The sequence below is a fragment of the Equus przewalskii genome, chromosome 9 (genome assembly GCF_037783145.1).
Source record: "Equus przewalskii isolate Varuska chromosome 9, EquPr2, whole genome shotgun sequence".
NCBI classification, from domain to species: domain Eukaryota; kingdom Metazoa; phylum Chordata; class Mammalia; order Perissodactyla; family Equidae; genus Equus; species Equus przewalskii.
The window spans coordinates 24,194,554-24,261,606 of record NC_091839.1 but is presented as its reverse complement, the minus strand read 5'-3'; the positions used below and the strand labels follow the sequence as shown (position 1 = coordinate 24,261,606).

General features: G+C 55.5%; 5 protein-coding genes and 1 pseudogene across 20 annotated transcripts; 1 reads left to right on the top strand and 5 right to left on the bottom strand.

The window, feature by feature from the left end:
• Positions 1–9,601: 9,601 nt before the first annotated feature.
• LOC139073570 (vomeronasal type-1 receptor 1-like) lies at positions 9,602–10,502 on the top strand (annotated as a pseudogene).
• Positions 10,503–15,278: 4,776 nt separating this feature from the next.
• On the bottom strand, positions 15,279–32,535 carry EPN1 (epsin 1). 4 transcript variants are annotated; one of them, XM_070558583.1, is made up of 11 exons: positions 31,916–32,535; positions 28,516–28,842; positions 24,019–24,268; positions 21,323–21,447; positions 20,880–20,954; positions 20,172–20,255; positions 18,454–18,757; positions 17,748–17,858; positions 17,495–17,581; positions 15,998–16,255; positions 15,279–15,889 (listed from the first exon to the last, which is right to left on the bottom strand). In XM_070558583.1, exons 2-11 carry the CDS (start codon positions 28,741–28,743, stop codon positions 15,681–15,683), a joined length of 1,731 nt encoding a protein of 576 aa, XP_070414684.1. In that variant the 5' UTR covers positions 28,744–28,842; positions 31,916–32,535; the 3' UTR covers positions 15,279–15,680. The 4 variants fall into 4 exon arrangements, with proteins under 4 accessions (XP_070414684.1, XP_070414685.1, XP_070414686.1 ...); XM_070558584.1 differs by having other exon boundaries at positions 28,516–28,775; positions 31,916–32,445; XM_070558585.1 differs by lacking the exon at positions 20,880–20,954 and having other exon boundaries at positions 31,916–32,281.
• A 178-nt stretch (positions 32,536–32,713) lies between these two features.
• Positions 32,714–49,633, bottom strand: U2AF2 (U2 small nuclear RNA auxiliary factor 2). 2 transcript variants are annotated; one of them, XM_070558587.1, is made up of 12 exons: positions 49,447–49,633; positions 45,376–45,511; positions 44,554–44,598; positions 44,170–44,273; positions 43,728–43,879; positions 42,389–42,505; positions 42,058–42,196; positions 37,003–37,082; positions 36,798–36,920; positions 36,394–36,492; positions 35,887–36,135; positions 32,714–33,477 (listed from the first exon to the last, which is right to left on the bottom strand). In XM_070558587.1, exons 1-12 carry the CDS (start codon positions 49,493–49,495, stop codon positions 33,343–33,345), a joined length of 1,428 nt encoding a protein of 475 aa, XP_070414688.1. In that variant the 5' UTR covers positions 49,496–49,633; the 3' UTR covers positions 32,714–33,342. The 2 variants fall into 2 exon arrangements, with proteins under 2 accessions (XP_070414688.1, XP_070414689.1); XM_070558588.1 differs by having other exon boundaries at positions 36,406–36,492.
• A 1,448-nt stretch (positions 49,634–51,081) lies between these two features.
• CCDC106 (coiled-coil domain containing 106) lies at positions 51,082–56,155 on the bottom strand. Of its 7 annotated transcripts, none has more exons than XM_008527168.2 (6): positions 54,764–56,155; positions 54,508–54,583; positions 54,256–54,363; positions 53,986–54,162; positions 52,641–52,853; positions 51,082–51,985 (listed from the first exon to the last, which is right to left on the bottom strand). In XM_008527168.2, the coding sequence occupies exons 2-6, from the start codon at positions 54,536–54,538 to the stop codon at positions 51,669–51,671; spliced, it is 846 nt and encodes a 281-aa protein (XP_008525390.1). In that variant the 5' UTR covers positions 54,539–54,583; positions 54,764–56,155; the 3' UTR covers positions 51,082–51,668. The 7 variants fall into 7 exon arrangements, with proteins under 7 accessions (XP_008525390.1, XP_070414690.1, XP_070414695.1 ...); XM_070558589.1 differs by having other exon boundaries at positions 55,215–55,748; XM_070558594.1 differs by having other exon boundaries at positions 51,082–51,929; positions 52,641–52,747; positions 55,215–55,531.
• Positions 56,156–57,338: 1,183 nt separating this feature from the next.
• Positions 57,339–59,573, bottom strand: ZNF581 (zinc finger protein 581). Of its 3 annotated transcripts, none has more exons than XM_070558598.1 (2): positions 59,168–59,573; positions 57,339–58,402 (listed from the first exon to the last, which is right to left on the bottom strand). In XM_070558598.1, the coding sequence occupies exon 2, from the start codon at positions 58,381–58,383 to the stop codon at positions 57,787–57,789; it is 597 nt and encodes a 198-aa protein (XP_070414699.1). In that variant the 5' UTR covers positions 58,384–58,402; positions 59,168–59,573; the 3' UTR covers positions 57,339–57,786. The 3 variants fall into 3 exon arrangements, with proteins under 3 accessions (XP_070414699.1, XP_070414698.1, XP_070414696.1); XM_070558597.1 differs by lacking the exon at positions 59,168–59,573 and adding an exon at positions 59,103–59,156; XM_070558595.1 differs by lacking the exon at positions 59,168–59,573 and adding an exon at positions 58,984–59,119.
• ZNF580 (zinc finger protein 580) lies at positions 59,481–61,995 on the bottom strand. Of its 4 annotated transcripts, none has more exons than XM_070558601.1 (2): positions 61,534–61,995; positions 59,481–60,429 (listed from the first exon to the last, which is right to left on the bottom strand). In XM_070558601.1, exon 2 carries the CDS (start codon positions 60,415–60,417, stop codon positions 59,899–59,901), a length of 519 nt encoding a protein of 172 aa, XP_070414702.1. In that variant the 5' UTR covers positions 60,418–60,429; positions 61,534–61,995; the 3' UTR covers positions 59,481–59,898. The 4 variants fall into 4 exon arrangements, with proteins under 4 accessions (XP_070414702.1, XP_070414703.1, XP_070414700.1 ...); XM_070558602.1 differs by lacking the exon at positions 61,534–61,995 and adding an exon at positions 61,144–61,420; XM_070558599.1 differs by lacking the exon at positions 61,534–61,995 and adding an exon at positions 60,749–60,855.
• Positions 61,996–67,053: the final 5,058 nt, after the last annotated feature.

The window sequence follows — 67,053 nt, the reverse complement described above, 5'->3', positions numbered from 1 at the left end:
AGTCTTGATTTCCCTTTCTATTAGTTAGTCATTAGTGTATAAAAAATGCAACCTATTTTTGTACGTTGATTTTGCACCCTGAAAATTTACTGCATTTGATAATTATTTCTAATAGTTTTTTGATGAAGTCCTTAGAGTTTTCTACAGATAAAATTATGTCATCTGCAAATAGTGAGTTTTACTTCTTCCTTTCTAATTTGGATCCTTTTTGTTTCTTTTTCTCGCCTAATTTATCTGGCTAGGACTTCTAATACTATGATGAGTAAGAGTAGCAAGAGTTGGCAACCTTGTCTTGTTCCTGTTCTCAGAGGAATGGCTTTCAGTTTTTCACTGTTAAGTATGATGTTGGCTGTGGGTTTGTCATATATGGCTTTATTATGCTGAGGTACTTTCCTTCTATACCCATTTTATTGAGAGCATTTATCACAAATGCATGTTGGATCTTGTCAAATGCTTCCTCCACATCTATTGAGATGATCATGTGATTTTTATTCTTCATTTTGTTAATGTGGTGTATCACACTGATTGATTTGCAGATGTTGAACAATCCCTGTGTCCCTGGAGTAAGTCCCACCTGATTGTGGTGTGTGATCCTTTTAATGTGTTGTTTCATTTGATTTGATAATAGTTTTTAAGCATTTTTGCGTCTATGTTCATCAGTGATATTGGCCTGTACTTTTCCTTTTTTGCGTTCTTTCTGTGGTTTTGGTATCACGATAATGTTGGCTTGTAAAATGAGTTAGGAAGTGTCCTGTCCTCTTCAATTTTTCAGAAGAGTTTCAGAAGGGTAGATATTAAATCTTGCTTAGATATTTGGTAGAATTCTCCAGAGAAGCCATCAGGTCCTGGGCTTTTGTTTGGGGGTAGGTTTTTGATTACTGTCTCAACTCTTTACTGTGATTGGTTTATTCAGATTCTGTTTTTTCTTGATTCAATTTTGGGACATTGTAAGATTCTAAGAATTTATCCATTTCTTCTAGGTTATCCAGTTCGTTGATGTATAGCTTTTCATAGCATTCTCTTATAATTCTTTGTATTTCTGTGATATCTGTTGCTATTTCTCCTCTTTATTTCTGATTTTATTTAGTAAATAAAATCTCTCTCTTTTTCTTAGTGAGTCTGGCTAAGACTTTGTCAATTTTTTATATCTTTTCAAAGAACCATTTCTTAGTTTCATTGATCCTTCCTATCATTTTTTTTAGTCTCTATTTTGTTTATTTCTGCTCTGATTTTTATTATTTCCTTCCTCCTACTGACTTTGGGCTTTGTTTGTTTTTCTTTTTCTACTTCTTTTAAGTATAGTGTTAGATTGTTTATTTGAGATTTTTCTTGCTTATTGCAGTAGGCCTGTATTGCTATAATTTTCCCTCTTAGTACCACCTTTGCTGCATCCCATAAGAGTTGACATATTGTGTTTCCATTTTCATTTGTCTCCAGGTATTTTTTTACTTCTCCTTTGATTTCTTAATTGATCCAATGGTTGTTCAGTAGCGTGTTGTTTAGTCTCCACATATTTGTGACTTTCCCAGCTTTTTTCTTGTAGTTGATTTCTAGTTTCATAACATTGTGATCAGAAAAGATACTTGATACGACTTCAATCTTCTTAAATTTATTGAGGCTTGCCTTGTTTCCCAACATATGGTCTACCTTTAAGAATGTTCCATGTGCACTTAAGAAGAATGTGTAGTCTGCTGTTTTTGGATAGAATGTTCTATATATATCTATTAAGTCCATCTGGTCTACTGTTTCATTTAAGGCCACTGTTTCCTTGTTGATGTTCTGTCTAGATGATCTATCCATTGATGTAAGTGAGGTGTTAAAGTCCCCTACTACTATTGTGTTGCTGTCAATTTCTCCTTTAGGTCTGTTACTTGTTGATTTATATACTTTGGTGCTCCAGTGTTGGGTGCATATATGTTAATAAGTGTTATGTCTTCTTGGTGGAATGACCCTTTTATCATATAATATTCATCTTTGTCTCTTATCTTTTTTGTCTTGAAGTCTGTTTTGTCTGATATAAGTACGGCTATACCTGCTTTCTTTCGTTTGCCATTTTCTTGGAGTATAGTCTTCCATCCCTTCACTCTGAGCCTATGTTTGTCTTTAGAGCTGAGATGGGTCTCTTGGAGGCAGCATATTGTTGTGTCTTGTTTTTAACTCATCCAGCCACTCTGTTTTGGGAGGTCTTTTGACTGGTGAATTCAATCCATTTACATTTAGAGTGATTATTGATATATGAGGGCTTAAGGCTGCCATTTTATCTTTGTTTTCTGGTTGTTCTAGATTTTCACTGTTTCTTTTTCCTTCTATTTCTGTCTGCCATTTCAGTTCAGTGGTTTTCTGTGATGGTGTTCTCTTTATTTATGATTTGTGACTCTGCTCTGGCTTTTTATTTTGTGGTTACCATGAGTTTGTATAAAAGATCTCATAAGTGAGATAGTCCTTTTTCTACTGATAGCCTCTTATCTCCATTAGCCAATGCATGTTCTGTCATTTCCTCTCCCCCCACCCTTTTTTGTTTTGGTGAGGAAGATTGTTCCTGAGCTAACATCTGTGCCAATCTTCCCCTATTTTTTGTATGTGGGACACCACCACATCATGGCTTGATAACTGGTGTGTAGGTCTGCACCTTGGATCTGAACCCATGAGCCCCAGGCCGCTGAAGCAGAGAGCACCAGCTAAGCCACTAAACCACCATGCCAGCCCCCTTTCTATGTTTTTGTTGTCACAAATTATTTTTTTGTGTGTTGTGAGTTTGTGACCAAATTGAAGTGATTATAGTTATTTTTTATGCTTTCTTTCCCTTTACCCTTTACGTTTTAATTGTTTACTAACCTAATCTGATATAGAGTTGCAATTTTATTATTCTGTCTGTCTATTGATGACTTTGCTCAAAGCTTTGTAATCCTTTGCCTTTTTGTTCCAGGTAGGAGGGCTCCTTTCAACATTTCTTGTATGACAGGTCTCGTGGTGATGAACTCCCTCAGCTTCTGTTTGTCCAGGAAAGCTTTTATTTCTCCATCATATCTGAAAGATAATTTTTCTGGATAGAGTATTCTTGGCTGATAGTTTTTGTCTTTCAGTGTTTTGAATATATCATTCCACTCTCTCCTAGCCAAACAGAGGCACATTCTTCCCAGACAGGGGCCACAGTTGGACACTTTAAAGAAGCAGTAGATGTCCTGCTGGCTCATCTTGAACATGCCATGTACCTGAAATGTGGATGTGTCTGCTCCCATCAGTGTATCAATTCACTGCAGAAGAAGCCCAATTGGGAGGGTTTATTGTGCCCCTTCTGCTCCATGTTCTCTCAGAAGAAGGACATCAGGACCATTTGCCAACTGAGGGTGCTTGCTTCCAAGATCCAATTATCAATTGAAATTTCCAGTTATGAATTGATAATTCCAATGATCAATTTTTAAGAATTAAATGTTTTCTCTCTATATTTCCTAATCGATGCTTTTTCCTAACCCCTGTCTGTCTCCAGGAAATGCTTCTTTCCAGTGATCATCAATAGAAACACAGGGATGAGCTTGAAGTCTAACGAGAGACTCAAGGAGCAGAGCTCCCTGTGTGACTCAGAGCAAATTGCAATCTCTTTGGACATGTGGTCAAGATTCTCAGGAGGAAATACTGACTTCACCTGGGGCATTTCCCAGGTTAAACGGACCTGAGGCCATAAATAGCAAGCTTATTTAAGTTGTAGAACTTAAACTCATGAGAAAGACCAGTCTCCCAATCATAAGCTGATGATGAGTGCTGTAGGGGAGAAAGAACTATTCCTTTATCCTCTGGGTTCTTCTGGCTCATCTAAGAATTAAATTGATATGAGACAAAATAACAGGAGAAAATCAAATTTTAATAACATGTATACATGGAAAAAAAACCAAGAACACTGAGTAACTTGCCATAAGGGCCAAAGACACCACCTTAAATACCATCTTTAGTTAAAGACAAAGGAAGATGTTAGGGGTGGTAGTTTTGGAATTCAAAGGGGAGGAAGACAATTTACATGGAAATAGAAAAACAAATATTTGGTAAACAAATATTTGCCATGCCTTGCAAAGACAATGTGACATGGAGAGGACTTTGACCAAATGGTCCTTGCTATGTTCCTCCCTATCACACCTAGTTCATCTTATGCTATTGTTATCTGTGGTGATAGCTCCTTCCTGGAACAGATCTACTGTCTTAAATTGTTTTAGGCAGTTAGAGGGAAGGTCAAAGTTTCTTTCTGAGTCTTTTGTTCTTAAAAGAATCAAGCCACCACATTCTGGGATGGCAAATTCTGATCCCCTATAGTGTGAAAAACTTTGGAATGGTTTTGGAAAAGTGAAAGAGCATTAAGAAAAATGTCAAATGGGAAACTTAGCGAACAGAGCCCCAGAGGCACTTTGGAGTGTCCCTTCCATCCGCAATTAGGACTTTCATTCTAAATTTATTCTCTCACAGGGAACATAGAAAACTTTCTCTGCCTTCTGCTCAGCTTCTCATGTAGATCTTCTCAATAATTGCCAAGGGTTGTCACTAATCACCAGAAGTGACTCAGGGTAGTTTGCTTGGGGGATAAGATTTGTTCCTCATTGGAGATGCCCCAGACTCTTCACGCAGACAGTGTCACCAATACTGCAGGTGACATGCTAATGGAATCTCTGTGGGGAGATCAGGACCAGGAACCCCATCTCTATAACTATGGCCCATCCTGATTGACACTCCCCTGCACAGACTCTGGGACAAAGACCAGCCATGTGAGTGCTTCCTTTTGTTCAATCTCAGGGCAGAGAAGAGGAAAGAAGAGGCCTCCAGCAGGAGAGGAACTCAGAGTGGTGGTTGTTCACTGACATTTGCCAGGACAGGTGCTAGCCCTGCCTTGTCCAGAGCTGCCCCACTCTTGCCCTGGCTGGCAGGTAGAAGGTGGGAATGCACTGGGGTGTGTTTCAAAGTGAGACCAGAGTCATGAGGTTCACTGCAAATCCCTGTGCCCTATAGTTCCTGACAATGAGAGAAAGAGGGACAATCCCCCTTGGAATCTGTGCCAAGCCTTGTAAGTCCAGAGCCACTGAGCTCCTCAACCATATACGAAAGATTCTATTCATTTTCTCGGACCCAAGAGATTGGGGTTGGGTGTGAATACAGCAGGACAAATTGGTGTTCAAAGTTTGGGTTATGACTAAACATCCTGAAACGTGAATTAATATCCAATGACAGACACACATACGTGTACAAACAGAAATACACATAGAGAAATAGTCTGCCATCTAATGACAAACACATTTTTCCTTTTCTCAAATCCCACTTCAGCAGGATGCAGCCATCTCAGAAATTTTTGTGTTGGTCTCTTGTGTTCTGTGCTGTGCGTGTAAGTGTGGCTCAGATTTTTATCTCCCTAATTGAATGAGAAAAAGCCCCTCTGTCCTTTCTCTTGGCCTGAGGGGGCAGGGGATAGAAAAAAAATTTGTAGTGAGATGAAGTTCAGTTATTTTTCAAGTTGGCCAAAATTGTGTGAATATTGGAAAATAAGGAATGCACAATTTTTTTCTCTAATTCATATTAGGAATTAGAACAAAACCCTCTGTGGTAATTCAACAGTGCATTTTATGTTTGGAATTATGGTGGGATGTACCTTAGGCCATGCTATGGTCTGAATGTTTGCGTCCCCTGAAAATTTTCAAGCTGAAGTTGTAACCTGCAAAGATAATAGTATTAGGAGATGGTTCTTTGGGAGACGCTAAAGTCATGAGGATGGAGCCCTCAAGAATGGGATTAGTGTGTATAAAAGCAGCTTCAGAGAGATCCCTAGCCCTTCCACCATGTGAGGACATGGTGAGAAGGCGCTGGCCATGAACAAGGAAGAGAGCCTCCCCAGAAGGTGACCAGGCTGCAGCCTTGATCTTGAACTTCCAGCCTCCAGAACTGTAAGCAATAAATTTCTGTTGTTTATAAGCCACCCAGTTGGTGGTATTTTGTTATAGCTGCTAGGACAGGCTAAGACAGGCCGATACTGAAAAAGACTGCAGAAGTGGTAGTGATGACTAAGACCAAGATGCCATCAGAGGCAATTTCGAAGAGGTTTAGCAATTCTACACTGGAAACAAAGTCCTTTTACCTTCCGCAATTCTCACGCATCCCTCCATCTAAAGCCTATTCCAACTCCTTTGCCCATTGCCCTCAGCACACATGAGCTCTGTTATGTGGGTTTTCTCTTTCTCTCCTACAAGGTCTACAGACCAGCTCTGATTTCTGTGCTCACCTGTGATGATTAACACACCCCTCTGCTGATTCAGCATCAGCATTAATTCTGGCTGCTTCCCCTGTATTGTATGTACTCTATCACAGCAGGTACGAAACCCAGAAGGTAGGGGGATGCCAGTCGAGCAAAAAGCACTCAGGCACAAGAGAGACACACCTGCCTCTCAGTTTTGTTTCATGAAAGCAGAACTGTGTCATCAGAAGACTGTTTGGAAAATGGGGCTTCAGGGTCTCTCTTTTTTTCCCAAGAATGCTGTGCACCAGTTTGTCCAAATACATGCAGAGTGACCTGTCCTGGTCCCTCCATGCCTGTGGGTGAAGAGAGGTTCCTGAGTGGCGACACCCACTGGGATATGAGTTCCTCTAACAGTACAAGGCATCTTCTGTGGTTTGTTTTCTGACTCTGACTGTGGTCGTGCCCCCATGTGTGACTGTATGGGGTGATGGACATCATTTCTAGAGGAGCAGGTGTGTCCTTCTGCATTCTGCCTGGTGATTGTTGGTATAAGGGAGGCACTTCACCTGTGGGTGCCATCTCTGTGTGCTCCACAGAATGCACACCCAGCGGGTCTGACCACACCACCACCTCAGCAAGTCCTCAGACTCATACAGTGAAGGCCACAGGCCATGTTGGTGGGAGGAGTGGTGCAAGGGGATCAGGGGACCTGCACACACTAGGAGCCACTGCAGGTGCGATTTGGGGAGCATTGGGTGGGGACCCAGGGGATCATATGAGGATCTATGGGGCAGGAGAACTACATCAACTCTTTTGCCAATAAACAAGGTTCTGTGGGATTCACTGGGACTAGAGTAAAACTAAATACACAAGAGAACCATGGACTTGTAATTGTAACTCAAAGGAGCGACCTGAATAATTACAATTTCTGTTTAGAGTCTCATATAGAACAGATTTATCAAAGGAACCTAAGGGAGGGATTGCTGTGCAGAATGGATCAGAGATAGGGTAGGACATATATATATATATACATATATATATATGATTATGTATGCTTTTATATATATATATAATCATATGTATGTACAAATACATTGTTGCTATCTTGAACAAAATTATCTCTAAGATTAAGAAAAGTAAATGTTTTCATCCCACCTTCACTTATTCCTTCTCTGAAGCTCTTCCTTTCTCTCCATAGATTCGAGTTTCTGATCTATATCATTTTCCTTCTCTCTAAAAAACTTCTTTCAACACTTCTTGCAAGGCAGGCAAAAAATCCTCTCCATTTTCCTTTGTCTGAAAAAGTCTTTATTTCTCCTTCACTTTTGAAAGATAATTTCACAGGGTATGAAATATTAGATCGGTGGATTTTTTTCTCTCAGCACTTTCTTTCACACCTCTCTTGTCTTGCTTGCATGGTTTCCAGAAGTTGGAAATAATTCTTAACTTTGTCCTTCTATAAATAAGGTGGGGTTTTTTCCTCTAGCTGCTTTTAGGATTTTTTATTTTTATTTGATTATCCATATTTTGAAGATAACATGCATAGGTATAGTTGTGTTGGAGTGGGGCATTTATCCTGTCTGGTGTTCTCAGAGCTTTCTGGATCTGTGGTTTTGTGTCTGACGTTAATTTGGGGAAATTCTCCACCATTATTTCATATATTTCTTCTGTTCTGTTTTTCTTCTCCTTTTGGTATTCCTGTTATGCATACACTTTTTGTAGTTGTCCCACAGTCTTTGAATATTCTATTCTGACTTTTCAGTCTTTTTTTCTATTTGCTTTTCAGTTTTTGGAGGTTTCTACTGAGATATCTTCAAGCTCAGAGACTCTTTCCTCAGCTGTGTCCAATCTACTAACAAGCCCATGGAAGGCATTCATTTCTGTCACAGTGTTTTTGATGTCTAACATTTCCTTTTGCTTCTTTTTTAGGATTTGTCTCTCTGCTCACGTTGCCCATCTGTTCTTGTATGCTATCTACTTTATCCATTACAGCCCTGAGCGTATTAATCATAGTTGTTTTAAAATCCTTTCTGATAATTCCAACATCTCTGCCATGTCTGCTTCTGATGCTTGTTCTGTCTCTTCAAATTGTGTTAGTGAGGTTCGGGAAAAGGGAAGCTTTCTACAGTCCCAGGATTAGGGCTCAGTCTTTTACTGAGCCTGTGCTTCTGGACTACAAACTTTGCAAGTGTTTCTCAGGCTTTTTCTCCCCTCCTTAGGTGGGAGAGGGTGACTAGAGTGGCCTAGAGTTGGGTATTTCCCTTCCCCAGGTCAGTTAGGCTCTGATAATACCCCAGCAGGGTAGGATCCAGTTAACTCCTTTCTCCTGAGGGCTGACCTTGTTAAGAAGAGCACAGAGCTCTGGTGGGTTTCAAAATGGTTTCTCCCCCCCCCACCCCACCCCCACCCCCGCCACACGCACAAGGGGATTTTTCTCTAATATTTATTGAGAAAATGTGGCCAAACTCATGGAGGTAAAAATCACAAAAGGGTGGGGACGCCCTCCACAACTTGCCCTGCCTGTACTTTCTGACTCTCAGGCTTGTCCACACTGACCTCCAGCAATCTGTCAACTATAGGGCAGGTTTCCCACCTCACGCCTCATTCCCATGTGGTTTCTACTCATAAGTCTCTGCTCCAGTAAGTCTGGATTCCCTTTATTCACCTGTTCCTCTCTCCAGTCTCAGAGGGAGCAATGTCCTCTGTCCTCACTCTCCTATGGGTCCAAATGAGCTGGATTCAGAGAGACTAAATTTTTGGTGTATTCAGTTTTTTCTCTTTGTTAGGACAGAGTGGTGACTTTCAAGCTCCTTACAGGAAAAACTAGAAACTGGAAGTCCACAATTCACTTTTTAACTCTGTAACAATGATGAATTATAAGTCTCAAATGTGGACAACTGATTCTCTTGCAACTCCATTAAAATTAGTTAGATAATCTTATAATCTCAACAATATTTTTGCATTTTCCATTTCATTTTCTTAAGTTAATACTTTCCTATAATAGGCAGGAGGACCATGAGTTCTAAAGGGAAGAAAGTGCTTTCTTGTCTCTGTCTCCTGTCACTTACTCATCTACTCAGTACATATTACTTATCACTATTCTGTGTCAACTTTATTGTTGAACAAGACAGATATGGTTCCTAAATTCATGGGCCTTCCATTCTGGTGGAGAATCAAAATATCAAAGTAAACAGAAATAAATACAAAATAATGGTGAAAATTATACTTAGCGTCAGGTGTACGTGTCCAGGTTGAGCCCCTCCTGTGGAGTATGATAGCGTCTCCCTTCTCAATAGAAGAGCAAAAGTCCTTTTCCAACATTGTTTATGTAAAAAGACTGCTGTGTCATCACTGGCATAAGCATATTTTGCTCCAGGACACTCTGCAGCCATCTCTATGTCTTTTCAGAAAGATGTCCTAAGAACCACAGGGAACCAGCTGTGGAAACCACCTTTCTTTTACAGATTGGGGGTGGAACTCCGGCCAATGCCATTCTCTTTTTCCGTAATGTCTCTCCAATCTTGCTTGGCCACAGGCAGAGGCCCACACACATGATTCTCACCCACATGGCCAATCTTTTGTTTCTTCTCTCCACTGGGATTCCCCACACAAAGGCAGCTTCTGTTTTGAGAAACCTCCTTGTCCAGTCTTGGGGGTAAATTTGTGTGTTATATACACAGAGTGGCTCACAACACCACCCTGTGCTGTACCTGTGTCCTGAGCACCTATCAGTTCCTCACACTCATCCCTTGCAGAATGGATTGGATGATGCTCAGAAGAAGAGCTTCCAAAGTCCTCAATCCTTCCTGCTCCACCTGCTGGATGATGAATTGCTTAATGAATATCTACATGCCCCTGATAGCCACTGGTCAACAGGGCATAGACAATGACACTGACTTCCAAGGAAGTGGTTCTGTTCATCCTCAAGTTCCACTGAACAAGTTGTCACCTTGTGGTCCATCTCTGATGCCATGCTTATTGGCCTCACAATCTGGGCTAGTGGCTCCACGGTGCTTCTCCTCCACAGACACCCCCAGAGAGTGCAGCATATTCACACCCCCAACACCTACTACAAATGCCCACTGAGACCAGAGCTGCCCACACCATCCTGATGCTGGTGGTCACTTTTGTCATCCCTTACATGCTGAATTTCATTTTTAATTTTTACATCACTGCCTTTTTAGATGCTCGTCCATGGTTGATGCAGATTTCTTGTATTTAGGCTTTACATTTCCCCACTTTTAGTCCCTTACTGCTGATCCTTAAGGATCCTAGAGCTCCCAGTTTCTGCTCTTGAATTGTTGAAATCACTGTTGAAAGGTAAATATATAGAAGTCAGCTTCTATACCATCCATGATTACTGTATTGAGTAATCATTTACCAGTTATCCATTTTCATAAACATTTTTGTTATAACGTAACATCATTTATGATTTTAACCATTTGTAAGCATACAGTCCAGTGGCATTAAACACATTCAGTGTTGTGCAACCATCACCTCTATCTGTACCCAAGACTTTTTCATCATCCCCAACAACTCTGTGCCCAGTAAAAGAACCACCCCCCTTCATCTCTATTCCCAGCCCAAGACATCTTCTATTCCACTGGCTCTAGGAATCTGCCTATTCTCAGTACTTCATTTAAGTGAAATCACATAGCATTTGTCCCTGTGTGTCTGCCTTATCTCATTAAGCATCATGTTTTCAAGGCCATTCCATGTTGTAGCATATATAAAAATTCCATTCATTTTTATGGCTGAAATCTATTCCGTTCTATAACAGTTTGTTGACTCCACTCATCTGTTGATGTACGCTTGGGTTGTTTCCACCTTTTAGCTTTTGTGAATAACACTGCTATGAACATGGATGTACAAATATCTGTCAAGTCCCTGCTTTCAATTCATTTGGATATTTGCCTAGGAGTTAATTGCTGTCCTATAGGTTAGTTCCATGTTTAACCTTTTGAGAAATTACCAAACTGTTTCTTCAAAGCTGCTGTATCATTTTACATTCCCAACAGCAATGCACAAGGGTTCCAGTTTCTCCACATCGTCACCTACACCTGTTCTTTTCCATTTTTGTATTGCTGTGTATCCGTCTTAGCAGGAGTGAGGTGGGATCTCATTGTGGTGTGGTTTGCATTTCCCCAATGACATAGGATGTTGAGCATCTTTTCAGACTTACTGGCATTTGTCTATCTTTGGAAAAAATGCCTATTCATGTCATTTGCCCATTTTTGTATTGGGTAACCCTTTGTTGTTAATTTTAGAAGTACCTGATATATTCTGGGTATTGATCCCTTATCAGTATAAGATTCACAAAGTTTTTCTCCCATTCTGTAGTTTGTCAGAAGGTTGCTGTCAGCTCAGGGCAGTTCTCTAGAGACTGGTGAGTCGGTCACTGCAGGTGGGGCTGAGGGCACCACCCACGTAGAGGAGATCTAAGTGGAGATGACTGCATCCACCATGGTGCCATTTTTACACTTGTTCACACTCTCAAATGATCACTATTCTTTATAATGCTTGAAGTTAATGATGCTTAATTAGGTTTAGTTGTGCAATTGAAGGGAGGAAATTTGAAGTGGTCAATTGGAACATTCCTCAAGGCAACACAGAAGTGATTCTGCAGCAGTCATACCATGAGCTCTGCCCCTATCATTCATCCCCCTTTGAACCCATTGGGTTAATTGCTGCAGGGTTTCCCCCCAGAAATGCATCATGGTATGTATCTTAACAGTAACACCCCACTGTTTCTAGCCAGAGTATAACGATCACTTTAAAATTCTCCTGGGGAAGGGGCTGTGAGGGGGTTTACACCAAACTAGGTCTACTCAAGGTAAATGATAGTCAAAAGTAGACAAGGTGTTCCTGAGTTGTGTAGGTGGGGTGATAGTACCATTGTCTATAATTGTTGTGCTTGAAAGTGTTCATTAAAGTTCCATTTTAGGAAGCAAACATTAGTGCTCTTTTAAATTATAAATATGCAAACTGAATTAAAATAATGTGGATGAAACATAAAGTAAAAGAATCAGCCCTAAAAATAAAATAAAAACATGAAGACGTGCTCAGTAGGAAACATAAGACAGGAAAAGGAATAATTTCTCAGCGAAAGCCTGCTGGAACCCCCACAGGGAGTGTGTGGTCATTTCAGGGGTTGGGGGCACTATGGGCTTGCGGGGGGTGGGGGGCACAGGCAGGCCCACAAAAAACAAGGAGTTGCAGGGGGCAAACTTTTCCTTAAAGAGTCAGATAGTAAAAAATTTAGGCTCACAGACCATGTGGTCTCTCTCACAGCTACTGAATGCTGCCTTTGTAGGAGAAAGCTGTCAGAGACGGTATAAAATGAGAGCAGCTGAGTAACAACAAAACTATTTAACAAAACAAGCAGCAAACCTGGGGCCTCAGTTTCCCGACCCCTGAGCTGGGGCGTCATGTGATGTGTGAGTGGGTTTCCCTTCCACACAGTAAAGGGCATGTTGCACAAACTGGCAGGAACGGGGCGCTGAGTCCCATGTGGCAGCAAGGAGAGCACTGGGGGACAAAGGGGAGGTCTGCATCTGCAAAGAGAGAGCAGAGGAGTCTGGAGGAGAGAAAGCATTTCTGTTTTAAGGGAAACATGAGACAGAGGAGGGGCTGGTGATAGAGGGTGTGTGTGTCTGACGTGGAGTTTGTGAGAAAAACAGAGACAAGGTGAGACTGAAAACGTGTGAGCACGTGCAGCTACGGGCAGTCAACTACCACTGTGCACACTCACATGAGAAGGCACATGTGTGTGCAGCCGCATGTGAAAGAACACCCTAGAGCACATGTATGAGAGGGAAGGGGCATGTGAGAGCGTGAGAGTGCGTGAGTATGTGACTGAAGTGGGTGGCCTCAAGTGTGCCAATGTGTCCTGCGAGATTGAGGTGGCCCACACTGAGAAGGTCTGTCCAGCGCTGGTGGCTGATTTCCTCAGCAACAGCCAAGGCCACTGAACAAGGGAGGCCTGGGGCTGGGCCTTGGTCTCTGGCGCCACCTGCTGGTCTCAGACCCTCACACTCCCTCCCTGCCCAGCTCCCAGACCCTAAACCCAGCCAGAACCCAGGGGCCCTCCCACCCAGTCCTCCAGCAGAAAACCTCTTGGCCACTTCAGCCCCCGGGACACAAATGCCCTGGTCAGAATGGCACCCACAGGGTCTTCCCCAGTACCCACAAATGGCCCAAGCAGCTCAGCCCAGAGCCTGACATCTGACTCCCAGGGCCCTGGGGACATATTTGTCACTGAAAGACTGAAGCACATGTAGCAAGAATGAACCAGTAAGGCAGGAACGAATGACTGCATTCATTCAACATTCAGTTATGGGCGGGTCACCACAAACCCAGGTGCTCAGGCCAAAGGGGGGGGGCGAATCCTTAAATGGTAGCTCCAATTGAGAAGCAGTGGCCAAAATATTCTGGAAGGAAGAATATGTGAACAGATTCAAGATTTTTGGAGCTACTACTTCATACTGTAAGGAATGAAGAGGAAGATGCCTAGGAGAACGCTGAGATTAAGCCCCTAATTTATGTGGTGTGCTGGTCTGGGGCTTTGTTTACTGTCTTCTCCATTTTGACAAAGAAAGTGAGGAGAGTTCAAGTCTCTAACCCTTAACCTTCCACTAGAGTAAACCAAAGTAGGGCATTTTATGTTATTGCCCTCCTTGGCTTCTGTTGAAGGAAGGCTCCAAGACATGAAATAATAAAACACGTGCTTAATTCAGTGACCTGACAGTCTGACTCATAGTCTACAAGGGGAGGGTCCCCCATCTTGGGTACACAAGAGGCCGCCACCCCTCCCCTAAGCCCTCGAGACACTCTCTGAGCGCCTTGAATCCTGAACTGACCCCATGTGTTTCCAGCATCCCTGGGACCCCGTCCTCCTCTGGGTCGGGTGGTCACCCACTTCGTCCAGCCCCCCGGCCCTCCATCACCACTGGCCTGCAGGAGGGGCCCTCCCTGGCTGGTACACCCCCCAGCAGGGACCCATGCACACTCACTCTTGCTCTACGATCCGTCTGGGGGCTGCCGTCCCTATGGCCACCCCTCTGCAGGGCAGCCACCTCCCCGGGAGACGTGGTCAGCCCTGATCACCGTGGGAGGGGGCTCCTGGAGCTGGCCTCCATGCTCCCTCTGGGCCCTGTGACTTGGGGGTCTGCACCTGCCTGCCCCTCACCTCCTGTCCACAGCAGCTCCTGGGCAGGAACAGAGGCTGCCTGACCCAGGGTGCCCAGACTCCAGCACAGCCTTCCCCCAGGGCCTTGGAACCCAAGGTGTAAAATGATTCACTGAGGGAATGAATCTAGCAGTCAAGACCTGACCCCAGGTGTATGGGAAGGAAGCCCCACACGGAAGGTCCCCATCCCCAAGGCCCCCTGGGCTGCAGGGCCTGGAACAAGTTGACATCCGTCTGTTCAAGGGGATGACAGCAGAACCCGCCTTGCTGGTTGGTCTGTGGATTCAGTGGGGTCCAGCACAGCGAAGGAACACAGACGGCAAACAGGTGGCCCCCAGTGACCCCTCAGCTCCACCAGCAAAGGCTGAGGTTTCCAAGGAGTGCTGGGTGGACCAGTGGCACCTGTGGTGGTATTGGGTAGACGAGGGCCCCTGCACTGGGCACGTACAGTGACAGCTGTGCCATGTGTTGAGTACACGTCGTCTCTCAGCAGTAACTCTTATCACTGTTCTCATGGATGTCTAACCGAACCCTGGATAACCCCTGACCTCAACATGATGCCCATTGGCCACAAGTGTCTGTCTGAAAAGACCCAAAGGACCTCATCAGCTCTCCAGTGGGCCCCCAGAAGCCTGAGTGTCTGGGCCGGCTCCTACCCTTCCTAAGCGGTGAGCGTCGGGCCCTGAGCAGGCTACAGCTGCGACAGGCTCCCCTCCAGCCCACAACATAGCCCACCCCCGTGGAAGCTGAGGTCGGGGAAATCCAGGCTTCTGAGATAGAGGCGCTGGCTGCCAGCTGCCCCCAAGAGGCCAGTGGTTTTGGAGCCCTGGGTCCCCCAGGTGAAGGGGGTCTTGTGAACCACGAATGGGACTTGGGGAAGCCACACCCATGAGAATTGCCATTTATTCCCAAAGTTGCCAAAATCATCACCAAGGATTCACCGAGGGGTGTGTGAGGGGGAGGAGGCTCAAACACTGATTGAGGGGCCCGTCAGGAGCTGAAGGGAGGGAGAAAGAGCGGGGGCCCCCAGCTGTCCTCCCCTTTCTAATGCCATGGGAAGGGGTCCTCCTCCGTCCAGCACCTCTCCCCATCCCCCTTGTCCAGTTTCTCCCCCGGGAAGTGGGGCAGGGGAACGTAGGAAGAGGGTGTAGTGTGAGTGGGCCCCAGGAGGGGAAGGGCGCTGGGGTGGGGGCGGGGTCCCCCGCTTCACATGCACTCACAACACTGGTCTCCCAGGGAGCAGACAGGGGGAGGCTGGGCCAGGCCGAGTCCCCCTCCCGCCCTGGATTATAGGAGGAAGGGATTAGTGTTGGTGGCTGGGGGGCCTGGGGGCATCATGGGGGGCAGCCCGGGGCCCCCGCCAAGGGGAGAGATGTATGTCGGTGGCGCTCCAGGGACTGGGGGCACAGGGCTGAGGCGGAGCTGGTTCAGGGTGAGCGTCGCAGGGGGCGCGGGCTGGAAGGGGTTGGTGATGGAGGGGCCAGTGGCTGGGGCTCCTGCAGGGAGAGAAGAGCAGAGAGATGCACAGACCAGAGTCAAGGGTCTTCCTGGGTGGGAGGTTGGCTGGCAGGACCAGCGTCCCTGCTCCGGGAGGCCACACTCACCACTCGGCAGGAAGGGGTTGGAGGCCTTGGCTCCTGGCGGCGTGGGGCCCGGCCGGCTCACCAGGGAGTCCAGGTCAACGAGCGCTGCGTTGGGCCCCAGGAATGACTCCGGTGTCTTCCGAGTGGGCGGCGTGGGCGTTGGGGCGGCTGTAGGTGGGGGGCTCCCCACAGCCTCAGCCAGAGAGCCCCCGACCCCACTCATGTCAAATGCCCCAGGGCTGCGGGCGGGTACCTCTCCAGCAAGCAGCTCCAGCTCCCCTGGAAGGAGCCGGAGAGGGGGCTCAGGGTGGAGATGGGCACGGGAGGCCTCAAAAAGGAGGCCTGCAGCACCGCGTGGCAGAGCCCAGGGTCCAAACCAGGTGAGTCTGATGCCAAGGACAAATGTTGAAGGAACACTATCTGACAAGCTGCAGGGCAGTGAGCGAGCGGAAAAACCACCAACGGATGGAACTCAGCAGCAGAAGAAAGCAGGACGGATGGCTTACAGGATGTTCACACAGGCCCACAAAATCCTCACCTGTGCCACAGTCCCCACAGAAACCGCAGGGTGGAGGAGCAGTGGCAGGTGCCAAGGATTCCAGCAGGCTGGGTGACAGTCGCTGGTTTGAGGTCTGATTGGTTTTTTTAAAAAATAAATTTAAGAATCTTATCTAATGTTGAATAAAAGCTCAAATTTGAGTGGGAATAAAAAAAAAAGCCTGGAAGAATGCAGAGTGCAGACTGGCCGGTAACTTAAGGTCCCCCTGGGGTGAAGAAGGAGGGCCACCTGGTGCCACGGCTCCTCCCTGCGCGGCGAAGGCCCTAATTGGTCCCGAGGTATTTCTGCTTCCATAAAAGTCTGCTCCACTCAAAAAGAGACAAAAGGGACCAAAGGGAGCATCACCAGTGGTGGGAAAACAGACACTGGGTGTCTCCTGGTAAGAGGCTGCGACAAGATCCCCCAATACCACGCAGACTCTGCCAGGAGACAGGTGCTAAGCTACCCCGGGAAAAGGGCGCCAACAGGCAGGATGTCCAAACGTCCACTGCAGACGGGACTCTGGGCAGGAAAGCTGCCCTGCGCCCTGGACACCAGGGGCAGGTGAGGCAAGGCAGTGCTGTCCCCTGCCCGTTCAGCCACTGCATGGCTGGTGACACAGGGCAGAGCCAGCCTGGCTGTCACCGGGGAGTCTGGAGCGCACTGAAATGTCCCAGGGGGACAAAGAATGGTCAGAGATCAGCACTTGGGGAAGCTTGAGGAAGGGAATTCTTTGTATAGTTTTTGCAACTTTTCTCTAACTCTGAATTATTTTGAAACAAAATTAAAACTTTTTTAAAAGAGAAGCGGATGATCAATATACCTCATTAAATGTTAAATAACAAAAAGATGGACGTGGGGTCTGCCCTGGGGCTGCATGCTATCCCACTGAGCTCTTAACCATGGTGCCCACCCATCTGGTGTGGGGGCTCCTCGGGAGCCAGGTGCCTGCGGTCCCTGGGGCAGGGTGGGGGGCTCACCCGTGCTGCTGCCAGAGGGCGGCAGGGCCGTGCGCAGTCGGTCAAAGTCAGAGAACTCGTCAGGCTCCGCATCAAACCCCGAGACTGCTGTGGGAGTCAGGATGTACACTCAGCTCCCCAGGGGGCTTGCCTCCCACCCACCGAAGTCCAGGCTTCGGGCCCCTCCCCCACTCAGGACTCAGACGACCAGACTCTTCTCACTCTCACTTGCACACACACACACTTGGGCCCCTTCCCTGCACCCGCCCAGTACCTCCGGTGCCATTGGTGCTGGGCTTGGCAGGTGACCCGCCCCAGGGGTCCGAGAAGGCCGGGGCCGGGGCCCAGGGGTCAGAAGCCGAGGGTCCGCCAACTGGGGCCCCACCTGAGTGAGGAAGGAGGCATGTGAGGGGCTGGCGGCCTCACCTGCCAGTCGGTTGGGACTCTGTCTCCTCTGGACCTGCGGCTGCTCACAAACAAAAAGCCCCCCCTCCAGCCCCACTTCCAGGCCCACCTTTCCCCCCGAGGATGGCTAGGGCCCCACAGCTAGGCATCCGAGAGGCTTTGGGCCCAGCCCCAGCCAGTCTCTCCGCCTCATCGCCACGTTCCAGCCGTGGGCGCTCATACTGCTCCCCGCCCACCAGATCAAATCGCCAAAGCCCCCAATCATGCTCCCCCAAGTCCCTGAGGAGCACCCAGCCCCTTCACAGCCTGCCAACCCCCAGGCTTAGAGCCACTTTACCCAGACTTGGCCCAGCAGCCTCCCCCTGCCACACTCGCCAGTGCCCTTCCTGCTGTTCCTCAAGGCCTCCCTGCCCCGCCCTCTGCTGGGCTGTCTAATCTGACCCTCTCCTCCTCGGGGTCCCTGCAGCATCCCCACAGCTGCCTGTCACCCGCTTAGCTATGTCTGCCTCTGTCCCCACGGCATGCCCAGGATGGCACACCGGGCCTGGGGGCCAGGGCAGGCAGCTGGCACTCACCGTCTGAGCTCCCCCACGGGTCGGGCGTGGGCCCCTCTCCAGCTGCAGGGGCCTGGGTCCCACCCCAAGGGTCAACCGGGGGGCCTGAGGGGGCAGCAGGCCTCCAGGGGTCCCCCGAGGCCGGTGTGGGAGCAGGGCCACCCCAGGGATCAGCAGCCGGAGGGACAGGAGGTCCCCCCCAAGGGTCTGAGGTGGGGGCAGCCGTGGGGACAGCAGCCGCCATGGGCCCTGGGCACCCCCAGGGGTCTGAGGCTGGCGGAGGAGCTGGGGCCGTGAAGACGTCAGCGAGATCCATGAGGGACGACTGTGGGGAGGAAAGGAGAGAAAGCATGAGCGGGCGAGCAGGACAGTCCTGGGGCTCAGAGAGGGGGCCGCAAGGAGGAGACAGTTGCAGAACAAGAGAGGGAAGTGGGAGCTGGGATGTCACGGGGGAGGGAGCCCCGCAGCCAGCTAGGGGCTGCCAGGGGACTGGGCGTCCAGAGACTGCGGGACAGGAAGCAGAGGCCACACCACCCACTGCTCCAGTCCACTCCCGCTCTGTCCACCTCCCCCATGAGCTCCTGCCCAGTCCTCCACCAAAACACCAAGAGCCCCAACCTGGCCTCGTCCTGCCCTCACCCCTCCATCCACTCTGCACAGCAACCAGGCAGCCCTTCCACATCACTGGCCCATTCCCATTGCTGCCCCCAAGGTCCCCGAACAAACGCAGTGAGGACAGAGGCCAAAGCCAGCCCCTCTGAGCCCTGCACGTGCTGGCCCCACACCCTCCGGGAAGCCTTCATTGAGCTGCCCACCTAAGTTGGCAGGGCGATCCCAGGTCACCCTGAGCACGCCTGACCTGAGGCCTGGCACATGTTCCACATCACCGCGTGCTCCAGGCTTGCCAGCAATGCACAGGCACTAATACAAGCACACGCAACTGCCTCATGTCCTGGAGGGGTGCCAGAGTCCCCATCCCTCTGGATGTGGAGGTACTCCCACAACCCACACTCCCCTCCCCAGGATGGCATGAGGCCCCGAAGCCCTGGAGCCATCTTCCTCCAGGACCCTTCTGAACTGTTCTGTCCCAGTCGGCCTGAGCTTTTCTACCACGGCCATACTGTGGCCAATTAGCTGGCCATGAGCTGTCTGCTGCCTCCCACAGGAGGGTATCTGTGTCCCCTCCCCTTGATACTGAGCCCGCCTTATGGCCCATGTCTACCATCCGGGAGAACAGCTGTGCTGTGAAGACACTCGAGACACCCACAGTGACCAGTGTGAGGCCACGGGAAGAGGACAGAGGACAAGGCCCACTTGGACGCCCCAGCCCTGTGGGTGACCTCAGTCATGACCCGTGGAGCTGAGCCCTGTCCACCCCTAGACCCAAGAGAAGAGAGGAAGCAGCGTGCTGTAGAAGCCACAGGGTCTGTGAAAGCCTGCTACCTGGCTGCAGGAATCTGAAAAGCTGCTGAAATGACGGCTGTCTGTCTCCACTGGGCGAGTGGAGGCCCCAGGAGAGGAGTGGTCACACCCAGCGCCCACTGCTCAGGCCCTGCTCTGTGCACCTTCCCCGTCCTCACACAGCTGCAGGAGAGCAGGCTGCAGGCGCCAGCCCCACCCAAGGCCCTGGCAGGCGGGAGGAATGGTGGATGACAGAGCCAAGGAGCACAGATGGACAGGACAGAGTGCCCGGAGGGCAGGGGGCACGGTGAGAGCCACACCTGGCCCGCCACACTCACCTCCTCCTGGCTCCCTGTCTCCCTCTTGCTCTCTTCTATGGCCATCTGCAGCCTCAGGTCGTCCCCGCGCCGGATCCGCTCTTCCTGTTTGGGCCGCAGAAGGAGGCGGTAGAGGGAGGGTCAGAATCTGAGCAACGGGGCCAACACTGCCCACACCCTGTCGACTGGACGACCCCCAAGAACCTTCTCCTACCCAAACAAAGGCAACTGAAAATTAAAATGGGATGTGGACAATGTGTGGGATGGGGTGGGACACAGGGTCGCAGGCCCAGGCAGAGGACGGGGAAGAGGGCATGGTCTGGGGGATGAGGACTCAGGGGTGCCGTGCGGGGACAGGCCAGGCCCCGTGCTGCTCGGACAGGCTTGGGAAGCAGGGGACCAGGGAGGACAGGCTCTCCTGCCCGGGCACCTGACCCAGGTGATTTCTGCACTGGGTGGAGATGACCAAGGCCTGGGCTGCGAGGGAGGGAGAGGAAAAGGCCCCCTCACCACCTGGAGCAGCTATAAGGCATCTGCTTCACGGACCGGGGGTCCATCTGAGGACCTGTTGGATACAAGGTCCTACAACTGAGAATGCTGCAGTGTGAACGTGTGTGAACTCCAGACAGGCAATGGGGTGGGGGCAGGGGCCCTTGAGGAAGGTGCAAGGGGGCAGGGATCTGGGGAGGGTCTGCGGAGAGCCCGAGCGGGCGGGGAGGCTGCTCTGACCTTATCGTGTTCCTCACGGCTCAAACTAAGGGCCAGCTGGAGCTGGACGTCATCCTCAGGGCCGCAGGACGGGGGCTGGGGGAGAGAGAGTGTGAGGGGGCGGGCAGGGGCGGGGCAGCAGGGGAAGAGAGAGACAGAGAGACCCACAGAGCCAGGGCAGGACAGACAGAAGGTCACCCAACTGGTGAGGGGCAGGCAAAGACACAAGCACGGGGCGGGGGCGGGACAAGCGAGCGTCCAGGGAGGAAGGCCAGGGGAATCCCCAGGACGAGGGCAGAGGGAGAAGACCAGGTCAGAGGGCGAGCAGAGAAGCAGAGAGAGATTGAGACAGAGTTAGAGACAGCAGAGGAAGGAGGGGGCGGGCAGGGCTGAGGGGTGAGGCATGGAGATGGGATGGCAGAACAAAAGTCAAACCCGGCCCGTGCCCCACCAGGCCCTGGTACCTGGTCAGCCTCCTCCTTGCTCATGGCCAGGGCCAGCTGCAGCTGCAGCTCCTCCTCCCCGCTGCTCTGTGGCCACGCCTGCTCCGCCTCGGGTGGGGGCCCCGAGCCCACGGCTGCCGAGGAGGCTGGCAGGGGGACAGTCGGTGAGCAGACGGGAGGGGAAGAGGGGAACCCCACAGCCCAGATGACCAGGCTTCTGCTTCCTGGCTGGCAGACTCTGAAATCCCCCAATTCCCTCGGGCCAGGCCCTCCCACCCCCAAGACTCCCATGGGGACCCAGACACCAGCTTCCTCAGGAAAGAAGGGGTGAGGAGTGCAGGGTCCCAGGGTCCTGAGGGCGGGGACACAAACTGGGCTCCCTGTGTTTATCCAGCCCTGGGGAATGCGGGAGTGCAGGCAGCCCTGCCCAGGGTCAGGGAAGGACAGTCCTGCTGGCCCAGGAGCAAAAGTCTGCTGATAAACAGGGAGGGGCTTCAGGAACCTCGGAACCTGTGCCCTAGGTTCCAACGCTACATGAGCACAGGGGACTCCTTGGTGCCTTGGGGCCTGTCACAGGGCCTCACGGGGACAAAGGTCCTTCCTCCCTGGTCTCCAGGCCAGGAAAGCTCCCAGGTTGGGAGACCGGGGCCTCAGTTTCCAGGGCTGGTAAGAACTGTGGCTATGGCAGGGACCGGCTGGGCATGCAGAGAGGAACAGCACCTGCCCCACCCACCAGCCCCCAACCCCATCCTATGTGTGGCTGGGACAAGGGGTGACCAGCCAGAGTGACAAATGAGGAAGGGATGGAGACAGAATGGGAAGGAAGGGGGCGTAGGTGAGGCTAACAGAGGCAGAGGACCAGCTGAGCTGGGGGGACCACCCTGCGCCTCCCGCCTGACCTCTGACTTTGTGGGTAAACAAAGACGCCAAGGCAGCACCACCCTCCACCACCCAACACTGGGAACCGGGTCTCCAAGCTCCCCGCGCCCCGTCGGCCTCTCTCAGTGTCTCAGGAACGTGTTCCAGGAGGGGGTCAGCAAACGGGCGGGCAGCCACAGCCTGCTCAGCTCAGCCCAAGAGACAAGAAGGAGTTTCATGTTTTTAAGTGGTTGCGGAGAGAAAAAAAAAATCAAAAGATGAGTAATATGTCAAGACATGAAAAGTATGCAAAATTAAAAACTCAGGGGCTGAGAATAAAGTCGGAGCGGCGCAGAGCCAGGCCCACTCACTCATTTACACAGGAGGCAACCACGTGCGGGTGAAGCAAAAACACCGACCCTCCAGCCACCACAGAGGCCATTCCGTGACCCTGAGTCCAGGAGGTCCCCGTGCTAACACGCCATCCTCCCACAGGCCCCAGCTCCAGTGCCACCCAAGTGTCCCGGCTTCCTTCTCTCCACTTCACTCCCTCTCCTTGAAATGCCAGCTTCTGTGGCCCTGGGCAAGGATGAGCCTCAAGCCCCCAGCGGTGTCCAAGATGTCCCTGAGCAGGGGCACCAGGTAGTGACCCAGACACGACAGGTCCTGCAAAACGCCCAGCCATCCCCCAACAAGCCGGGCTCCTGGGGGTCTGTCCTGCAGGCCCAGGCGACTCTGCCTCCAGGTGAGGCTCATCGTCCCACTTCTCTCCACCCCCGACTGCCACCTGCTAACACCACCTCCCATCACCTGCAAACTGCAACTGTCTCCTAAACGCCGCCTGCTTCCCCTGCCCCGGTCCGTGGGCGGCCAGGCCAATCTTGGGCAGTAACGGGACTTCAACCCTCCTCAAACCTGCCAGTGACTTCCCGCTGCACTCACGACACCATTTCTATGTTTTTAGCTGTGACACACACCCCCTTCCCTAGATAAAACGCTTTTCCCAGCACCACTCAGGACCTGCCTGCCCATCTGTATAACAAAACGTTTCACGAGACCCAGCTCAGCCTCACAATGTGGGCCGTGCTCTGATTTTCTATTTCCTCCATTTCCACTGGCTTTTTTAAATGCAGGTCGTCCACCACCTACGGACGACTTTTTAAAACTCTTAAGAGCAGGCTCTGCAGGCTCAGCCTGCAGTCGACTCTCCCCACCCAGCACAGTGGCCTTCTTTCTGTGCCTCGTGCAGCCCCCTCACTGCCCTGGCACCACCTGTTCCCTGTGCCTGGCACGGCCAGATGGAAGGACGGCTCCCTCACGTACCAATGTACATGTCCCCTCCTCAAAGGGCTGTCCCAAACCATGGATCTTGGGGACCCCCCTCTGGGTCACATTCCCTCTCTCGGGCACTGACCACTCTCAGACAGGACAGTGGGTGCGCCTGTCTGGCAGCTCGAGGGCCCAGGCTGAGGGCAGGGGCACACCTGGGTGTAGGAGGCACTTGGTTACTATCTGTGGGTGAACGGGCCAACATTTCTCAGTTCTAGGGCCCCACGGCGAGCAGGAAGGGGATGGCAGTTGCAGGGGAGGCTCTAGGAAAAGGGAAGGGCCCAAGTGAGCCTGCCAGACAAGGACCCAAGGGTGAGGAGGGGGAAAGGAGGGAGCAAGGAGGTGAAAGCCTGAATTTGGAACTCTGAGTCCTGCCGGCCAGGAAGGTGGGACACCGGGCACCTGGGCAGGAGGAGAGGAGGCCCAGATCCTCGGCCAGCAGGGCCTTCAAGGAGAGAGACGGGAAGGGTAAGGCTGGGAGGGATAGCGAGGAGGGGGAGATGGGACCCTTCTGAACGGCGGGGCCTCACCCGTGGCAGTCTGCGCCAGCTTCTCCTTCGTCTTGAGCGCGTGGGCGCGCTCCTCCCGCAGCCGGTCCTCATCACGCAGCAGGGCCACCAGCTGTTTGGCCTTCTCGCGCACATTCACACCCTGGTCCTTGCCGTCACGGTCCACATACTGGAAGTCCTTCAGTGTCTGCACAGCATACATGTTCTCCTTGCACTGCTGTGACACACGCTCTGAGCCAGTCTTGATGAGGTACTCCATCAGTGTCATGGCCTGTGGGGCCAGGGGCACACCGGGTCAATCACATGGCCACTGGGATTCAGGTCCCATCACCAACCCACATGTCACCAGCGGGTGGATGAACAAACGTGCCCATCCACACAATGGTGTACTACACAGCCATGGAAAGGAACGAAGCACTGGGACATGCTAGCACTTGGATGAACCGTGGAGACATGATGCTGAACGAAAGAAGCCAGATGCCAAAGAGCACACAGTGTGTGATTCCATTCACATGGCACGTCCAGGATGGGTAAATCCATACAGAAAGCAGAATGTGGTTGCCAGGGGTTAGGGGTTTGGGGGTGACTCTTAATGGGTATAGGGTTTCTGTCTGGGGTCATGAAAATATTGTCGAATTAGAAAGAGCCAACGGTTGCACAACACTGTGAATGCGCTTAATGCCGCTGAAGTGTACACTTTCAAAGGACGACCGTATGGCATGTGATCTACGTATCTCTCAAGAAAAACATATAAAAGGGGAAATGGCAACTGCTGTCCCTGCAGCCCCGCCTGGGCATGGCTGAGCGGTGCAGACCCACCTCTGCTTCTTTAAAATGAAAATCTACACCAGCATGGCGAAAACAGCCTGCTTGTTAAATCACGTTCAAGAGTACCCCAGCACCAAAGATGTCAGAGTGCTTCCTCTCTTGTTCTCTAAGTTTGAAATGTGTTGTCATTTAAGTGTAAAACTTCACTCCGCGATGATTAGGGATGACTCTGAAGCTGACACCATGCCCGTGGGACCTGTCCAGGCCTGGGCTCTCTGGGGGAAGATGCGACGTGCTGGGAGCAGTGGGAACAAGAGGCCAGGGAGGAAGGAACACTCTCCAGCATCTTGTGCATTTTATGACATAAGAACAAGCTCTCCTTTCAACAAGTTAAAATTAAACAGAAAACACAGGGAAGGCGTGTGTGGTCTCGGCCCAGGCTGAGGCTGGCCTGGGGAGCGAGATAAGGGTCACAGCTCCTTGCAGACTCCGAAGAAGGTCGTGGCCACTGTCCACGGAAAAGGGCACATCTGAGACACTGCAAATGATTCCAGGGGCTTCACGGAGCCCCCAAAAACCACCCAGGGCTCCATGGTCTGGAGTAGAATGAAACACTGCAGAGAGGAGCCAGCCATTCCGGCTAAGCTCTCTGAACTGCTGTGACATTTGCCAGGGAACCCTGCTGAATGTCATGAATGTCTCCCCAGACTTCTGAGGGAGCTAGATCTGGATCTGGCACGGCTTCCTGAAGGTGTGTTAACACTATTTACCTCTGTAATCAGAGATTAGTCTTTAACTGGCCCCGAGGTGTTTACGCGTCCAAGAGAAAGGAAAGAACAACATCACCCCCAAGGGAGAGGCACACTTCAGGACTCCTAGGCCAGTTGCGTGCTGAAGTTCAGACTCTTCCCAGTGCAGACCAGAAAGACCGCATGCACCACATGTAGAACTCCCACAGCGGGGGGTTATACCAACAGTCAGGCAACGTGGAACCAACAAACACCAGATAAACCACCTCACCACAGGCTGGGCCGGGCCGTACGCCAAATGAATTATGAAGACTTTTGTTTTCAGAGCTCTGGGACTTTGGAACTGCAGTCAAAAAGACTGCGAACCCGGAAATAACCCAAACACCCATCAAGGGTGAAATGCACACGTATAAAAAGTGGTGTGTTCATGTGATGGGAATGCCACACACGGCAATAAAAACAAATAAATGAACAGCTCCTCTGTGCATCAACCTCCCAGAGGCCACAGTGAGCAAAGGAAGCATACACAAAGGACCACGTGCTGCACACGCCCATGTGATGTAGTTCTAGAACAATCTCAGCAGACAAAGGCAGAGCATGGTGCCTCTGGGGCAGGGGCGTCATGAGTGAGCCTCCTGGGGGCCGGAAACATCCTCTATCTCCATCTGAGTGAGCAGGTGTGCACACAGGTAAGAGCTAACTGGGTTGTACATTCACGATGTAGGCCTCAGCGTAAAGTGTACAACTCTTTTTAAAAGTGGCAACTGGGGGCCAGCCCGGTGGCGCGGCAGTTAAGTGTGCAGGTTCTGCCTCTTGGCGGCCCGGGGTTCACCAGTTCGGATCCCAGGTGTAGACATGGCACCACGTGGCACGCCACACTGTGGCAGGCGTCCCACATATAAAGTAGAGGAAGATGGGCAGGGATGTTAGCTCAGGGCCAGTCTTCCTGAGCAAAAAGAGGAGGACTGGCAGTAGTTAGCTCAGGGCTAATCTTTCTCAAAAAAAATAAATAAATAAATAAAATAAAAGTGGGCAACTGGATAGCCCAATAGTCCCTGTTAATTTTTAAAACAGCGTGGTCAAGGCTGTCCCGGACATCAGAATACAAGTTAGTTTAAAATACAGATGAGCAAACATTTTCTGTAGAGGGCCATGTGATAAATATTCCAGCTTTTTGGGCCAGGCGGCCCCTGTCCTGACCACTCAGCTCTGCACTGTAGAGTAGAAACAGCCACAGACGAATGGGCACGGCTTCTGCCAACAAAGCTTTATTTACAAAAACAGGTGGGGGGCCAGATTGGGCCCATGGGCTGTAGTTGGCTGACCTCTATTTTAAAAAAGAGACTGAGACCCTGCATTCCTTAGAGAAGGCAGGTGACACGGCATAGAGTCAAGAGGGCAGGCTCCAGGGCCCTCCTCTCAGTCCCACCACATCCTGGCCACCTGGAGCCTCTTTGGGCCTCAGTTTGAAAGAGACAGGAAACGCACTTCCACTGTTCTCAGCGCACAGCAGCACGTCCCTGGCGTCGGTAAGGAAGAACCTGCTGTCTGGGGCCCCTCAGGACTCCCCTGCCCTCCCACCGCCATCCCTCCAGCCCCACTGAGCTTCTCTCCCGTGTCAAGCCCTCCAGGCCCCATCCCTCCTCTTTGCCTCCACACACAGCCTCCCTCGCCCCTTCCCTGATTCTCAGCTGGACAAACCCCACCCAGCCCCTCACAAGAGATGACTGAATAACTGACTCAACATGATTCACTCGAATCGGGGACCCAACCACGGTTTGTCAGGATGGGCATGGAAATGAGCCAGAGCAAATGGGCCCCAAACCCCTGCTCCAACTGGAAGCAGTGCCACCTCTCCGGGTCTCAGTCTCCTCGTCCTGGAAATGAGGGGACCACCTCCGCCTCCACGTGCCAGGGAGTCCAGCCAGCGCAGGCCCCAGTCCGAGTCCACCGCCACACACAGAACAGGCCCTCAAACAACGTCTACTGAAGAAACAGCAACGAGGACCCCCCCAACACTCCTAAGCCTCACTCACCGGGCCTGGCCCCAGAGTCAGACCCTGACATGGAGGGAGGCCCAGGGCACGGCCACCTGCCTCAGCCCGTGCCCTCTGCCACTTCTTGACCCAAGGCAGGGACACAAGGGTCCCCACAACAGCAAACAGAAAACCCCCCACTGAGTGCTGCCCACAGACACGTTCCCTTTGCCCAAAGCCTACACCTTGTTCACTGGATTGGAGCATGTGCAAGTGTCGCTGGGGCCAGGAGACAGATCACTTCTGTGGAGGGCACTTTGGCCACATGTATCAAATGACACATGCACGTGTCCTTCGGTGCAAAAATTCCAGTTCTGGAAAATGGCAAACATAAAAGGATGTTCGTGTCCAGTCTCGTTTGTAAAAGCAAAACACTGCAAATGACTTAAAAACTCATCGCCAGGTAGCTGGTCGCGTCCGTTATGATGAACCCCTACAGCAGACTGTGACGCAGCTGTTTAAAGAAAAACTGACAAACCTTTTTATGTCCTGATAGGGAATGATCTCTAAAATACAGTCTGGTTTCCCTTTTTTAAACTAGGGTATAACTTACACATAGTAAAATTCAGTCTCTTAAGTACAGTTCTGAGTTCCGATAACTGCATGTGGCCGTGTAACCACTAATGCAATGAAGATACAGAACAGCTCCATGGCCCCAGATTCCCTGGCGCTGCTATTTGCTTGGACATACACACACAAATCACCCTAGAGGAAGACACAGAAGCTGGGGACACCGGCTACTTCTAAGGGAGAGAACTGGGCTCTGGGTACACAGAGGGACAGACACTCTGCACCTGCTGAGGCCTTCTCAGTGGATGAACTTTGTGAATGTGCCACTTCTTCAAAACTAAGTTTAAACCATAATGCTCAAATTGCCTAAAAAGTTGTTCGTTGCCTTCATTGAATGAGAGAGAGATTTTTACATAAAGACACAGAACTCCAGCTCCTCTCGATAACTAACTGACCTTGTAGACATGTCGCCAGTTCTTGCCGTGGTCATTGAGCCGCTTCCAGATCATGCTCATGATCTCCGAGAAGGCGACAACATTGTACGTGAGGTCGGCGATCTCCGACATGAGGGAGCTGGACGGGCCCCAGGGGTCATTGCTTGTGGCTTCTCGGACCTTGATCTCAGCCTCTGAGTAGTTGTGGACGATGTTCTTCATCTGGCGCCGTAGCGATGAGGTCGACATGGTGGCCAGCAGCAGCGAGGGGGATGTGACCCCTGGGATATGGAGAGATGGGGTGACTTGAGGAGGGAGGCCGCAGCAGGAGCTGGTGGGTCACCGCATCTGAGGAGAGGAGAGAACCTTTGGAAACACAAGTGGGACCTGGGGCCGCCCAGGTTGAACCCCCACCCTCGTGGGGCCCCCCACTGCCCACAGTGTTGAAGAAGAGGTCGTAACCGCAGCCTAGAAGGCTCTGGCCCTGATTAACCTCTGATTTAGTCAACCCATCCATCTTTCAGTTCCTCAAACACGCCCAGCTCCTTCCTGCTTGGGGGCTCTGCTCAGCGAGGCAGAGTGTGCAGTGGCCGATCTCAGGCCCAAGGGTCACACCCCAGCTCAGCACCTCCTAGCCAAGATACCCTGTGTGGGCCGCGAACTCCTGCACCTCAGTTTTCTCCTCTGTAGAATGGGGCCTCGATTGGTAATCCAGGGAGCTGAGAGTACCCAGCTACCAGGAAGTGTGCTATTGACACAGGTGGCCAAGGTCATGAGACAGTCCCCTGCTCTTCCTCTCCATCACCCGGGTCACTCAGTCCCACTCACCCCGAGGGCTCCACTTAGACTTCCCCGATCTTAAACACCTAAATATCGAGGTCATCGTTCCCCAGGGCCTCATCAGTAGACTCAGTGGCCCTCGTGACTTCACACTCATTTTGTCTGCTTCTGTGCCTAAGGCCAACCAGAGAGCCCCATGGGGGCAGAGACCACGTTTGTCTGGACACTGCTCTTCCCATCAGAGGAAGTGTTCCGGAAGAGCCATTCAATAAACAGTGCCAGAAGGAAGGGAAGGAGGGAGGGCAGGAAAAACCTCTGGAGCAGGGGTGGAGAGGGGCAGAATGCACGGCAAAAACAAGGACACACAGGGAGGAGGCTGATGAAGGGAGTAAGGAGATTGGGGGCGGAGCTGTGGATGCCAGCGGGATGCAGTGTCCCAAGGGTAGGGAAGCAGAGGCTCCGGGGAAGAGAGATATGGAAGAGCACAGCCCATCGGCTGGGTCCCAGCTGCGTGCCAGGTGCTGAGCACGAGACGTCCATTATCTCATTTAAGGCTGAGGGTGGTGTTCTAACAGATGAGAGGGGGGCTCATGGAGATTAAACAATTCAGCCAAAGTCATACACTAGGCAAGGCAGCGCAGACTCAACTTCAGGCTCACCTGGACTCCACACTTACACTTCTAAATTAACCAGAGCCAAGAGAAGGGTGATGGGAAAGGAACAGAAGAGCGGAAATCCAGCAAATGATGATCACAGCAAGCACTTACACAGCCCTGACCCTGTGCCAAGCGCTCTGAAGTGCCTTATGCAGAGTAACTCAGTTACTCCTCACAACTCCAGGATTCACAGCCACCTCACAAGGGAGGAAACTGAGGCAGAGAGAGGTCGACTCCCTTTGCCCCAGAACACATGCCTCACCCCCAGAGCAGCCTGGTTCCAGAGCAGACTCTGACGACCACAGTCCATGGCCTCCCCAACAAGCCACAGATGGAGACTTACTGAGCCCTCCCACGACCTGACTCCCGGGGTAGGCGGCTGGCCCCTGCCTTGAACTCAGGCTGCAAGCCAAGCACCTGGAGACAGATGTGAATAGCTGAAAAGAGATGGTCAGGGTGCCAAGACAGGCCCAGGCAGACACACTAAAAAGAAGAGAAGATGTGACAAGTACAGAGGAGGATGAAAGGAAAGGGAATGAAAGAGACAAGGAGAAAAAGAGGCACAGAGAAACTCGGACAGAGGACCCACCCAGAGACATGGTGAGACAGACAAGACACAAGAAACAGATACAGAAACGTGGAAAGATAGTAAGGGAGGAGGACAAAAAGGAAAAAAGGGGACCCTGAAACAAAAAGTGGCAGTAACCTGGGACTGAGAAATAAGACTCAAGAAAAGCGGGATACAACGGAAAGACCACGAAATTTGGGTCCAAATGCTGGCCATCACCTACCAGCAGAGCAACCTTCTTGAGATTCAGTTTACTTAACCTGAACTGAAGGAAAGAATTCCTACCTGGCAGGTTTGTGGGTTAAATAAGATGGGTACATAAAGTGTGTGGCGCCACGGCCCACAGATAGTAGAAGCTCAGTCCTCAATAACGTTGGCTGCTGTTATTATCAGAGAGAAAACAGAACACTTCCAAAGAGCGACATCAGAAGATGCGCTATCTCAATTCTGTGTATTTATGCTGAAGTGCGTTAGAAAAAACACTACCGAACTAGCCTGTCAAAGCTAAGATTCCACAGATACTGCTTGGAATGAGATTAAGTTTTTCCAAATAAGTTGATTCACAGAGAAATATTAGACTAAACACAGGACAAATGAAATCGCAAGATTCTCCAAGGAGTACTCAAATGTCCGCTATCACACATTTACGGTGTGGAAGAAAACTCTACAGATAATAAAGGAACCCAGAGCTCCCACTAGTTAGTCACTCATTTACTATCTGCCAGGCAACGTTAAGCACTTTACAGGCATCACCTCCGTTAATGCGCACAGCGGCCCTAGAATGTAGGAACTATGAATACCCTATTTTTAAAGACTAGGAAACTGAGGTTTGGAGATAAGTCACCTGCCAAATCTCACAGGCTGGCAGGCAGTGGGCCTCTGACTCCAGAGCTGGGCCCTTCACCACCGTAACAGAAACTCAGGAACCTGGGGAAGGGGGCAGATCCCAGACCAAGCACCAGACCCGCGGAGAGGGACTCGGAGTTGGAAGACATGAGTACGAGGACAAAAACAAGATGGGAAGACAGGAGGGAGAGGGAGGCACAGCGGCAGAGAGACGGGAGACACCTAGGGCAGTGAAGACACGGAAGCCTGGAGAAGACACGAACATTAATCCTGACCATCAGACACCGAGACACGACAGAGGCAGGACGAGACCCAGGACGGACGCACAGGGACAGCGCTTTGTAAAGACACCAAAACGGACACGGAGACCCGCCACACCGAGGCCCCGACACAGGCCCGCGCGAGACACGGACGCTGACAGACGGAGACAGACGCCGGGGAGACGCGGGCGGTCCAGGCCAACCGGGCGCAGAGACACAAAGGCCGCGGAACGACCGGGGCCGACGAGCGACGGACGCCCGAGCGCTCCAGGCCCGCCGCGCCCCCGGCCCGAGCCCCGGCCCGCACTCACCTCGGCCCCCTCACGCCGGACTCCGGGGGGTCATGGCGGGCAGCCCCCTGCCCCCGCTCGGCCTCGATGTCGCGGGGCGCGCGCAGGGCCGCGGGTGGCGGACGCGGAGGCTCGCTTGGGCGCACGCGCGGACGCACCGAGGGCCGCACGCCGACGGCCCCGCCGGCCCGGCGCCCGGGATGGGCGCGGAGAGCCGGGCGGGGGAGGGGAGCCGCCGAGCGGACGGGAAGCAACCGAAGGAGGCGACGGACCGGAAGCGGAAGTGGCGACGCGACCCGCCCTCCACGCCTCGCTCGGCCCCGGCGGCCTTGCCAGCGGCAAACCTGCGCAGCCGCCGCTTCCGTGGCCCCGCCCGGTGGCGTCACTTCCGGCGCGTGGGCTCCGTCACCAGATACGGCGGCTGTTTCGCTTGCCGCCGCGAGGCCCCGCGGCGAGGACGCAGGGGCGGTGGGCAGAGGGCCTGGGCAGCTCTCCGCTGAGGGAAGCAGGGAAGAACCGTGCCGCGCAGGCCGCCCTCACCCCGCGAGGCCACGCCCTCGCCACCTCGCACCAGGACTGCCCTAGGGACGTCCACGAAGCCACTCGCCCGCCCTCTTTCGTGGGGCTGGGACGCAGGGGCCGGTCCGCCGCACCCTCCTTTCCGGGACCACGCCCTGCGCCGGACCCAGAGGAGCAGGCCACGTAGGCGGGCTGTGCCCCTTGCGGGAGTGCCAAGGGCACCAGGGCGCACGGGCAGGGAAACCCCCAGAGAACTAGAGAGGGAGTTACACACACCGGACACAAAGCAGCTCCATAAAGTAAAATACAACAAAATGTTTAATGAGCAAATTCGTCTTAGCAAATATGAAACTGCCACAGAGTAGGAGAGGGACAGGAGCCACAGGGCTGGGGGCGGGTCCGGGAAGACTAAGGGAGAGAATCGACTACATAAGAAACCAGTGAGGGGACCGGAGAGAGGACCAGAGACCAAGAGGACGGGAGCTGTGGTCCTGGAAAAGGAGACGGCAGGGCACCGGGGACCGGACAACAAAATTCAAAATAGTTTGGCCATAAAATATAAACACGCTATGTTTCTATGGTGGGGAAGGGGAAGAAAAAGGGGGTATAAGGGAGAAGAAGAGGCTGTTCTGGAGAGGGGCTATGGGGGTCCTACCCCACCTGCTGTGCACCCCCTCCCCATCCTGACCCCTTCCCTCTGTGTCTGTGGGTGCGTGTGTCTGTGTGGGCCTGTGTGCGCACTTCCCCAATCCCCTCCCCACCCCAAATCCCTACCCCCACCCCCCCACCCTTAATTGCTGCCATTCCAGTTGCTGCCGGCTGTCATTCGGCTGTCACTCCTCTGCCCATCGTCTTCAGAGGGGGAAAAGAGGGGGGGCGGGAGGGGGAGAAGCCCTCACCAGCCCTGCCCCCGCCCTCCCCCACGGCCTCTACCAGAAGTCCCGGCGGTGGTAAGAGTCGGGGTCACAGTATTTTGTGACAACCACTCTGTTGGCGAACTTGCGACCCGTCAGGCCCTGCATGGCTTTCTGGCAGTCAAACACAGAGGTGAACTCCACGAAGATCTGTGGGAGCAAGAGGCAGGTTGTGAAGGCAAGGTGGCCTCTCCACCTCCAAAGATGAGCTGGCTCACTCAGCACCCAGCCAGCATCTACCCAAACCCAGAACTCCTGTGGAGTAAGAGCAAGGGAAAGAGGGCTTCACCACAGGTTTGGGGACATTTACTCCAACATAACGCCAGGATCAAGGAACCAGAGAGCACAGACCAGACATGCAGAGGCGTGGAGAGTGAGAAAACAGCAGAGGGAGGCTTGAGTCAAGAGCCACAGGAAACAGGGGCAAGCTCCCCAGAGGAGAGGGGTCACTTGTGTTGAGCCACCCCACAGGAGAGAAACACACAAGTATCTCACATGAAATATAATACATGAGATAGGCTTTAAATTATTTAAGCAGAAAAAAAAAGGGGAAGCTAACACAAATGAAGAACAAGATATTGGTCACTTGAACGTGGGTGCTGGGGCACTACAGCACTGCTGTGTGTGCTTCAATACAACTTAAATGACATGCTCCAATACTACTACGTCACTAGGGTAGTTTCTCTCTAAAGTACATTTGAAAAGAATGATAATCCAGTTTAAACACAAAACAGGTAAGCTGATCCGAGAGACCAGGCAGGGTCTTTCTGTTAGTTCTTCCTACAACTTTTTACTCAGCCCCTACATGAGCCAGTCTCCACTCTAGTGCTGACGAGAGCACTAAACAAAACTGACATGTCAGGGACGATGTGTTTCCACGACCCCACAGTGAAGAGCAGGCAAGAGGAAACACTGCCTGCCCTCCACCTCCCATCCTCTGCCCCCCCACATGACACCCTTTCCACTGCTCCCCAAGCAAGCTCATCCAGCCTGACATCCAAACCGGGATCAGTGTGTCAATGATGCCCGAGTTTTATCAGACCCCAAGCTTGGAATGCGGCTCTGTCCAGGTCACTGTTTCCTACACATCTCTGCTGGGCTGTCTCAGGACCTCAAAGCCAGAACCTCAACAGTGACCATGTCTCCCTTGCTTCTCACCTGCCGTTTCCGCCCAGTCACCAACGCCCAAAGTCGGCGCACCTATCTGACTCCTCCCTCCCTCGCATGGCATACCCAAATGCACCGCCACTGCCTGGGCACTTCAGGCTGATTGACTCCCATATCCATCCACTTCTCTCCATCCTCCTGCTTTGCTTTACGTCAGGTCACCATCTTTGACCCAGCTGATAGCAAGCTGGTGGTTCCCAAAGCTCTAGAGATCACATGGCCGTTGCCTCTCGGCCCCATCCAAATCCCCAGCCTGCAGGTCCCAGCTCTGCAGGGCCACATTAAGTCCCTGCTGTACACTCCACGCCCACTCCTGTCCATCTTCTAGGGACCATCTCTGAGTGTCAGGCATTCAACCACACTTGATGCCTCTCAAAGGCTTCCCACCCTCCTCACTCAAAAGAACATCTGACATTCTTTCTAGAAGACCTGCCGCACCAGGCCACAGCCCCCGACCTCACCGCCTACTACTCTCTGCTTTTCTCCACTCTACCTACAAGCCTCCCTACAACAGCCTCCTCACTGTCCTCAAACACACCAGGCTCTGCGCTGGCTGCACCCTCTGCCCAGGTCCCCATCTGCCTGCTGGGCTAACTGGGCATCACTTCAGCCTGCTTAATGCCACCTATTGACCTTGACTTTGACCATCCTATCTAAAAAGTGACCAGAACAATCCTGCTCCCTTCCCTGCTACTGCCTAATGCAGCGTCCAAGTCTCTAACAACACCAGTCGCAGGACCTGGCCTGCTTGAGAACAGGAAAAGCATCCTGCAGATTCACTGGGTGAGAGGACCAGTAAACTCAAGTCACGCATGCTCCCTGCTTCCCGAAGGGTGGTGCACGGTGCTTACAGCTGGCACAGTACTTGGACGTGACGGGACGCAGTACACTCGGAAATCAGACCACAAGAATCAGACACCTGATCGTGTGGCCCCTGTCCTCAGAGGAGGGGCTCTGGGAGCTGCTGTGAGAGTTCAGGGGTAACACAGGTGAGCTTAGCAAAGAGTGTAGCACCCAGGAGACACAAGTGGGTTTATTGTGGTGACTACTTTTAGCACTTTCCTCCCCACTCCACAGGCAAGGCCAAAACACTTGCACGAGATCACATAACAGAGCCAGGTTTTGAACCAAAGTTGCCTTGATATAGAGACCAAGTCCTCAGCCAAAACAGCACTGCACTCCCCAGCCCTCACCACATGCCCTGGGCCACCGAAGGGCCACACGCTTCTCTGGGCTAGAGTAGTAGGGTGTGTGAGAGTATGTGAGGGAGAGCGAGAAAAAGACAGCAAGAGAGAGAGAGAAAGGTGGGGGGCAGGGGAGACACACATATACACACACAAGAAAGACAGCAAGAGAGCAAGAGAGAGGCGGGGGTAGAGAACAGACACACACCTTTCCACAGCCAGGCACCTCGACGCCGTCCACGGGCCGGGGGATCTCGATGGACTTCACGAGCCCATACTTGCTGCACTCGTCACGCACGTCCTCCACAATCTCCTCGTACTCCTCGTCATCCAGCAGCTCCTCAGGCAGCACCATGTTCATGAGGCACAAGACCTCGGTCGGGTGGCCGCCCATCTGCACCTGGGAGCTCATCAGGCCCGGCACTTGCAGGGTCACAGGGGTCTGGTTGATGGTGCTCTGTAGGGCCAGTGGAGGACAGGGGCATCACGGGGCCTGGTCCAGCCCACACCACCCTCCCTCAAGACCCGTCTCCCCAGCCCAGCCCTCCCTCAGATGCTGGCCCAAGGAAACCTGGGCCCTGCCCCTGAAGGCCCAGGTGCCCACTCCCAGCTCTGCCCAAGAAAGCCAGGGGCGCAGCTTAGGAGGACCTGCCCCCAGTCCCACCAGCCCCTTCCCACCCCCAGGTGTCCCTCTAGCCAATGGAAGATGACGTGCCGGGGGGCTCACCAGCGTAGCATTCTTGGCTCCCACACTCGCCCTCTGCACGAGCAGTTTCTTATCCCCCAGCTGCATCCCATTCAGCCCCGCAATGGCCTGCGTTTGGAGGACGAGGGGTGGAGGGGCGCAGGGGAGAGGTGCGGGTCAGGGGCCAGGAGCCCAACACCTCCCCCCAAGCCACAATACCCCAGAGCCGGGCATTGGTTGGGGAGAGGGGAAGGCAAATGGGCGAGAGCTTGGAAAGAACCAGAACCAAGGGAAAGGGGCCAAGTCCCCCACTCAGGGCCCTGCTTGAAGCCGGCCTCCTCCCGCCCATCCCAAGAAGGGGAGACCTCAGCACAGACACAAAGCGGGGATGTGGGGTAAGGGCGGGTGTGGCAAAATCAGGGGCCCAGGCTCACCTGATCTGTGACGTTGATGTCCACGTACTCACAGAAGGCGTAGCCCTTGGAGAGCCCCGTGGCACTGTCCTTGACCAGGTTGAAGGCCTTGAGAGGCCCGAACGATGTCAGCAGCTCTTTTACCTGCAGCGGGCCGAGACACTATCAGGGTTTGTTTGGGCCAAGGCTGGGGAGGGGAAGGGGCCAGGAGGCGGCGAGGGTCTACCTGGTCATCATTTAGGTAGTTGGGTAAGCCCCCGATGAACAGCTTGTGGGCAGAGTCTGGGACCACAGTGGACACAACTCCTGAGGAAAGAAGGGAGCAGACAGACTTGACTTCCAGCACAATGGTACCACCAAGAACCCTGGGGTGCATCTGCGGGGAGAGGCCTGTGTTTCCGCCGTCCCCACACCCACCCAGCTACAGCAGCCGGGGGACAGAGAACACACTGAGTCTCCCGAACCTGCCCAGCCTCCAAGTCTCACTCTAGCAGCATTCGTCAGGACGCGCTGTGACAGATAACAACATGGCACAGCAGCAATAGTCCCTGCCCTTGGGCCACAAAGACCCAGCTCATACCCAACCTGCTACCTACACTGTGTGACCTTGACAGGTTACATGGTTCTGGCCCTAGTGGTGAGGGGTCACGATGACACACAACCCCGTTCCTCATCCTTCGGGCCTCAACTCAAAGCCCTCTCCCATCACTGCTGCCTAACTCAGGTCTCCCCATTAGCCTCTACGTCCTTCCCCTCCATGGTCCAGCACTTGGCACAGCTACGCAGGCCCCAGCAAGTCACACTGGCAAGTCACACTCTGGCCTCAGTCATATGTGACATTGGAGGAGTCTGCTGTTCGGTGTCCGTGAGGGCTGAGGTGTGCTCAGCCGAATCAGCACTCTGTCCCCTGTGCTCAGCGGGGGCTGGTACAGCAGGGTCATGTCAGCTGAGTGGGTTTAACGACCACCATGCATCCGCCCCCAATCCTGCCCTCCACTGAACTTTGGATTCAGAAACATGTGCCTGCCAGATGGTTCAGCCCAATGCTCCACAGGGTGTGCAAACATGTCATCCAATTCCTGGAACCTTCCTGTCAGGCATGAGCCGCGGAGAGCCCCAGCATGGTGTCTTGGCACAAGACAATGAAAATATGGACCAACACCCAACCAGCCTGACCTCCTCCCGACTTTCCAAGTTCAAAGTCAAGTGCCAGGCATACAGCCTTGCCTTGCTCTGCAGTACAGCACAAGCGGCCCCACCCAATCTGCTCCTGACCCTGGGGGAGGTACTGGTGAGACAAGGAACGGGAAAGAGCCTCAGACACTGAGCCACTGCACCCATCAGAGGCTCCCTCTCCCACTACCCACCCCAGCCCTTCAAGCCCACACTCATCACCCTGCAGAAACGCTGGCATCAACCCAGCCGCTCTGACTGCCAGAGTCAAGCCCCATCAGGGTGGGGCCGGGGGAGCTTGCAGACCAGTGACCCCACCTGTCCAAGGTGGGATGAGCAGAAGGACTGCACAGGGAGCAGGGGCTGCAGACCTAGCATTCACTCACCACAGGCCAGGCACCGCATTCAGTCTACTGCCTCAGTGCTCTCCAAGGCCCTGTGCGCAGTCTAACAGGGGTAAAGTGAGGCACAGCGAGTGAGTACCAGCCTGAGGTCACAAAGGCAGAAGAAGGAACCTCCCTTCCTCTGGGCCCACACTCACCTGAGTCCACAGGCAGCTCTCGGCAAGCCAAGGGCTTTGCTGGGGTGCTGCTACTCTGCCCAAAAGCAGAGGAAGACAGTAGAGACTACATCACCTGAGGGTGAGTGGCAGAGACAGGTGAACCCCGGCAGTTGGGCCCGGGCTGGTACTCGCTGTGCCACACCTCAGAGAAGCACAGGGCACTGAGTGGACCAGAGTCAGCCTCCCTGGGTTCAAATCTGGGGTGTAGCACTGAGGAAGGCTCCCCTGGGCCTCAGTGTTCTCATCTGGGAAATGGAGAGAATGCTCACACCTTGTGCAGAGGGCGCATGGATCAGAACGATCCGCGCCAAGTGCACACTTGGGACGAGGCCTGCGGCCGGGCCTGGACCAGTGCCAGGGGGCATTCAGTCAGCGCTGCAGTGACTGCAGACCCTTTGTGGACATTGGCTCTGATGCAGAGAAGGACAGTGACCTATTTAAGGTCACTCGGCCAGGAAAGGGCAATGCAAATTGGGAACCCAGGTCGGCCTTAGCACTCAAAATCAAGCCCCTGACGCTCTCATCTCCTGACAAGAGGCAAGCCCCCAACACACCGGCAGTGGGCTCCTCCCTGCTTCACACATCTGTTCTCTACCAGAGGGGCTACCTCCCATCCTCAGCTCTAAGGCCTCCCTCAAACTCCAAAGAACCCCCCTCCCCGGGTCCCCCTACAACTGAGCAATCTTTTCTTCTGCCAGCAATTACCTCCTTCTCAGCAGGAGGGCCATGACTGCCTCGGGCACTGCTGTGCCCCCAGCGCTGACCACTGGGCCTGACCCAGGACAATCTCATTGAGGGAGTGGGCGACTCCCCACAGGCAGGAGCCTCCTGAGGCAGAGTCAGACTCACCCTGGGTAAGCTCGGCACAGGGAGGGCGCTCAGAGATAAGCTGAATTCGCAAATTCAAAGATTATGGTGCTTTTCTGACTCGCAAAGACAGTTCCTCCTCTCCCTGCTCCCAATTTCCATCTGGTCTTGAAAGAACCGACCAGGACCCTACATCGGCACTGCACAGTTGGGCCTGACTTCAGTAGGAACATGTTTAAGGTTTCATGACTCCGGATGACGCACGCTTACAGTTTCAGGTCCTCACCCGTTATACAGGTAAGGAAGTTGTCTTCCAGGTTCCTTAAACGTTTCTTTTCCAGCAAAAATGTCTGTTAAAGTTTATCAAATGCTTTTCCCTTCTAGCCATAAAATTGATTTTTCTTGGAGAAAAACACTAGCTCTATTACAGAGAAAGTAGCACCAGAGGATGCTTAACCTGCTGGCAGAATCGCACTTCCTGCCACCACCTCCCAAAAGGAAGATTCACCCCATCACGGCAATCTGGACCCCCAGGCTCCTCTGGATAGGCAAATCCCAAAGCAAGAAGATCAATGAATGATCTTTCTACTGCTTAATCACGGCCACCTCTAGAAAAGAGCCTGAACTAAGGGAAGATGACCAAAAGCAACTGATCGAAAGCAACTGTCTTCGTGTCTGCGATGCCTCCGCTTCCACAAGTAGGAGGCACCACAGGGAAGGAGGCCCCCAGACTCCAGGCATCAAGATACCTCGCTGGGAATACAGCTAATCACACCCCTGAGCAACTTATTACTCATCCCAGGCCTCAGGTCACAGTATCTACCAAGCAGTGGGTGGCAAACCTTTTGAGGAAAGGGCAAGTAGTAAATATTTTCAGTTTGTGGGCCATACGGTCTCTGTCACTACTCAACTTGACCACTGCAGCACAAAAGTAGCCTAGACAATGCACGAGAAAGCATGGCTGTGCCAATAAACCTTTATTTAAAAAACAGGCAGTAGGCCATATTTGGCTCCCAAGTTGTCACTTGCCAACCCTTACACTATAGGACTGTCACAAAGATAAACAAATCCACAAAGATAAACAGATCCACAGAGCACAGCTGGGACAGTGCCTAACACAGTAAGCATCAGCAAGTGGGTGGCCTCCTTCCATAATTAAAAATGAATTAAAACACATCAAATTTACTAGGAAAAGGCACAAAGAAAAGTTCTGTGGGGCCAACCCTGTGGCCGAGTGATTAAGTTTGCAGGCTTCACTTCTGCAGCCCAGGGTTCGGATCCTGGGGACGGACATGGCACCACTCATTAGGCCATGTTGAGGCGGCATCCCATATGCCACAACTAGAAGGACCCACAACTAAAATATACAACTATGTACTGGGGGGATTTTGGGAGAAAAACGCAAGGCGGGGGGGAAAAGATTGGCAACAGTTGTTAGCTCAGGTGCCAATCTTTAAAAAAGAAAGAGAAAAAGAAAAGAAAAAAATAGAAAATTTCTGTAGCTTGATCTGGGAGATAGTCCCACAGATGTACGCACAACACAAAAAGTCATCAGGCTGTACACTTAAAGAATGTCACTACGCATCTTACCCCATTTTGAAAAAAGTTAAATATATGCATGGAATTTACCCAAACCATTATACACAAAGCACTGGAGACAAGCCGGGGACCCAGCACCGAGTCCCGAGGTGCTGCCCTGTGACGCTACATTCCCCCACTTTGCAAAGTGTTGACTCAGTTTCTACAAGGTGTCCTTCAGTGCAAAGCCTCAGCAAAGAACCCCACATTCTCTAACCCCAAGGGCCTGGCTTACTCCCTCCACACCCAGAGCACACGAGCGCTCACTCTACCTTTCCCAGAACAAGCCCAGGGGCCTGAGACCGGGGCCTCCCAGCTCAGCTACAGCAGCACTGGCTCCTCCAACCCCACTGTGCTCCCCACACTCCAACAGGGCCTCAGAGGCCCGAATCCTTACACCCCATCTGCTGGCCACAGGGGGCGGCAAACAGCCTGCACGTCGAGTCTGGCCCACTGCCTGTCTCTGCACAGCCAGCAAGCCTTTGGAAAAGCTATTTCATGACACACGAATCTTAGATGAAACTCAAATGTCGGTATCCATAAATATTAAGGCATATGAGACAGGGCCACACCCACTTGTTTAGGTATTGTCTGTGGCTGCTTTGACATTACAACCACAGAATAGAGTAATTTCAACTACTTACGGCCCACAAAGCCCATATTTACTATCTGGCCCCTGACAGAAAAAAGCCTGCCAACCCTAGCTCTACTACGTTATCTACCAACCCAGAATGATACTGAACACAGCTGTGAAGAACAGCAGAGGCGTCAACAGAAGCACTGAGACAAAAAAATGAGAGAATATCCAGGTGTCAGACGGACCCCACACCAGGAGCTCTCCCTCCCAGCAAACTGCTGACCCGCACGTACATACATGCTCACACTGATCCCTCAGGTCCCTGAGCCAGGGGCCCCTCACTCCCCGCAACATCTTTGGTCTGGTCAAGGCTCTGCCACTTACAAGCCGTGCATCTTCAAGCACAGAACAGTTCACCCTCTCTGGGCCCCGGGTGCCACCTCTGCCAAGTAGGGAGAACATCCAACTCCCAAAGGTTTGGGGGCTGGGATGAGAAGATGTGTCCATTCCAAAGCACTCACACTGCTTCCCAAGTAGCTCCAGCTGGGCTGTAGAGGGGAGGGTGGGACAAGACCCCCACTCACCGGGCACATAGACGGAGGGGTTCTCCGACATGCCAGGCAGGGGCTGGTAGTCATGAGGCCTGCGGATCTTCAGCGACTGGCCCTGGAAGATGATGCCATCAAAGGCCATGGCCTGGGTGGTCTCGTCCACTGAGCGGAACTGGAAGAAAGAGGAGGAGGTAGTGAAGGGCAAGGGTCAGTGGCCAGTCCAGCCCCCCACCCCCCGGGGTGCTCTAGACAGCAAGCCAGTGGAGAAGGGACCACAGAAGGGCCCAGGGAAAACAAGGGCTGCTGCCGAGGTGCTGGAGCCAGAGCAGCACACACTCCCCGACCCACCCAACACCCAGCTCACCTCCAAGAAGGCAAAGTTCTTGTCCTGGTTAATCTGCACAGCCAAGACGGGATTGCCAGGGGCCTGAGTCAGGCCCCCCAGGCGCATCTGGGCGTTGAAGAAGTCCATCATGGCCTCCTGCAGAGGGAATAGGAGACAGGGGGGGGCGGGGGAAGGGAGGTGGAGAGAGGAGGGGAAGGGTGAGAGAGGGAGACACAGAGGGGTTTGGGGGTGAGGGGAGAGGGAGGAGGGATGGGAGAGGGAAGGAGAGGGGCGGGAACAGGGGAATACGGTGGGCAAGAGTCCACGGTAGGAAGAGAAGCAGAAGGAAATGAAAAACAGGGTGGAAGCAGAGGCAAGAGGCAGCCAGGGGCCAAAAGGCAGGACAGGAGGGTGGGAAGAGCCACAGGGGCCCCAACCAGGGGAAGGAGAGAGAGTTCAAGAAAGATGCAAGGAAACCACGATGAGAAGAGAAAACACAAACCAAAGAAACAAGACGACAGGACACAAGAAAAAGAAACATCCAGCAGCGACAACAAGAGGAAGATGGTAGGAAAGTGGAGCAGCAGCAGGACAGAGAGGCGAGCAAAGGGACAGAGGGGAGGGGCGGAGGGACGCAGGGCGGAGGAAGAGGGAGGAGGGTGGGCGGGAGGGGAGGAGAAAAGAGTGATGTGGAGGGATCTGGCCCTGGAGTCCGGGGGCTGGTTTATCAAATGTAGCAAAGTGCAGGTTGAGAAAGTCAGAATGGACCTTACTTGCCTTCGACGATGGTAGCAAACTTTTTGTTGCTACGAGGGATCTCAGCCCCACAATATTTCACTTTAAAGAGAAATGGAAACAACTCTTTGATCTCGGGATTCTCAGGGGGTGCCACGGGAGGGGGTGGGGAGAGGGGAAGGGGAGAGGAGCGGTGGGGAAGGTGGGGGTCAGGGCGATCAAAAATAAAAGAGCAGCGACCATGGGAGGGATGTGGGAGAGGATGGGGACAGGCGGCAGAGAATGAGAGGCGTGTCAGAAAAAATTGAGGGGAGCGTGCGTCTGTGTGTGTGTCCGAGTCTCCCTCTCTGTCTCTCTGGATTCAGATTCGGATTCGTAGGTACGTTATGTGTGTGCTTGATCCCTGGGTTGCTGGAGGAGGGTGGGGGAGGGGAAACGGGAGAGGGGAAGAGGAGGGAGGGAGAGGGCCACCCCCAGCCCGGCCCCTGGCTGGCTCAACTCCATCGGTCCGTCTGGGAGGGGGCCGGGGGGGTCTTGCAGGAGCAGAGTCTGACCCGTGCAGGTTCGGGGAGGGAACGGAGGGGAGGAGTGGGTGGGAGTGGGGAGAGGATAGGGGCAGGGGATGGGCAGGGGAGGGCAGTACCTCAGTTATGCCAAAGGGGATGTTGCCCACGTAGAGGCGCCGGGCCTGTCTGGTCATCTGGCTCCCGACCACAGGTACCGGTGTCGGGGTCACAGCCAGACCGTCAGGGGTCATGGTGGGGAGAAGGGCGGTGGCTGGAATCTGACCCGCAGCTTCAAAAGCAATGGAACAGGATCAGACGACGCACTCTGAGAGCTCCCTGTCCTCATCCACGGGAGGGGGGCGGCTCCCTGACAGACAAGCTCAGGTGGGCCGGCTCAGCCACAGCACCCCCCAGAACTGCTGCCTCTGAGAAGCCAGGCATCCTGACAGGAGCCCAACGGAGGCGTCATCCCCACTCCCCGATGGGGGCTTCAAAAGGGCAGAGCAGAGAGCCCAGGGTGCAAACCTCACCTGCTCCCTCCCCAACAGTGAGAGTGACAGAGCAGCAGCCAGCACCTACCTTGCATGGCCTTATACTGCATGGGCGTGATGTGCTCGAAGCCGGGCGGGGGCACATCCCAGTATTTGCGGACCTTCTTCTTCTTCTCATGGCGAGGGGAACGACTGGGGGAGGGGGAGGGGAGAGGGGGGCAGGGCGACCTCAGTCTGACCAAAGGTGGGCCTGTGAGCCCCCCCAGGCTCCCCACCAGTAGTTCAGCACTCTCCAGGAGGGAGAGAATGTGGGTCAGGGCCGCGCCCAGGCCTGGGGTAGGGTGCTCGTTTCAAGGCAGGTGAAATCTCTTCCCCAGTGCTCGGGCCAGGGCTGGACGAGGACAGGGTAGGGTGCAGGGAGGGAGGCAAAGGGAGTGGACGTCAGGGGGAAGGGACAGGAAGAGAAGCTCACATCAGTCCACCGTGCTCCTCTTTAGCGCCTCTGGTCAAAGGTTTGCTGGGGGGGGAGGGAAAGGCATGGGGAGGGTGACTGGGGACCCTCGACTCCCCCACACACCACACCCCCCAAGCAGACTGAGCCCTGAGGCCGGGGGCAGGGCCGAGGCAAACAAGCGGCAAGCAGGCCCCCTCGGCCCTGCCATTCCCCCCCCCAAAACCTCCCACCTCAACAAAGAGAAAGGGAGGAAGGACCAGACAGACCACTTCCTAGTTGGAGACACTGAGATGGGAGGTGGCAGGAGGACTTCCCACCCTTCCTCACCTAAGGGGGGCAGAGGGAACAGAGAGGGGAGCCAAGGGAGGGAAGAGGCACAAGAAGAACAGAAAACCAACACCCCCAAGCCACAAAGCTGCCCAGGGCAGAAATGTTGCCCAAGAACTCCCTTTTCCCGGGAGGCAGTGCACAGCCCGCCCCCCCATCCCACTGAAGACAGTCCCACAGAAAACCACAGAGAAAGAGAGTGGAAAAGAAGAAACGGCCCTCGGAGTCAGGGAAGGGGGGAGCCCCTCACGAAGAAAGACAGAATCAACACTGTCTCCACACTCAACAGCAACAACCCACCAAAAACTATAGGAAACCCCCCAAACAGGGAAAAACCTGAATTCAAGACAGACAAGCAGCAAATCCCTCCCCTAGACACACACAAAGAGAGAAACCAGAGAGGCCCAGGGACGCAGTCGGCACACAGTCTAAGCACAGGGACACCCCCACTGCTCCCCTCCCAGGCTGGCCCACCCCAATCCGTGCCCAGCCAGGGTCCCTGAGCCCTGGTACCTTCTTCGCCGCCTATCTCGAGAGGCGCTCCTCTGGTCCCGGTTTCGCCGGTCCCGGCTCCGGCTCCGACGCTTGCGGTCTCGGCTTCGAGAGCGGCTGTGGCTGCGCTTTCGGTGCCGGTTCTCCTTGTCCCGCTCTGGGCAAGGGTCGGGGGGCAGGAGGATGAGCTGAGGGATGACCCGGCCCAGCCCACCCTCACACTGGTGGCTATGACCCAAGCCCCAGGGAGTCCACCCCCAAGGGGACGGGATTCGATGGAGGAGGGGAGAGAGCAGGCTTCCTGGGTCCATAAGTGAGTCCAAGGACCCTGGGGCACCAGTGGGACGGGAGCTGGTTACCTGAGGGGACAGGGCCTGGAAATGCCCCCGGGGTGTAAGATACCTGAGGATGCTCAGGAGGAGCTGGGGAGCCAGAGAAGACAGAGGAGGCTGGCTCCTGGTCCCCCTCGAGGGCTGAGGGGCCTGACCCCAGGGTCGTCCCTGAGAGGGGCAGGGCTAGAGGCTGGGGAATCAAGAGACCCAATGATGTTTTCCTGAAGGGACTCAGTGACCCCTTAGGAAAGACCTCCTCAACCAGCTGGCACCCATAGCCCCACCACCGTCAGGTGCCAGGCAGGATCTCACATCCCCAAGAAGCAGGGAAACCCAACCCGTACCTTCCCAACCGGGTGAATAACGCAGAACACCTTCCCCAGAGGTCCCTCTTTCGGAATTTGGAATGGGGGGAGATGCCCCGCCCAGTGCCCCACCCAGACCCAAATCCCAAACCCCGCCCCCATCCTGCCAGCTCACTCCCTCAAAGGCAAGCACACGGGGACTGGGGTCAGGGCATTCTCCAAGAGCTCTCCGCCAGCCTCTAGACCAGCCTCCAGTCACCCTTCAAGCCCCTCACTGGCCTGGGGGCAGTACCTAGGAACGGAGCACAACTTTGCCAGCAAAACCACAGACCCTGGGGTCACCAACAGACCTTTCAGCCTGTGAAGGAGGTGCAGGCTAAACCAAGAACTGGGGCACTGCACTGCACTCTATTTCCTTGGTTCAAAGCCACCACTGACTCCTCAACTCCCCGTCAGGCACGTGTTAACATACCTACAGACTCTACCATGTGTCTGGGGACAGGAGGTGGAAGAGGCCACAAGAAGAGAACGTCCAAGTGGACTTCAGCCTCAACCATAGTGTCTTGTCTTGTTTTTCTAAAGCAATTAAATACGAACTTTCTGTAAACAAATCTCAATTCCAGAGTCACTAAAAATCCAGGAAAAACATACACTTTAGAATAGGAAAAAACCTAACAGCAAACACTGGGACACCTCCTGAAACCATGCCAAATAGCTTCACTTGTACTTAATCCTGGAGAAAACTCCCTGGGAGCTCATGAACAAAGAGAGAAACTGAGGCACAGGGTGGTCACATGACTGGCCCAAGGCCAAAAAGCAAGGAAATGGTGAATCCCAAACGTTCATCCTATCACATCAGCGAGTTCAGTTGAACACTAGGCCACACTCCTGAACTCGAGTCAGGCAGAAAACTCCAGAGTCTGGCTGGAACCACTAATAACAATAGGATTAGCTCCTTGCAGGCAAAAAAAAACACAAAGTAAATCAAAGACTGGAAAAAGGCACGGCCACCAGGCGGGCAGTGTAAAGTAGGAGGGAGGCACACAGGCACTGGGCACGGGGAAGAGAACTGGCCTGGGGCTTTGGGCCGCTGGCTCCACACCTGTGAAATGGGCAGGCTGGGAGCCCCAAAAGCCTCTCCTGCTGCTGAGGCTCCAAAACAGACAAGCAGGCAGAGAGGAGCCAACAGGGAGGGAGCAGTGATGCCTGCTGGTTGCCCAGAACCCAGGCGAGGAAATTAATTCCCTGCAGACACAGATACACTACGCAGGGGGAGCTGTGGTGAAGAGGCCGGTCCACAGAGACAAACACGTGCGAAGGGCTTCCTCCTAAAGCAAGAGCTCCCTCCACATACACCCACACTGGACAGATCAGAACAGAAAGGAGATTCGCTTGCTCAAAATGCTGTGGCCACCTTGTGGAAACAGCGCCACAAACCCAGGAGATGAGCCAGGGCTGAAGGTCTGGCCTCCCGGTACCGGCGGGGATGAGCACCCAGGCAGCACATCCGCAAAAGCCTCAAGGAAGGGCTCAATCAGCTCCACCTGGCGAAGCAGGGTAGTGGAACGTGGCCTTGCAGCCAACCAGGGCTCAGCGTCAGTTTCAGCTTTTCCACTTTCCAACTGGATAAAACCACGCAAAGACAATCAAACCTTTAAAACTTGGCTTCCTCTTCTCTAAATGACAGTCACGTCTACCCACCAGGTGTATGAAGACTTGGCAGAATGACGTCCGAAAAACACCTTTCCCTGCCCTTCCCCAACCCTGACACCATCACTGAAGACGACGAGAACCTGCCTTGCCTCTCTACTTCCTAAGAAGGAGCTTACTACGCCACGGATGATTTCACAGCAAAAAACAGCACTTATAGGACACCTAGTGTATGCCAAACCACACACCACACACTTTACATACGTTACCCCATTTAATCTCAGCTCTGCTCTAACTAGACCTGGGAAAGTTTTTAAACTTTCTGAGGCTGTTTCCTCCTTCGCAAAAGGAAGAGAAGCACTCCAGCCTCACAGATCTGTTATAAAGATCCACTCAGAAAAACCATACAAAGAACTCAGCGAAAAGCGCTCGGAGTTTAACTGCAACCTTCACTGCTACCATCCTTATTAATTCCAAAAACCCAGTAACAAAAGAACGATGATGGTCAACCCAGAGATGAAACAAACAGGCATAAAGATATTAAAGTAGCACAACTACGAGGCAACAAAGTAGACATCTGACGCAAGTACGCCAACTCCAGAGCCCGTGCTGTCAGCGGCGCCTCACCTAAACGCAGACACACGCCGCGGGCACGCAGTCCACGTGGCTCCTTCCCCGGGCGCGGTCCCCTCATCCAGCCGCCCCCGACCCAACTCTAGGCTGCTTCAAAATAATTGCTGCGCCCCTCATTCAGCCCTCCTCAAGAGCCTCCCCTTCCCTAGGCCTAAGTTTCTTCACCTTCAAACCCAAATAGGGAGACAAGAAGGATTTTTCAACTGTCTAACGACTCTCCAAGTTCTGAAAACCTTGCAGCCTGCATACTGATCGGCACCAGCACGGCCCGGCGCTGACTCGGCATCCCCTGAGGACTGCTTGCCCCTCACCCTCCCCTACGATACCCAACAGAACCGGTCCCTACTCGCTCCAAGCCTGTTTCCCCATGTCCACGTTGAGAAGATTTAAGAGGCTGAGCTCAGGGGCCCCCAGTTTGGGATGCGACAGGAGAGGAGGTCTGTCTCCAGTTGGGGCAGGATGCGGACAAACACTCCATATTGCAATTATTGGGGCCGACAAAGCCCACGTGCAACGAGGATGCACGCGCGTGGGGGGCGCACTTTAAAATGACACGAGACGTCCCTTTTTGAGGAGGAAACCCGCGCGTCGCACGCGTTGACCTGAGGCGCCCCACGACAAGAGCCGGGGCGGGGACCCTGGCAGGCGAGTCCGCAGGACACAACGCAAAAGACGACCGCGGGAGCAGGCCGGCCAACCCCGCGCCCACGTGAAGGCGGGGGGTGGGGGGGCTCACAACCGCCATTTTGGAACAAAGGGGGCGTGGAGACGAGAGACGCGGGCCCAGCCGGAAGCGGAAGTGCCGAGGCAGCGGGAGAAAAACGAGGGATTGCGGGACCCGAAACGTATATATCACCTCCTTTCCAGATTATTAAAAAACAGCCCGCAAGCGGAAGCCCAGTAAGCCCGTCCGGTCCGCGCCGCCTCCGCCGGGACCACGTGGGGCGCAGACCCGAACGCGGCGCGCATGCGTCCGAGGCCCGCGCCCGCCGCCCCCTCCCCTCCCGCGCGCGGCGGCACGCCGAGAGGTCACGTGAGCGAGGCGCGCGCCGGGCGGGGGGGGCCCCCGCGCGGCCCTGAGAGGAGGGGGAAGCGAGGGGAAAAATGGCGGGGGCCGCTAAGGGAAGCCAAGAGCCGCACCGCCCGCCGCCCCGCGCCCCCGGCGCCCTCACCTTGCTTATTCTCGTTGAGCTGCCGCTCGAACTCGTCGAAGTCCGACATGCTGAGGCGGCCGCGTAGGGCCCTGTGCAGCTCTCGACTCGCCTTGCCGCCCGCCCGCTCCGGCCGCTTCGGCTACTTCCGCCGCTCGCTTCGGCTACTTCCGGCCGCCGCCGGCGCTCCGCCGCCTCCTACCTAATCAAGCCCGGGCCTCCCGCCCGCCCCGCCCCGGCTCCGCCCCTCTCCCCACCCGCCCGCCCTCCCCCCAGAGCCGGCTCCGAAACGCGTCGGCTGTTTCCGGACCGTAGAGGAAGGAGTTGGGAGCGGCAACTTCGGCTGCTTCCGAAAACACCCGAAGTGAGGATTTCGCCGGCTTCGAAGGCTTTCGTAACTTTTCGGAAATTAGCTCCTCAACGTTCGGGTGTTTCCGTAGGTCCTCGCGTTCCTTGGCGCTCAGCCCTCCCCCAAGAGTTCGGCTTCTTCCAACAATTCAAACCGTCCCAGTCTTCGGCAGCTTCCGCAGATCCTGCTCTTCTCCTTCGGCCCTGCCCAAGCAATCAGCTACTTCCGACAATCCTAATCGTCCCGGACTTTGGCACTTTCCCGAAGGTTTCCGGCGCTCGCCCTCGGACCCTCCCAGAGATTAAACTCGATTCCAAGCTTCGGCTCTTTCCGGAGATTGCACTCGCTCTCTCCTCCCTCCCCGGAGAACTTCGGCTTCTTCCGCTACCGCTTCGGGAAGGCCTCACTCACGGGAGACAGCTTCGGCTTTTTCCGTCAGCACTTCGGCTCCTTCCGGCTTCGGGAACCGAAAAGGGAGGGAGGACGGCGGTGAGGTGGGTCAGGGGAAGGAATACGGGGAAGGGGAGGGGTCCCGGCTCTCAGCACCTGGCTCTCCGGGTGGGGAGTGTGGAGGAAAAGAAGGACCGATCTCGCGGAGGGCCCAGGAAGGTTGCGCGAGACAAAAGCAGCCAGCGGGGTGAAAGGTGCGCGCGGCCGCTGCGGAGGTTGCCAGCGCGGCTTTGTGCGCCTGCGCAGGGTGGAAGCGGAGGGGCGCGAGACGGACTTTGCGCCTGCGTAGAAGTCAATCTGAGGCGCGATTTCTCGGTGTTCCGGAAGGGAGGCGGGTTTCAGAGCCCCCAGCGCGCGTGCGCGAGGCTCTCCCTTCCTCCAGGGAAGGTACTGCGTTCCCGACGGTTAAGCAAGGCTGCCCTCTTGGTCGCCGTAGCAACCGCGTAAGCGCGCCCGCTCCCCTCTAGCCGCGCAGGCGCAGCAGGCGACGTAGGAGGCACTTCCGGGAGACTGATAATCTCGCATTACCGCCTCCTGGCGGGCGGGTGAAAACCTCCACCCGGAGATGTGCTGCTTTCCCTCCCCGGTGGCCGCCTCCTTTAGAGGTCATTGAGTCCCTCCGCTCGAGAGTTCAGATAGCCCACCGGGTAGAGTTCACGCCTCTTCCAGAGCTCTGCCCCTGCGAGTTCCCCGGGGCACAGCTGCTTCTCCCGCTCCCACCCCTGCTTCCTGGGGGCTAATTACACCCTGTCTACCAACCTCCCCGTTTCCCGCCTGACCGCGCGCTCCCTGCAACCCCCGAGACCCCCGTCTCCGCGGCAACGGCCACCCCCTCCCAGGAAGAGGCGGGGGCCTAGTTTATTCCAAATTTTATCGTCTCTTTTTAATTTAAATTCTCTGAATAACTCTCTCTCACGTGGACGCGGGGCGGTCCGGAGCGCGGGTGGGGAGCTCCAGGCTGGGCGGGCCGGCCTCTGCTCGGGGCTGGGGCGGAGGCGGGGTGTGTACGGAGCCCCCGCCCCGCAGAGTCCCGCAGTTTCCCCAGGAGGACGGGCCCAGTAAGGGCAGGACGGTGCAGCTCAAGTGGGAGGGGTGCCCGTGTTTAGGAAGGGACAGAAACCGGCCCCTGGGCAGTGGCTCCCGGGAGCCTAGCTAAGTGAGACACCCCCACCCCCCACCCCAGCCCCAACCCAGGGAATGCGGAGGAAGGTGAGGATGCTCGGGATGTGGGAGGCAAGGAGGGCACGTGTATATACAAGGGACGTGGGGTGCAGTGGAGGTGCAGGAGGAGGAAGAGAGGCAGGCACACGCCGCCCACCCGCGAGACGGTCGCGAGGGGCACAACACTCATGCACACGCTCGCCCGTACGCCGGAGGGAGCGGAGTGGAGGGCCGGAGGGAGCGGAGTGGGGGGCCGGCGGGCGTGTCCCGGCCAGGTCGGGGATCACCGCTTGAAGCGGTAGGTGATGGGAAGCAGCAGCTTGCTCTTCTTGAGGGCCTGCACCTTCTTGAGGGTCTCGTCGTCCAGGGCTAGGAAGCAGCGGCGCGAGTACTCGAGCAGACGCTCCTTGGAGGGGTCGAACTCGCCCACCTCCGCCAGCTTTTCTGGGGCCACGATAAGCAGCTCGGCGATGGGTGTGGTCAGCGCCACTGTGTTGCGGTCCACGCGGTGGTGCTCAAAGGCCCGAGACATGCTCTTCAGCTTCTGGAAGGTGCCCAGGATCTTCTTATAACGGCAGAGGACACCATCTGCGTCCTTCACTGCAGGCCCAAGGGTGGGGCATAGAGAGACAGACATGCGGGGACAGAGAGACATAGGAGGATAGATAGAGACACGCAGAGAGATGCAGACAGACATGGGGCGGCAGATGTGGAGGAAACAGGACATGAATGGGAGGGCAGATGAGGAGGATGAGACAGGTGAAGTGAGGGGCCCCCACATAGGACAGGGATGGAGACAGGGAAGATAAGCGCAAGGAAGACAGACGGGAAGAGCAGAGAAGAGCCCGGAGAACAAAACGGAAAACAGGAGGAAAGCAGGAGAAATTGTCGAAGGAGGTGGGAGAAATGTAGACAAAAGTGGACCAGTGGAAATTGGAGCAGGCAGGGCCCAGAGAGGAGGAGGGAACATGGAGGAGAGGGTGGGTTAAGGGGCGAGCTCCCAGCCCACCTGAGCCATCACGCCTCCCCTCCTAACAGGAACCTGAGGGTCAGGAAGCTCAAGCAGACCCCTGGTGAGGGTGGACCAGAATGTAAAGACTAGGAGAGGCCCGCACATGGAGACTGGGACAGAGTCTGATCTGTTTACAGATGGCGAGACTGAGGCTTGGGGAGGAGTAGGGAGGGCCTCTGCAGAGGCCACACAGCAAGCCCGGGCCCAGACCCTTGGAGCCCCCACCTCCTGTGCCTCGCTCACCCCGCTGCCTCTCCCGGGCCTTGGGCTTCCCGAAGCGCCTCCGGCCAGCACCTCCCTTCTGCTTCTGCCTCTTCCTCTCCACGTTACTGCCTTCTTCAGATGCTCCGCTGAGCGAGGAGGCGGCTGACTCAGGGTCCGAGGCCTCACCCCCGGCCCCACCCCGGCTGTCCCCCTCAACCCGCCGGGGCCCAGGCTTCACTCGGCAGTGGTCCTCTGGAGAGAGGTGGGGAGAGACACACGTACACATATAAACTGAGGGAACAGGAGGGAGGAGGCGGCAAGAGGTCTGTCTGCAAGGTGGGGATGGACATCATGTCACACAGGTCCTCAGGAAGGGGGGCCCCTAAGGAAACAGATGAGCACGAAGTACAGTATAGATACTGAGGTCCCTGCCGAGATGGCTGAATACGGCACACTCAGCTGGGATTCAGGGGTGGAGGTTGAGGTGGGGATGGGTTGAGGACACTCAGCTGACTCCTAAACTTAGTGGCAAGAGCTCTGCGGGAGGGACTGAGTGGACCAAGACAGAACCAGGGACCTTGAGAGAGCCTGTGATTATGTGGGGTTCCCACAGTGGAGGGGAGGTTTTCTGGGCACCCAGTAGGACCTCCAGAAGAGTAGACTCTAGAAACCTGGGAGGCAGTGGAGGTTGAGGCAGACATTCATACCCTGAGAGAAATCTCAGGCTCTGGGTCGAGGGGGCTGAGAGGGGCAGGTGCCAGCCTTCAGCCAGACAGAGGGAGCAGCTATGGCTTTGGCCAGGACTCTATAAGGTGGGTTGGGGGAGGTCTGGTGTTGGGGCTCCCACTGAGAAAGTCCAGAGGCCCCTGGGCCTGACCATCCTGGGTAGGTTCCCATCAGGTCCCAGCAACCCAAGCTAGGGGTGGTTCCAGAGCAGAGGGGTCCCCAATAACAGAGAGAGTGAAAAAAATGCAGGTCCCCTGCCCAGGCTTTCACCTGAATTCACAGAGAGGGATGCAGGATTTCAAGGGAGCCAGCCAGGGGCTGAAGACCAGGAGGGGGAGACTAGAGGTTGCACTGTCCAAAACACCAGCAAAAGATTTGGCAAAGGAAAGCCCTGATAGTCCGGGGAAGGGGATGTCTAGTGTTTAAAGTACACCGACTCGTGGGGCACAGGGTCCTCAGCAGAAGCAGGAATCGAGCAGGAAGGAAGCTGGGCTTGAGGTCCTGCAGACGGCCATAGGGTAAAGATGCCATGTCCCCACTGAGCCAACGAAGGATGACTGTGTGGGTGAGAAAGTTCCCATGTCCCCAAGAAGGGTGGGAGCTGGGTGCCAGGACCCAGGAGTGAGAGGGGAGGGGACTGCTCATCCAGAGCCCTCACCTGCATCCATGCGGGCAGAGGAGATGAACTTGTCCAGCTGACACCGCAAGAAGTCCCTCTCCTCCTCCAGGTCCTCGATGCGCTTCTGCAGCCACGAGTTCCTCTCCAGGGCCATGTGCAGCTGGGCCCTGACGCCGTTCATCAGGGCCACTGGTGGGGATGCGGCCTCCGGGGGCTCTAGGGACAGCGGGGACCCTGGTCACACCCCAAGCCTCGAGGGCCCTGCACCCCAGCTGACTTGAATCCCTCCGTGCCCACACCCCAGCTCACCCTCGAAGTTTCCCCGAGAAGGACTCAGACTGTAAAAGATCTGTGGGTCTAGGTGGGGTGTCTCGTCGAAGGGGATGGAGATCTCGAAGGCCTCATTGTCCTTCTTCACTGGAGAGGAGAGGCCAGGGGTCACCGCAGGGAAGTCCCCGGGCCCCTTAGACCAGCCCGCAACCCCAGCCCTGGAGAGGAAAGGGCAGGGATGGGGGGAGCAGCTGTGGGACCAAGGGTGGGCCAGGGTCCCAGCTTCCTCACGTGTCCTCCTCCGGCCGTTTCGGTCATTCATGGTGCAACCTCCAGCGGACCCGGGCAGATGAGCGCCTCAGGGGCACTGGACAAAAACAGCAGCCACAGATGGACTCCTTGGGGACATCCCCGGGGAGATAGGACCCCACTCAGGAGGAGGGGAGAGATGCTGAGGACCGGGACTCCTGGGCCTGATGGAGGGGGGGACCCAGACTCCTCAGGACTGAGGGAGGACAGCTGGGGTTCTGAACTCTTAGACTCTTACGGAATGAGGGGGCTAGGTTCCCCGTGGGGTCGACAGAGCAGGGACATCGTGGCCTGAATGGGACGGGTCCTGATCACGGGTCACCTCGGGGCCAAAAGGAACGAGAGGGGTAGAGACTGCCCCAACTTCCACGCCTAGGGTGGGGGTCCAGGCCACGCGCGGTTCCTTCCCCACCCACAGGCGCCCCTCCCCCGCACTCGCGTGGGCCAGCAGCACCCACCCCTCCCCCGTGGTGGGGGAACTGGGCGCGTGCGCAGTGCAGGGAGGGGCGGTCACGCGTGGGGATGCGCCCTCCGCCCCCGCCCTTTGTCCCACGAGTGGGAGGGGGAGTGATGGTGGCAAGGGGTCCCAGCGGGCTATGCATCAGGCCGAGAGCGCAAACGCGTCCCACTCCCTCCACCCCCGCCCGCGCGTGCCTGGGGCCCGAGGGACCGGGGCGGTGCTCACCCACCCGCGCGTGGAATCCGGCCCGGGGACCGACGGCGGCAGCGGCGCCCATTCCCGGCGCCGGGGAGCGTCTGCAAAGTGTCGCGGGGAGCGGAGGGAAGCGCCCACCCACCCGCGGGTGGGCGGGGCGGCAGGGGCGGCGAGCCACGGGGCGGAGCGGCGGGGCGGCAGGGCGGCAGGGCGGGCCAGGACGCCAGCGCTCGCCGGTCCGCCAGTGGGCGCGCCTCTTCAGGAGTCCCCGGCCCCAGGTGAGGCCTGCCGTTTGCGGCGGAGGTCGGGGCCGCACTTGCGCCATGGCCCCTTGCAGCACTCCCCCCGCCCTCCGCAAAGCCCGGGCAGGGAACGTCACGAAATTCCCAATTCCTGGAGAGCAGCGGCTCCGGGGTACCCCCCCCCCCCACCCCCCGGTGGTTGGCGACGCGCCGAGTAGAGCCCCAGAGAGGCGGGGGAATGCAAGAGACAGGCAGGAAAGTTGAAGCACGGAAAGAATCCCGTTAAACGATACCCTGGGAACTGGCCGGTGTGGAGCCAGCATCCCGCTCCATCTCCCACACAGCAGCAGACAAGACCCCAGGATTTCCAGCATCATGGGAAGTGAGAGTTAGCCTTCCCTGAAAATAGGGGCCTAGAACCGCCCCCAGCACCCCCGTGTTAGTGAATAAGACTTGGCTTTGGAACAGTTGGACCTAGATCCAGTCCTGGCCACTCCTTCTCCTCCCCAGCCTCAGTTTACTTACCTGTAAAGTGGGGAGATGATAATCGCTTTTATGTTCGTTGTGAGGATGCAACGATATAACACTCCCGAGCGAAACGCTCAGCCCAGCCGCTGGCCAGTCAGGGGGCAAAATCCGGACACTGGTAGTGTTTTATGAGGTCAGAGAGTGGGAGGCTTTTCCTCTATGGGGAGTGGAGACGACTGATTTGTTCTTCCGCCCAAAAGGTCGGAAGAAGAAATGAGGCCCAGCACAGTGCCTGGCACAGAACTGACGCGCAAGGAAAAGGCATTGAGAAGGCAGATGTTTGCTCAGCTTCGGGCTCTGCTCCACCTGTCTCGCCGCCTCCAGTTCACCAGTAGCATCTGCGCTCTGGAGCTGTTCCCTGCCCTTGTGAGAGCACGGCTTTAACCCTGCAGAAGGGAAAGCTAAGTGGCTGCCCCACTTAGAAAGCTGTGGCCACGCTCCTCTCCTACCTGCTCACATTACAAATAAATCGCAGCCTGGGTCAAAACGTCCAGGGGGAGGCGCCTGGCCTAGATCGGTGTTTTCGAACTCCAAGTTCATGAGCAGAGAATTCAGTAGAGTGGTAGGATGGAACTGGCAGTTTAAAACAAAATCATATCAGTGACCTGCACATGGCAGAGGTAACTTTAAACTTTTGTTTCACATATACTTTGCCTTATCTGTATACTGGGTTGCCACATAAAACGTTTCTTACAATGGATCATCATTTAAAAAAAAGTTTAAGAGGAGCCAACCCAGCGGCTGAGTGGTTAAGTTCGCGCACTCTGCTTTCGCGGCCCAGGGTTTCACCTGTTCGGATCCTGGGTGTAGACATGGCACGGCTCATCAAGCCTCGCTGAGGCGGGGCCCCACATGCCACAACCAGAGGCCCTCACAACTAGAACATACAACTATGTCCTGGGGAGCTTTGGGGAAAAGGAAAAAAAACGAGGGGGGGCAGTTTAAGGGGCCAGCCTGATGGTGTAGCAGTTAAGTTCACACGTTCAGCTTCGGGGCACGGTTCACCAGTTCAGATCCGGGTGCAGACCTACGCACTGCTTATCAAGCCATGCTATGGCAGGCATCCCACATATAAAGTAGAGGGAGATGGGCACAGATCTTAGGTCAGGGCCGGTCTTCCTCAGCAAAAAGAAAAGGATTGGTGGCAGATGTTAGCTCAGGGCTAATCTTCCAAAAAAAAAAAAAGTCATAGAAAAAAACGTTTAAGAACACTCTGCCTAGACAACACAGGTCCTGGGGAACCAAGCTACAACTAACCCCAGTGCAGAAAGCCAACCTTCCCAATACCCAGCCAGGCAAGCCTGGGCAAGTCAGCCAGGCACTTGCTGAGTCTCCCTGCTAGGCAGGGGCAGGCCAAGCTGCTGTCCTCAAAAACAAACCTCTCACGCTCAAAGTGGAAAACGCATTTATTGGGTGTCCAGTCTCAGGCCCTGGCTGGGGGGCATGAGGCAGGTCTGGGGCCCCTTCCCCCACCATCAGCGGGGAGGCCTCAGGAAGATGGTGCCGATTCCTGAAGGCCCCAACCACGACTTTGAGGCGGGGGATTTCCACACAGCACTCTCCCCAGCCCCTCCAGTCAGGCCTCAGCCGCAGAATCGCGGAGGTCTCGAGGCCACTCTCAATGTGAGGGCTTGTTCCCATCTTATCTCCAAAACACGCAGCACGCGAAGATGACTCAGGGGCTCCTCCTTCAGGAGGCTGGGCCTCCACTCGACATGGCCTGGGTTTGTGTCCAGGGCCCGAAACCCAGCCTCCAGCGCTGGCTGGGCGTCTCAGGGAGACAGGAGTCCAGGCTCCCCCCACAATCCCACGGTGCATGGGGTACTGCAGCCCGGCTCACGGATGCTTCCATCGAGTGTGCTTCTGCAGCGTGTTCTGCTCCATAAACCGGCGCGGGCAGTGCGGGCACTGAAACGGGCGCTCCCCGGAGTGGACCCGGCTGTGCTGGGCCAGCTCGCCCGCCTCGCGGAAGCGGCGCGGGCAGAGCTGGCAGCCGTGGGGCCGCCCGCCACCGGCCCGGTGAATGGAGTGGTGCCGCGCCAGGTGGCTGGCCCGTTTGAACGCCTTCCCGCAGGTGTCACACTCGAAGGGTTTCACCTCCGAGTGGGTGATGCTGTGTCGCTGAAGGTAAGACATGTACTCAAAGACCCGGGAGCACACGGGGCAGCTGTAGCACTTTTTCTGAGCCGAAGCCCCGTTGGCCCCTGGCTCCCGGTGAGCCTCGTCTTCGTCCACCAGCACGGTGTAGGGAACGCCTTGGGTGTCAATGAGCAGGTAGTGGTTGGGCCTCGGAGGGGACGAAGTCTGGGGAGAGCCTGTGGAGGAGGAGGGTCCGGGTTCTGGGGACCGGCCCGTCCGAGGGGGAGGGGCCTCCATGGCCTCGGCGGAGAGAAGCGCCAGGGGGTGGGGGCAGGGGGACGGCAGCACCAGCATCCGGAGGGGTGGCTGAGGCCTGGTGGATGGGAGAGAGGACGAAGTTACCCAGAGCAGGGAAGCTCAGCCCCACGGCTCCATCCTTTCCCTCTATGTAGGCTGCCCGGAATTTGTGCATGCCCCGCCCGCCACCTGTTCTCCAGTCCTTCCTCCCTGGACTCTGGGACCCTCTGTAAGGTTCCTAGGGTCTCCCTCCGTGAAATCCCTGTCCTCGCCTCTGTTCCACCACCCCTGTAGGCACAGGATCTCTCTACCCCTCTAGGCACGGCCAGGACCTCCTCTCTGTTCTCCCTCTGTGCTCTCCTGAGGTCACTGGGTGCCCCTCTACCTGGCCACCCCATAGGGCGTCTCTAGGCCCCGCCCAGTAGACCTCCAGGTCCCTGTCTCCCTTCTCTACGCCCTGACCCGGGTCTGGGTGTCGGCCCATCCTACATACACCACCCAGAAGCCTCTTCTACGCCCTCGATATAGGCGCAGGCCTTCTCAAGCGGGCTGCCACGTTGGGACCCCCCAGGCCCTCCCCTGCCCCCAGCCACCTCCCCGAACTCCTCGGGGCCCCTCCCCGCCCGGCTGCCTCCGGCTTCTCTTGTCCACGCCCACCCGCCCCCCAGCGCTCCCTGGGTCTCGGCGCTCTCCGAGGGGCCACCCCCGGCGCCTGAGCCTTTCCCTGCGACTTCTCGCCGGAGCCCCGCGCGGCGCCCCCGTCGGCCCGCAGGTACCCGCTCCGGCCCCGCCCCTCTCCGCGGCCCGCGCCCGACTCCCGCCTGCCTCCCGGCCCCCGTACCCGGTGCAGCAGCCTCTCGGGTCCGGGCGACTCCGGAACAGCCCCAGGCTACCCCCGAGGTTGCAGGTGCCGACGGGACGGGGCCGTCTGGGTGTCCCCCAGGAGCTGGCGGCGCCGGTAGGGGAGAGAGGACCGGGGGACAGAGAGGAGGGTCCCGGGGAGGGTGGTGGAGGCGGGGCGCCTGGGCCCTCGGGAAACGGCGCCGGCCAGAAACAGGCTCCGAGAAGAAGGTTCCCAGGCGCTTATGGTCCGGTCTCCACCCCCCCAGCCCTGCTGCTGCCCCAAGCCCCGCACACAAATAAGAGCCCTAAAATGGAGTGTGGAATGTTTATTGAGTAAAGAGTGAGGGTAGTGGATGGAAGGGGGCAGATACAGAAATGAACCAGACCGTGCCAATGCTCTTGTCAAATCTACCGCGCAGACAACCGTTCACCACTGCCGAGCAGAAAACCAAGGCTCAGAAAGGTTATGTCACTTGCAAAGGCTCACACAGCACAGCTGGACCGGGAACCCAGTTCCGACTGGCTCCCAGGCCCAGGGAAGGGCAACGACTCGGTCTACATCACACAGCTAGGGAGAGAGGGAAGGAAAGAAGGAAGGAATGTCTCTCCCTTTGGATAGATGGGGAAACTGAGACCCAGGGTAAGACAGTACCCTCAGCAGAGGCAGGGAGGTGTGTGGGAGTGGCGTGGCGGCCCGCACAGGGCGGCGCAGCTCGGCGGGTCGGGGACTCAGTGGAGGCGCACGTGCTGCGCCAGCTCCGCGGCGTCCTGGAAGCGGCGGGGGCAGAGCGGGCAGGTGTGCGGCGGGCCGGCGCGCGCGCGGTGCGTGGCGCGGTGCCGCGACAGGTGGCTGGAGCGCTTGAAGGCCTTGCCGCAGGCGCCGCACGTGAAGGGCTTGAGGTCCGAGTGCGACACGCGGTGGCTCTGCAGCCGCAGAGGGCTGGCAAAGACACGGGCGCACTCCGGGCAGCTGTAGCCCTTGCGAGGGCTGGGGTCTCCCGGGGGTGTCTCGCGCTGCGGCGGGCCCCGGGGCTCCTCCTCCAGCTGCACCGTGTATGTGTAGGGCACCCCGTTGGCGTCGATGAGCAGGTGGCGGCCCAGCCGCGGGGGCCGGGGCCCCGCCGCTGAGGAAGGAGTAGAGGAAGGGCCTTCCGTCTTGGGGAAAGGGGGAGTCTTGGGGGGCGGTGGGTCCATGGCCTCCGGAGAGGAGGACCGAGGGTGGGGTGGCCGCGGCGGCAGCAGCAGCATCTGGAGCGGCAGCTGGGAGTGGCGGAGGGAAGAGAAGTTAAAATCGCCCCTTCCTGGGGAAAGTGTCCCCGTTCTCACTGCTTGTTACCTGCTCTGTACCACTGACCTACGTCCCCTACAAAAAGGAACTGGGTCCAGGGCAGATCGCTGTGGCTCCACCCGGATGCTTCGGGGCTGCCTCCAACTGACCTCAGCTTATCCCAGCCCTAACCTGCCGTTCCTGCTGGGTCCCCCTCTCAGCCGCCAGGTCAGACCGGAGGACGTCACCCCGCCACTCCCTACCCCAGCCCCCAACAGCCAATCAATCTCCAAGTTTATTTCTGTTCTTTACATCTTCACGGCCTCTCGTTTCACACCCGGGCCCTTTGGGTCGCTTCCTCTCAGCCCCGGCTCAGGTGGCATCCTCTCCCCGCAGGACCACCGCAGCAGCCTCCGTCTCTGGCCCCCACGCCCTCCTAGCTCTCCATCCCCACTAGGCGCCCTGAGGGCCTCCCCATCGCTAGTTACATCCGTGGCCTCTCTTAGTTTCCTCTCTAGGTACACCCCCAGAGCCCCACTAACCCAATTCCCCACTTTCGCTCGGGGCTCCTCCATCCAGTTCCTACGCTCAGCACCCCCGGGTCTCGACATCCTGGCCCCACTACCTAACCCATCGTCTCGGTTTCACGTCTACATCTCTAAGGCTCCTCCACTGCCTGCCTTCTGGGTATCCCGCGGCCCCCAAACCTTGCTCCTGCTACTGTCCCCCGAGGGTCCCTGCGTATAAGCGGCTGACGTCTTTACTTTTTCTGTATGTACCCCTCAGGGGCCTCCTCGCACTCCCGGTTACATACGCCAGGGCCTCTGGAGCCCTTCTCCCTCCTTTCTTTCTGTGTGCATCTGGCATCTTTCTCTCTCCATCCCTCCCCCGCCATTCCCAGCACGGCCTCTCTGTCCCGCTTCCTCCTGTAACCCCAGGGCCCCCCCGCCCCCCACTTCTGTAAGGCGCGCGGGCATCTCGGTCTCCCCGCCGGTCCGGGCGCCCCCCGGCTCCTTCCCCGCCCGCCCCTCCCCCAGCCCTGCCCGGCCTCGCGCCGTCCCGGAGCCAGGCTCCTCCCTCCATCCCGGCCCCCGTACCCGGTGCAGCGGCCTCTCGGGTCCGGAGGAGCGGGCCGAGGTCCCGGGCGGCCCGGGCTTCCCCTCGCGAGCGCCGGCGGCGGCGGGACCGAGACTGGCGGGAGCTCCGGGCCGGCGGCGCCGGGGACGCGGGCGCGGGGGGCGCGGGCGCGGGGGCGCGAGGGGCGGCGGCGTCCCTGGGAAAAGACGCCGGCCGGAAACGCGCGCGCCGCAGTGAGAGTTCCGCCGACCCCTCCGAGCCGGCCGACCCCACCGCCCGCCTTTACGAGCGCCCCGCGGGGAGGGGTTGGGGGGCGAGAGCGTGGGAACCACTGAGGCAGGCCGTCCCTGTCGCCTGCTCTCCTCGCATCCCCGACAGGACAGATCGGTCGCTGTGACGGGTCGATTGATAATAAACTGAGGCTAGGCGAGGCTGTCTTTGCCCGAAGTCGCACAAGGAAAGGGCGCAGCCGAGTTGGTCCTGTTCCCACCGGGCCGTCCCGCTGGCATCCCCCTGCCCGGCAAGGCAGAGAGCTGGGGAGGGACCGTTCTGTAGGCGGGGCAAAGGGAGAAACCGAAGTCCAGTGACCAGCCATTGGCTCTGATGTGGTACAGCCATGATCTCCTGCCCAGCAAATGGGCAAACTGAGGCTGAGAGAAGGCCAGACGTTGCCAGATACGGAGATGGAGAAGGGTGGCATTTCCCACCGCGCAGATGGGGAAGTCGAGGCCCAAGGAGCAGCCGCGGCCCCGTCTTGATGGCACCCGGAACAGAGCGCGGAGAGACGAACGCTCCCGCGGCGCAGAGGGGGAAACCGAGGACCGGCGGCAGCGCCCCAGTGCGGGGCGTGGACCCAGAGAGGCAGGGAAGCGCAGGCCGGGTCTGTAAGCTGGCGCGGGCAGAGCGGGCAGGCGTGCGGGAGCCGTGCGCCCGGGTGCGCCAGGTGGCGCGAGCCCTTGAAGGCGCGGCCTCAGGCGACGCACCCGAAGGGCTGGAGCGTCGAGAGCCACCCGCTGTGGCGCTGCCGCTGCCCGCGGAGCCGCACTCGGGGCGCCCAGAGCACGTCCTCTGGCCGCGCTGGGAACTTGCAGGCACGCCGCGCGTGGCCGTGAGCAGGCGGTGCGCGCTGCACACCGCCGGCGGCCGGCCTCTGGGCAGGGCGGGAGGGACTGCTGCGTCTCTGGGAGGGTGGCCTGGGAGAGCAGAGGGGAGAGGAGAGGCGTTACGGTCGTGCCCAGCCCCAGGATCCCGGGCTGGCCAGAGCTGCGTTCTAGAAAGCTGTCGAACTTTCTGCAATGAGGGAGATGTTCTATGATCTGCTCGCTGTCCAGCGAGACAGCCACTAGCCACGTGGGGCTCTTGCGCACTTGAAATGTGGCTAGTGCGGCCGAGGACCTGAATTGTGTGTGTATGCGAAACGAAGATTGGCCCTGAGCTAACATCTGTGCCAATCTTCCTCTATTTTATGTCGGAGGCCACCACCGCGTCGCTTGAGATGGGTGGTATGTCCTCACCTGGGATCTGAACCTGCAAACCCTCGTCGCCTAAGCAGAGAGCACAAAGTTAACCACTACGCCACCAGCCGGCCCCTGAAGACCTGAATTTTAAATGTTATTTAATTTCTCTTAATTTAAGTCTAAATAGCCACACGTAGCTAGTAGCTACCCACCACACGGGACAGCTCCTAAAGCACCCTGACCCAGCTGCAAACTGGAGGTTCACCGGCTGGAAAGGGCTCACAATTATATTAGGTTTGGACCACAAGATATTTTTTAATGTTTTACTGGGCAATATTTTAAAAGCCAAAAAATGTACACACACAAATTCCTCAGCACACTTGGGGAAAAAAATCTCTAGATGTGGCAACAATAAGCTCGAACTGAGAAAACATTCTCCAGAAAGCCTTCAAGAAACCCCAAGTGACCAGACAATTGTGGTATTATGCTAAAATTAAAGATCCTCTAGAATTGTGCCATCAAACAGCAGCCACTGGCCATATGTGGCTCTTGAGCAATTGACATGTGTCCGGTCTGAATTGAGATGCGTCGTAAATGCAAGACACCCGATTCCGAAGACTTAGAACGACAAGAGAAGAGTGTAAACTATCTCGTGAATGATTTTTATATTGATATTTTGAAATGATAATACTTTGGGTATACTAGGTTAAGTAAAGTGTGTTATTAAAATTAATTTCACCAGTTACTTTTCACTTTTTTTAGTGTGGCTCAGGTTCTAATGCCTCTGGACAGTGTTGTCCCAGAGTTCTTCCTCTCATAATTGCATGGTCGGGGGTGGGGGGCACACATTAGGGAGCAGAGACTGGGGAACTGAGAGGGTATGCCTAGTTTAAAGAGGCAACTACCCATTCTGTCTACACCATGGTTTCTCAACTTTGGCACTACTGACACTGGGGGGCCAGATCATTCTTTGTTGTGGGGAGCCATCCTGTGCATCATAGGATGTTGACCAGCATCACTGGCCTCTACCCTCCGGATGCCAGTAGCCCCCTCCCTCATCCTTTCTCCCCATTGTGACAACAGACATTGCCAGATGTCCCCCAGGGGGCAACACTGATCCTGGTCGACACAGCCAACTACCCAATATGAGTCTCCTGCCCAGATCCATTTCTTGAGTTTCAGACCCAAATAGTAACTGGCTGCATCCATGACAGCCACACCCACCCCACCCCATGCGCATCCCTGGAAATAATGACCACAATGACCAACATTTATTGAGCACTTACTATGGTGCCAGCCATTGCTAAATGCACCTCGTCCTCAGAGCAGACCTATGAGTCAGAAGCCATGAGGACCCCTATTTTATAGATGAGGAGACGGAAGCTGGGAGAGATCATGTGACTCACCGGGGGTCTCACATCCACAGGTGGGAGAGCCAGGACAGCACCTGTTTCTGCCTGACCCCTGTGCTCGCAACCACGGTCTGCAAGCACCTCACACTTCAGCCCACTGCCACCACCCCAGTGCAAAACATGGTTTGCCCCCGGCTTACAGTGACAGCCTCCCACCACCCCCTGCCTCCTCCAGTAACTTCTCTCTATGCCAATATTGCAGCAACATATTTTGTAAACGCACAGAATCCTGTCATTCCCTGTCATCCTTAAAACCCTCCTCGCTGCACTTAGAATAAAACCCAGAAGCCCTTCAGCCTGTGTGGACTGGTCCCAGCTGCCGGCCCTCCCTGGCCCCCATCACCACAGGGCTGCCCTGCCAAACTCTCCCATCTCCAGGGCCTTTGTGCTTGCTGTCCCCTCTCTGGAATGTTCCTTTCAACCCCTCACAAGGGCGGATGCTTTCTGGCCATTCAGGTCTCAGCTCAAATACTTCTTCCTCACTGAAGCTTTGCGGATTGCGTGAGAGGTGGAGTAGGTGGCACCCTGCTGTGCCTCCTCAGTCTGTTTCTTTCTTTCGCATCCCATTTGGCAGTCCATGATGGTCTTGCTCATTTAGTGATTTGCACTTTTACTGCCTTTCTTGCTCTCCACGAAGGCAGGGAGCTCTGTCCTGGTCAACACTCTATCCTCAGAATCTAGCAAAGGTCTTGGGAGAGGGTAGGGACTCAATTCAATATTGGTTGAATGAATGAAGGAATTCAATCATCCTGTCCAAAAATGAAGCATTATCTCCTCCTCTCCCCAAAAAAGACCCAGCTTCTCTCCTGGGACATGATGATGATGAAGCCCCACACCCGCATAAGTGCAGGACCTCATTTCCTCCCCCCTCCTCACTCCTCAAAGCTTGACAGGCACCGAGTTCTGTCCCTCCGTCATCCTGAAACCTTCTCAGAGCCATATGCTCTCCTCCGTTCCCCAAGCCCCAGCTGTGGCCCCTTCCTCTGCACCCGGGCCCCTGGACCAGCCTGCTCCGGTAGCCTGGCCTCCAGCTCCCCTCACACACTGGCCCGGCAGAGACTCTCCTCACAGCTGTGTCACGTGCAACCTCTGCACCATTCAAACCCTTGTCATGGCCCCATCACCCTCAGGACCCAAGTCCCCAGGTTCCTTTGCCTGGGATTTGAGGCCGTCGTGAGGTGGCCCCTTCACCTCACCTCCCACTCCTGTGCTCCAACCACACACGGCATCTCGCAGCCCCCTGACCAGACCCTGACCTGGAGCGGCTCTGGGTGCAGAGGCTCACGTTTTCCTCCACCTGGAGCCCTTCCCCCGGCCTCTGCTGGCGGCCTCCTCCTCGGCCTTCTGGAACCCTGTGCGTCCTCACCTCCCAAGCTGCCTGGGTGTCTCCGACATGCCACCTCACCAGGCCACCAGCTCCAGGAGGATCCTTCTAACACCTGCCCCGTGTAGGATCCTCGCACGGCTCCGCCTGCGGTTAAAACCCGAGCCGGGCGCTCCAGGCCTCTCGCCGTCCGCCCCAGCCGCCGTCCCACGCTCCCACCCGCACTGACCCGCCCGCCGCGGGGACCCGTCCCGGCGTCTCCGTCCGCACTTACGGTGTGGGACACTGCGCCCCTGCTCGTGCCGCCCGGGACCCCGCCCCAGCCTCCGCCGCTAGCAGACAAACGTCTCGGCCCTCAGCGATCTCTCTCTCTCCAGCTTCATCTACGACCAACTACTGCGTCCCCCAAACTTCGGTTTATACGCCCTGTTCGTATCCAGGGCCGCGCTGAATCCTCTCAGCAATCTAGCGAGGCGGGCACTCCCCGCCGTCCCTCCAAGGCCCACGGAGGCCTCCCGGTTTCCGCCCCTTCTGTGCTCCGCGGGTCCTCCCCAATCGTCCCCCCAGAGGTTCAGCCGGCTCCGGCCTTTCCCGCGCCCCCCGGACGCCCGACCGAGCATCGCCCCAAACGCTCCGGGGGCCCTCCCTCTCAGCGCTCCGTCCTCGCGCTCCAGGACCCTACGCCCAGCAGGGCCCCTTCTGCCCGAGCGGAATGAGGAGCGGCCGCCCAGGAGGCTGTTCCCGGACGCGGGAGGCGGTGGGACTTGACCACCTGGGCACCCCGAAGGGACCACCCGGCTCCGACCAGTAAGGAGTGGGGGGCGGTGTTCGCGTGAAAGCCTTCCGGGTGGAAATACACACCCTTGAAGGAAAGGTTCCCACAGCTTTGTGTTCCGCCGACCTGAATCCCAGTCATTCATTCAATAAATATTTAAGTGTCTCCTGTATGCTAATTTCAGGGGACAAAAGCGTGGGCGAACCAGACGCAAGCAGTCCCTGCCTTCATCCGTCTTAGAGGCGACAAATCTTGTCTTCATTGGACACTTGCTGCAACAAGGAACTCTCCCAGGCCTCGTGGGGGCGACAAAGACCAAAATATTGAAACGTCTCGCCCACCTCGGCCCCTGGGAGAAGCAAGAGACCAAAATTCAAAGTCGGGCAGGGATGCATGTAGGGTCACTAAAGAGCCTTATGTAGGCCGAAACTAGAATTTCCAAGATTATTCGGCCAAATAATCTTTAGTGTCTCAAATTCAGCCCCAGTGTTTCGCAGACAGGGAAACTGAGGCCCAGAGAGGTTCAGTGAAATGTTGATGGTCCCACAGCGAGTGTATGGCAGACCCAGAAT

What these genes read in the sequence shown, in the direction of transcription:
- EPN1 (XM_070558583.1), bottom strand. Translation starts at nt 28,743, where the DNA reads ATGTCGACCTCATCGCTACGGCGCCAGATGAAGAACATCGTCCACAAC. An exon ending in ACTGGCGACATGTCTACAAG is followed by an intron (nt 24,269 to 28,515) that starts GTCAGTTAGTTA and finishes CTGGCCCCACAG; the next exon opens with GCCATGACACTGATGGAGTA. An exon ending in AGACAGGGAGCCAGGAGGAG is followed by an intron (nt 18,758 to 20,171) that starts GTGAGTGTGGCG and finishes TCCTCCCCACAG; the next exon opens with TCGTCCCTCATGGATCTCGC.
- U2AF2 (XM_070558587.1), bottom strand. Translation starts at nt 49,495, where the DNA reads ATGTCGGACTTCGACGAGTTCGAGCGGCAGCTCAACGAGAATAAGCAA. An exon ending in GCTCAACGAGAATAAGCAAG is followed by an intron (nt 45,512 to 49,446) that starts GTGAGGGCGCCG and finishes ACCCTTGCCCAG; the next exon opens with AGCGGGACAAGGAGAACCGG. An exon ending in CGAGATAGGCGGCGAAGAAG is followed by an intron (nt 44,599 to 45,375) that starts GTACCAGGGCTC and finishes CTCCCCCCCCAG; the next exon opens with CAAACCTTTGACCAGAGGCG.
- CCDC106 (XM_008527168.2), bottom strand. Translation starts at nt 54,538, where the DNA reads ATGAATGACCGAAACGGCCGGAGGAGGACAC. An exon ending in AAACGGCCGGAGGAGGACAC is followed by an intron (nt 54,364 to 54,507) that starts GTGAGGAAGCTG and finishes TCTCCTCTCCAG; the next exon opens with TGAAGAAGGACAATGAGGCC. An exon ending in GGCCCGGGAGAGGCAGCGGG is followed by an intron (nt 51,986 to 52,640) that starts GTGAGCGAGGCA and finishes TTGGGCCTGCAG; the next exon opens with TGAAGGACGCAGATGGTGTC.
- ZNF581 (XM_070558598.1), bottom strand. Translation starts at nt 58,383, where the DNA reads ATGCTGGTGCTGCCGTCCCCCTGCCCCCACCCCCTGGCGCTTCTCTCC.
- ZNF580 (XM_070558601.1), bottom strand. Translation starts at nt 60,417, where the DNA reads ATGCTGCTGCTGCCGCCGCGGCCACCCCACCCTCGGTCCTCCTCTCCG.